Source organism: Oryx dammah, unplaced genomic scaffold, assembly GCF_014754425.2.
Source record: "Oryx dammah isolate SB20612 unplaced genomic scaffold, SCBI_Odam_1.1 HiC_scaffold_17, whole genome shotgun sequence".
Taxonomy (NCBI): Eukaryota; Metazoa; Chordata; class Mammalia; order Artiodactyla; family Bovidae; genus Oryx; species Oryx dammah.
Window position 1 is genome coordinate 23,664,285 of NW_024070201.1, and position 71,861 is coordinate 23,736,145.

The 71,861-nt window shown below is 44.2% G+C and overlaps 2 protein-coding genes and 1 non-coding gene across 5 annotated transcripts in view; all 3 read left to right on the forward strand.

The window, feature by feature from the left end:
* The first annotated feature begins 474 nt into the window (after positions 1-474).
* On the forward strand, positions 475-43,829 carry HTR3B (5-hydroxytryptamine receptor 3B). Its single transcript, XM_040257788.1, has 10 exons — positions 475-502; positions 2,412-2,480; positions 8,347-8,507; positions 28,078-28,122; positions 28,591-28,700; positions 29,426-29,595; positions 30,104-30,261; positions 41,642-41,852; positions 42,240-42,422; positions 43,597-43,829. Exons 1-10 carry the CDS (start codon positions 475-477, stop codon positions 43,827-43,829), a joined length of 1,368 nt encoding a protein of 455 aa, XP_040113722.1.
* On the forward strand, positions 42,792-42,895 carry LOC120877161. The gene has a single exon (XR_005724286.1). It is a non-coding gene; the product is annotated as a U6 spliceosomal RNA (small nuclear RNA).
* Positions 43,830-65,961: 22,132 nt separating the features above from the next.
* Positions 65,962-71,861, forward strand: part of HTR3A (5-hydroxytryptamine receptor 3A) — a 13,313-nt gene continuing 7,413 nt past the window's right edge. For 2 of the 3 annotated variants that reach the window (XM_040258029.1, XM_040258031.1), the window contains exons 1-5: positions 65,962-66,031; positions 66,120-66,127; positions 68,289-68,432; positions 69,817-69,861; positions 70,976-71,085. In XM_040258029.1, the coding sequence (XP_040113963.1) occupies positions 65,962-66,031; positions 66,120-66,127; positions 68,289-68,432; positions 69,817-69,861; positions 70,976-71,085 (377 nt within the window). Of the gene's footprint in view, positions 66,032-66,119; positions 66,128-68,265; positions 68,433-69,816; positions 69,862-70,975; positions 71,086-71,861 lie in introns of all 3 variants that reach the window. The other variant, XM_040258030.1, reaches the window with a different exon arrangement.

Here is a 71,861-nt window from a genome sequence, read left to right on the forward strand (position 1 = left end):
ATTTCCTTTTTTTAATTTTTCTGAAATATGTTCAAATGCACAGCAAAATTAGAAGCGTAGTAGAAATAACTCACTGCCCTCTCCCTGCTAGCCATTTGAGAGTTCTTTGCAAACATGGTGACCTTTCACCTGTGAGTACTTAGAGAGTTATTCTTAGGAACAAGACATTAATTTACATAATCTCAATACAATCAAAATCAGGAAATTAACATCACTATGTCACTACAGACACTGTTGAGTTTCACTAGTTCACCCCAAAATGTTCTTTTTTTCCCCCAATTTTTTATTTTGAAAATTTCTAACAAAATGTTCTTTGTAACAAAAATATCCACTCGAGAACCACACATGGCATCGAACTGTCAGGTCTCTTTAATCTCCTTTTGTTTGGTACTGTTTCTCAGTCTTTCTTTAACTTTCATAACCTTGACTCTTTGGAAGATCACATGCCTGCTGTTTTGTAGAATGTCCCTCACTATGGAGTCTCCTCCAGGATACATTCAAGGTATGAATTTTTGGCAGGATGAAGACAGAAGGGCTGTTGCATCTTCTCAGATCCTATCTCCTGGTGCACAGCTCATAACTGGTGATGCTAATTTTCATTATTTGATTGAGGTGTTGTCTGCCAGGCTTCTCCACTAGTAGATTTTTTTAAGTCTCTGTAATTAATAAGTATTTTGCGTCAATGTCCTGTTCCTCATCCAGCTTTCACCAACTGGTTTTCATCTCCCATTGATGTTTCTTCTGTAAATTAGTTATCACTACAAAGATTCCATTCTTTCTTCTACATTTATTAGCTGGCATTCTAATTTAAAGGAAAAGATTTCCCTTCTTCACATTCATCTCTTCATTTAAATCAGGATAGACTTGTGGAATATTTGTTATCCTAGTTTGTAGGTTATAATTCTTTGCCATCATTGTTGGTTTTGAAGCTCAAATCATCAAAGATTGGGCCAGAGAGAGCCCCTTCAAGCTGGCTATGCCCACGTATCCCATTCCCATAATTTCTTTAGCACTTCTTTATGGTACAAGGAGGTGTTCTAGACTCTTATATTATACTTTCCTGTCCCAGCCCGAATCACACATTTCTCCATTTCTTCCTTGTAGGTAGGTGTGCTATTTAGAGACCAAGTTCTGGGTATTAGGCATGCTCACTGCTGTTGGGGTGTCCTTGCTCCCAGGCTCTCTAGTGGACAGAGCTAGGAACATATGCATTTATGAACAGAGGCACACACACACCTTTACATTTGTATTTATTTCTGTATTTAGCTACATGTGTTGAAAACCAAGAGCTCACTCTGATACTTCCAAAACTAGCTCAACACTACAAGATTCACCCTAGTTTTCTCCCTTTCCATGTTTGCAACTTCTTTCACCAACAATGGGAAACTAATCAGGGTACACTGAGAGAGCTTCATGATTCTAAACAAAGGGATCAAATAATTAGGAGAACAGGGATCAGGTATATATTTCCCCTCTCAATTTGTTCCGTGAAAACTTATCTCAAACCAGTGGGCTCTACATTTGATTTAGAGTAAAAAGCAGACAGATGCTGGAAATGGTATGAAATTTAATTTTTGTTTCTAGAGCATCTAGGAGTCTACTAATGGAAAATAAATGTATGTGGAATGATGCATCTTTTTCCTTAATAATTAACAGTGAATGGGGCTCAATCAGAAACTGAAAAAAAAACTTTTTTATGAACATTAAACTTTTGTAATTTCATCTTTAATAAGCCTATACACATTCTCTCTTATGTAGTTACTTTCTGAATTGTGGGCAGTGAGAATTTAAGAAGCATTTCTGTTTATCAAAAAAAAAAATCAATGTTTCTTTTAATGAAAGGGGATTAGGAAAAACAAAACACACTCTTCCCACTGTACTGTTTGCAGTTGTTGTTCATTTGATGATACCAGGTTTCCATTAGCTTAGTGTAATTCAAGAGTCCAATAATCATTGTCAAATGCTGAAGATGTTCTGCATAAGTCTGATTTAGAACAGCTATTTGGATCTCAATTATTAATGAAATTAGTGTCCTGAATGTCAGCAAGAGCATTGCCTTAGGTAAAGGCTGTAAAGGAAATCATATTAGTGTGGAATTTCCCCTCCTTAGGGGCTCCTCTTAGATTACATTATTCACTTAGCTATCTCCTGTCAGGGAAATTGAAATGTTGGCCATGATCTGATCCTGGGGCAGAACCAAATGGAGAAGTTAAGGGGTATTGCAATGGCACCAATTCCAAAACATTTGTGTGGTATTGGTATTGCCTTTGGTCCCCTTCAGTGTTTACAAAATAGCATCAGCAAGGACGGCATAAACCGGCAAACACAGAAGAATGGAGTAGAAAGGAGCTCTTTTAGGAAAGACTGAGTGACATTCTATCCAGTAGGCAAGTTGTGTTTCTCATCTTCAGGACGTGCCTGGGGAATACTGGCAGGTATAATGGCTCCTCTGTGGCCCTTCGTCTTGGCAGCTGCCTCAGGTGAGTACGTTAGTGATTTTACTAGGCATCGAATATTAACGCCTAGAACCTAGAGACAAGCCTTTCTATGTTGTGCTATGTAACTCCTCACAGGTGTTTGCTTTTATTTACCATCTGTAAAATGCCAGTCCTGTGAATCTACAAGGAGACCAACACTTTGTTATGACTTTGCTCCTACAGTTATAGGTGTGTATATCCATAGGGCCACACAGCGGGGCTTTCCACAAAGTTAAAAGTAAGCTCTGAAATGTTATAATTGTTTGATAAATTTTTCCTTCCTTAGAAATGAAGCTCTCTTTACAACAATTGATGTTGAGAGTTTGGAGCATTCTTTTTCAGATTTACTTGTATGTCTGAAGAGTATATTTTTATTATTCCAAAACAGTCTTGGTCTTTAGAAGCCCACAGAGAGTCCCTTGGATCCATCACAGCTACAGACACCTGAGTGTCAGTTTGGTGTTAGGGTTTTACATCCAGTCCTACAAAGTCTGTATAGATGTGGAGTGTTTCTCTAAAGATGAGCTGTAGAAACTTGCATGTTTTGAATGTACAATTCCCCTAAAAAAAAACTTAAGAAACTAATACATATATGTTGTGTGTGTATATATATATATATTTCCCCCCTACATTTCTGGAATTAAACTTCCATGGTGCCAGTATTAACACTACCGTATTGAAGCATTTGAGTTAGGATACAATTGGTTCTTAAAAAACATACACAGATCAAAAATTTATGTTCATGCTAGTGTTTCCCAACACTCTTTGTTCCTGAGGGTTCTCCTAGAGCTGATATCTGAATTTCCATGTTTTAAAATATAACTGAAAGTGGAATGAGTCAATTACAGAGATGAGGAAGGAATTTGGTAGCCAAACAGTTGGAAATGATTTTTTTATTGGATAGAGAAGAAAAACGGCCACTTATCATTAAAGTTTAAAAATCTTGGATGTTGAACTTAGAGGATAAAAGCATATCTTAAATAAAAATGAAAACAGAGGAAATTTCATTAAATGCCAAATGGGTTTCTTAGCAGAAAATAATTGTCAACATTAAATGAAGCAAGATAAAATAGAAAAATGAAGGTTTGAAAATAGAAGAAATTCTTCTTAATGATTGCTCTTTTTAATGTTTTGTATTACGCTTGATTTTTGTTCTAAATGTGGCAGAGAAAGTGTTTTAATAGCGTCTCATAGTTAGCACTTGACCATAAATCATACTGAGAATTTACCCTTTGAAATTTTACTGGGTTAATATCAGTTGATTTATAAACATAAGAGCACTTAACAAACCACCAGCTTAGAGCTGGACCCAGAGCAGTGTGCTGGAATAGGATAGGAGGCCTGAATTAGAACCATGTGGTCCTACCACACTGCTCACCAGCCGTGTGACCCTGGGTGAGTCCATGTACCTCTCAGGGATTCTGGTTGCCTGTAAGTTAACTTTTTATTTTGCATATTCATGAAGACCAAATAAGAAAGCGTTATGAAATCGTCAGGTGCAATGCAAATGTAAGATATTGTTGACCTGAAAACACAAACACAGAAAATAACAATGAGCTGTTTCTTTCCAAAAATGTACACCATGCAACTCTTCCTTTTTGTTTTAAATTTTATTTATTTATTTTATTGGAGTATAATTGCTTTACAAGGCTGTGTTAGTTTCTGCTGTAGAACAAAGTGAATCAGCCATGTGTATACATAAATCCTCTCCCTCTTAGTCTTCCCTCCCAGAACCACCCCACCCCTCTAGGTCATCACAGAGCATGGAGCTGGGCTCGCTGTGCTCTACAGCAGGTTCCCACTGGCTGGCTGTTTTACACATGGTAGAAGGCAATGGCACCCCACTCTTGCCTGGAAAATCCCATGGATGGAGGGGCCTGGTAGGCTGCAGTCCATGGGGTTGCTAAGAGTCGGATAGGACTGAGCGTCTTCACTTTCACTTTTCACTTTCATGTATTGGAGAAGGAAATGGCAACCCACTCCAGTGTTCTTGCCTGGAGAATCCCAGGGAGGGGGGAGCCTAGTGGGCTGCCGTCTATGGGGTTGCACAGAGTCGGACACGACTGAAGCGACTTAGCAGCAGCAGCATCAGTGTACATATGCAACTCTTCCTTTTGAAGGGCTACTCACTGTTGTTCCCAGTATTCTCAGGGAGCCAGGGCGGTGTAGTATCAGAGTAAGAGCTTGGTCTTTGGATCCAGATCCGCCTTGTTTAAATTCCATCCTCTTCTCTTGCAAGCTGTGTGATCTTCAGCAGTACTAACTAACCTCACCAAGCCTAGAGTCCCTCACCTGTAAGTGAGTCCTAACAGGGTTGTAGAGTACCTATCTCATAAAGCTCTTGTAGAAGTTAAATGAGATAATTTACGTAAAGGGCTCTAGCCCAGTGCCTGGCACACAGCAAGGCATTTAATCAGTATTAGGTATTTAATAATACCACACACCTAAACCACTATTTCCTTGGAACCTCTCAGATATATTGTAACCTCTCAGATATATGTATTGTTATCTATTGTTCAATAGAAATTGATCAGAGACTAGACAGGAAATTCAGGCAAGTCTTTATTGGGGCCCCTGCTGCAGCAGGGAGAAGTTACACAACTAACAGGTTCCCTAGCTCACACTCTTTACATGGGATGAAGGTAGGGGTGGGTCTGTAATCCAGCCAGAGGCGTTGCTTAGGTATTTTGCCCACCACTTTGGTAGTGTTGTATGCAGGGGGCAAACACTCTTCAGAAGTGGCATTTGGGATTTTGGTCTTTTTGTATCTTGTTCATAATTTGCCCTAACTACATATGCACACAGTTATTTTTAGTCCCTTATAGCCTCTTTGTATTCTGTTTCTCCGGGAGATGTTTGCCCAGGTGCAAACACTACAGCGAAGGACCCTAGGTCCCAGGTCCCAGCCTGTTGCAGTTCTAGTCTCTTAAAGTCCTAAAGGTGGTATACTCACTAAACCAGAAACAGCTCTTTTCATCAAAGTGAAATAAGGAAAGCAAAGGAATAATTCTGTTGTATCATCATCTTTTTAAAACCTCTTTTCACCTAGAAGTGGTTCACAACTCAGTTCGTAACACATTCTCCTTTTCAGAAATCTTACAAGTGCATTATTTGATGCTGATCATTAGTATTCAAGGAGACAGTGCTAGAGTGGTATCTTTTCTGGGTCTGTTGATAGCTTCCATCAGTGTCTGTTGAAACCTCACTGAACTGTGAGTCATTTAGTGCTTGTGTGAATGTCACATTAGCTTTCAAGGGGCATAATTTACTGTTAATTAATGGTCACTTAAATCCTTAATCTCTCTCTTGTAATTGATCTTTCTCCTCAGGCAAATTTGCATTCATAGTAGAAATGTAATTTATTATTTCTCTGCATTTTAAACAAAGAACTATTTCCCCCTGTAGTTTATTTAGGCACGCTTCCCTTTGCTTATTTTTCTATCACTCCCGGTTGCTCTTTTGTTCTTATTTCCAGCTTCCAGAACTTTCTCTTTTTACCCAACGACTTTGACTCATTCTTGAAAATATGTTTATCCATTAGGGACCTATATCCACAGGAAAGATATCAGAAGGGAATTTGAGGCCCTATGAGCAGAGGGTGTAGAGAACATTCATTTCTCAGAATTATTAACTCTGTCTCAGGTGGTTTCCTGTATCAAAACACGCACATTTCAGTGTTTTCCCAGCTGGGACTTGGGAGATTCCAAGCGAGGTAAAACTGAAGTTGCCCTAAGTGAAATTCACAGGAAAAACACCAGACTAATTTTGCTTTGGGGTCCAGAATTATTTCCCATAGGGTCAGCCAGCAAGAAACAGTCCCAAGTAGAGAGGCTGAAGGAGAAGGGGGCAGCAGAAGATAAGACGGTTGGATGGCAACACCAACTCAATGGACAGGAGTTTGAGCAAACTCCAGGAGATAGTGAAGGACAGACAAGCCTGGCGTGCTGCAGTCCATGAGGTCACAAACAGCCAGACACAACTTAGCCAGTGAACAACAACAAAACAAAGATTCATACTACGTCTTTGACAATCGCAGTTCACAAAAGCTAAAGATAATGCGTGATGTGAGCCACCCACCTTGGTTCCCGCATGCCTGAAGAGCGGCTGCCTCTTCTGGCATCTTGTTGGATGAATAGTTAGGGAGTTTAAAACGCTCATTAGATTCCCAGCTCGGATGGTAATGAAAGTGAATATTCCACTGCCCACAATGAGTCTGGATGTCCCCTCCAGCACCGTCGTTAGCATTTTGGTCACACTGGCATTGATAAATCATAGAAATTGCTGCCTGTGGCGGCAAGTGACACGGTATCATTCATAAAGAGATGGGTATAAACAGGATCGTCGCACAGGAGGAAGGTACCTCATTTACAGTTTCCTGATGGAGCCTGCGTACCTTCAGCAGCTCATCAAAATAACCATCAAAACCGCTGAGAGTCACAGTGAATTCACACGCAGGACACCACGGATAGAGTTCACCCGCTCCGTGGCAGGGGGTGTGCAATTTGCTTCAGTCCAATGACTGAGGGAAGCTTTGAATCCCCCAGGGGCCAGCCAAGCTGGTGAACAAAATATCTTTTTGCAATTTCGAGAAAGCCCTCACAGATTTGTCACTTCCAATTGCTGGTGCTCATTTCTCTCGCTTCCTTTCCCTTGGCCTCTCCAGCCTCGACACTCATCACGGCTCCTCCACAGATCAAGATTCCTGGGTCACAGGAAATGGTTGTTCCCTGGAACCTCAGAGAATTTTCCCAAAATGAAGATCTTGTTTTCTGACAAGTGCATTTTAAGACAAACTGAGTGAGAGAACAAATATCATTTTTGAGGAGAAAAATATGAATTGGATTTTCCTTGATTCCATTATTTAGAAATCCACACAGCTCTTTGGATTCAAGTGGTTTGTCCATGTTTCTGCTTGGGTTTTCTATGTGATTTTTGAATTATAAATGGAAAAATTGAAAGAAAAATCCAAGGAGGAAGCTGGCTAAGTGCATCGGAAGCTTTCTCCTGTGTACCAGGAGGGGGTGATACAGGAATAAAGAAAGGATGCTGTCTTCAAGATGCAAGATAGCTGTAAAGATGGAAATGTAGCACAAGTTTGCACCCTCAGAGATGGAGTTGATTTATTTATCTTTACAGTGAGATTTCTCCATTGGGCATTTAGGCCATCAGCTGACTTAATTTTTTTATTCTTTATTGAAGTATAGTTGATTTACAATGTTCAGGCGTGCAATAAAGTGACTCATTTACACACACACACACACACAAACACACTCACGTACAGGCTTCCCAGGTGGCACTAGTGGTAAAGAATCCACCTGCTACTGCAGTGGACACAAGAGATTTGATCCCTGGGTTGGGAAGATCCCCTGGAGTAGGGAATAGCAAGCCACTCCAGTCTTCTTGCTGGAAAATTCCGTGGACAGAGGAGCCTAGCAGGCTACAGTCCATGAAGCTGTAAAGAGTTGGACACGACTGAACACTTTTACTTACACATATATGTTCTTTTTCAGTTTCTTTTCCATTGTAAGTTATGATAAGATGTTGAATATAGTTCCCTGTGCCGTACAGTAGGTCCTCGTTTTTTTTTTTTTTTTAACCTATTTTATATACTGTGTATCTGTTAATCCCTAATTCCCAATTTATCCTAACCCCCTCTTTCCCATTTGGTCACTGTAAATTTGTTTTCTGTATCATCCGCGTCCTTTAAATGTGTCTGACAAAATGTCCATGAGTTGGTTGTGAATTTCAGCAGATTGGGGTGAGCTAAAACTATATTCTTCCAGGAGCGACCGAGCCCTGGGCAGTCTGAAGTCTCCTGAAGATGCTAAGTTCTTATTTTCACCCTCACAGTGATAGCTTTCTTTTTCAGGAATCCTGGCCATGGATACGCCTCATTCCAGGAGTCCTGCTCTGCATCATCTCACCAAGCAGCTATTACAGACATATCGGAAGGAAGTAAGGCCAGTTCACAACTGGACCCAGGCCACCACTGTATACTTGGACGTGTCTGTTCACGCCGTGCTGGATGTGGTAAGGACCATCCTACCATCTCCTAGTCCCATGATTCTTTTGTAAAATTACCCGCTATTTATGCAAGAGAAGTTTTTTTTCTTGAGACTTTCATTGAGCTGATAGAGAAGTTAGTGTTAGATTCATCTTAGCAGTGAGCCTGGGGTACCTAATCATGCTAACTAGCCCCCAACTTACACTGTGAGGGGCAGATAGTCTAGAAATAGGAATTTCACAGAATTAAGATGCTTTCAGAATTGTGGTCATAAGTCACACACATATTTTTATGAGTATCGCTGCAACCAGAAATGGTAATAGATATTATCTTCTGTGGTTTGCATTTCTTGGTGGTAACAGTAGGTTTATGAAACAACTTCTACAACTTACTGCTTGCAATTTTAAAATGAGAAAAAAAATGTCTTGGTTTCCTGAGTTTTTAAGGGACTTTATACCTAAGACATTTGCTAAGGGTGGTAGAAAGATTTATTTATTAAAGCATGTGTTTCCTACTATGGCTGAAAAATGGGTTATTGTGGGAATTAAATGAGAAAATGCATGTAGTTACTAGAGATCTTAGTTAACCCTCAGTAGACGATAGACTGTATAATTATCTCTGCTCCTTCTTTCTCCTTTTTCTTAATTACAAAGTCTTCAATATTAATAGATTCTAGATTTACTTTGATGTCTTTTAAAATCAGACTTTACTGAGCTTGTTAACATAGTTTAAAATTTTTTTTCAATTTACTTTTCAAAACCTTTTTCCAGTTGAGAAGTAATATACAGATACTGAAATGCACAGATATTAAATGTACAGTTCAATGAGTTTTGATAACTGCATGCACCCACACAATTCATACCCCTATATCCATATAGCAAACATTTCCATCACTTTTCCAATCACCATCCCCTCCATCCACAGGGAAAACCACCATTCTGATATCTGTCATCATAGATTATTTTTGCCAATTCTGGAACTTTATAAGAATGAAAATTTGCTGTATGTACTTTATTGTGTCTGGATTTTTCATTCAGCATAATTTTTTTCCCTGTGTTTATTTATTTTTTAATATTTTTTATTGTGGTACAAGCCAAGTAATATAAAACATACTATTTTAATGATATTTAACTATACAGTTCAATAGCACTAAGGACATTCACACTATTATGCAACTTTCATCATCATCCATCTCTGAAATTTTTAACCTTCCTAAACTGGAACTCTGTCCCCATCAAACACTAACTCTCCCCATATACCTTCTCCACCTCACCCTACCTCCTGGCCCCTAGCATCTACCAATGTACTTTTTGACTCTGAATTTGGCTATTCTAGGTACCTCATATAAGTGAAATCAAATAGTATTTGTCTGCACCCAACATATATTGAAATGTTTTTTGAGGTTCATTCATGTTGTACATAGTAGTTTTTCTTTTTTACTGATAGGTAGTATTTGGTTATGGCTCTACCATGATTTGTTTATCCACTCTCCTGTTGATAAGCATTTGTGTTGTTTCCAGGTTTAGTATATTATGAATAAAGCTATGAACATTTCTGTACAGTATTTTGCTGTACATATGTAAAACCTAGAAGTGGAATAACCACCACTTTCTCATCGAATAGAAATATATATTTAATGAGAAACTGCCAGATTGTTTTAGAAAGTGATTGTATGTTGTAACTCCCATCCATTAGCTACGAGAGTTCCCATTTCCCCACATCTTCACCAACATCAGGTATTATTGGTTTTATTTAATTTTAGCCACTATGGTAAACATGTAGGACTATTTCACTGTAGTTTATTTTATACATCCCATGACTAATAAATAGGGACTCTTTTCTAATATGCTTATTGACCACTTGTATATCTTTCCTTGTGAAGTATCTGTTTAAGTCTTTTCCTATTTTTTATAGTGTTGGTTGTTGTTTTTTTTATTATTATTATAGATGTATAGGAATTGCTTGTATGTTCTGAATACAAGTCCTTTGTCATCTATGTATTGCGAATGTTTATTCTCCCACTGTGGCTTGCCTACACATTTGCCTAATGGAGCTTATGAGGAACAAAATTTTAAAATTTAGAAGTCCAATTTTACCAGTTCCTTTATTTATGGTAGTGCTTTCTGGATATTGTCTTAAGAAATCTACTCCATGTTCATCAAAACATTTCCTATATTTTCTTTCAGAAGATTTATGGTTTTTAGTTCCTTATATTTAATTCTATGATATGTTGAGAATTAATTTTTATAATGGTGTGAAGTATAGGTCAGGGTTTTTATTGTTGCTGATTTGTGTTTTGTTTTTGCATTTAGAAAGAATTTGTTCTGGCACCATTTTTTTTAAAGTTTCCCTTTTTCCATTGAATTGCTTTGGTATCTTGACTGAAAATTAAGTTAACTGAGAAGTGTCAGACTATTTGTTATCTTGAAATCAGATAGTATATGTCCTTGAACTTTATTCTTAAGATAGTTTGACTTCTTAGGTCTTTTGTACTTCCAAATAAATTTTATATTCAAATTTTATATTCATTCTTATCACATTTTACTTAAAAAAACCTGCTGGGAGTTTGTTTGGAATGCTGTGAGATCCACAGAGAAATTTAACGAGAGAATTGATATTTTAACAATATTGAGTTTTCCAATGATTGAATATGGTATTTCTCTCCATTTATTTAGGTCTTCAGCAGTGTATTATTTTTAATGTAGAAGTTTCATATATGTTTCTATTAAACTTATTCCATAGTATTTTTGATGCTGTTATAAATATTACTTAAAATTTTAAATGTTCTATTTATTTGTTGCTATTATAAAGAAACTGGATTAATTTTGTATGTTGACTTTGTATCCTGGGACTTTGCAGAATTCACTTACTAATTCCAGTAGTTCTTTTAAAATGAATATTTTCTATATACGCAATCATTTCATTTGCAAGTAGTTTTACTACTTCCTTTTTTAATCTGTGTGCTCTTTATTCTTCTTATCTTGTCTTATTGCATTGTCCAAGACCTCTACCAGTGTTAATGGGAGTGACGAGAGCAGATATCTGTATCTGTTCCATCCTCAGGGAAAAATCTTTCACCATTAAATATGGTGTTAGCTCTAGATTTTTCATAAATGATCTTTATCAAGTTGAAGAAGTCCCCTGCTATTTTTGTACACTGAGAGATATTTTTAAAATCATGAATGTCATGAATTACACCAATATTTTTCTCAATCAATGTGAATGGTCATATGATTTTTGTTTTATGCAGTTAATATGGTAAATTATTTTTGATTGATTTTCAAATGGTAAACCACTCCTGCATTCCTAGAATAAACTCTGCTTGATCCTGACATGTAAACCTTTTTATATATTTCTGAATTTGAATTCCTACTTATGATAGGTTGCATCTATGTTAATGAGGACTACTGGGCTATGGTTTTATTTCTTGTAATGTAGTTGTCTGTTTTTGGTGTTGGTTTTATAAAACCAGATGAAAAGTGTTCCCTCCTCAATTTCCTGAAGGAATTGTGTAATACAGATAATTTTTTTCCCTAATGTTTGATAGAATTCACCAGTAAAACCATCTAGGGCTAGAGTTTTCTTTGTGGGAAAGTTTTTAAATATAAATTCAATTTCACTAACAATATACAATTTTTCAAATTTTCTATTCTTGTGTCACTTTTGGAATTTATATTTTTCAAGGAATTTGTTTTATCAGAGTTGCAAATTTATTTTTTCATAATGTTCCCTTTTAATTCTTTTAATGTCCAAAGGATCATCAGTGATGCTACCTCTTTCATTCCTCATATTAATTATTTGTGTTTTCTCTTATTTCTCTTGACCAATATCTCCGTTGTTTATCAATTTATTTCTTTAAAGAACCAAATGTTGCTTTTGAATTTTCCTTTCAGTTTCTATTTCACTTCTATCTACTCTTATGTTTATTTCCTTTCTTCTGCTTACTGTGCACTTAAGCACAGTTTCTTAAAATGGAAAGTTGTTTTATTGAGTTTAAACCTATTTTTGTTCCTAGTTTCTTAAAATGGAAAGTTGTCTTATTGAGTTTAAACCTATTTTTGTTCCTAATTTTAGCATTTAAAGTTATAAACTTTCCTCCAAACACTAATTTAACTGTATCCTATGAAATTCTGATGCATTTTAAAATTTGAGGTATAAATTATACAGACTGAAACTCATCTTTTTAAAGCCAGTCCCTTCACTCGTCTTTTTAAAGCCAGTCCCTTCCTCTGCTAACCCCAGTCTCTGGCAACCACAGATTTTTTTTTTCTCCCTATGTTTTTGCCTTTCTCATATAAATGGAACCATATTGTATTTTCCTCTTTGTTTTTTGGCTTCTTTCACTTAGAATAATGCCTTTGCGATCCATCCATGTTGTGTTGTTGCACATATCAGTGGTAGTGTTCCATTGTGCAAATGTACTGCAGTTTGTTTATGTATTTACCAGTTGTTGGACATGTGAGTTATTTCTGAGTTCGAGCAATTTTGAATAAAATCACTATAAATATTTGCATATGTTTTTACTTCTGTTGGATAAATACTTGAGAGTGGGATTGTTGAGTTTTATAAGGCAATTTTAACTTTACGAGAAACTGCCAAACTGCTTTCCACAGTGGCTGTATCATTGTACATTCTACCTGCAAATTATGAGAGTTTCAGTTCCTCCACATGATTACCACATTTGATATTGTCAGTCTCTTTAAATGTTAACCATTCTGTTAGGTTTGTGGTGGTATCTCAATGTGGTTTTAAACTCATTTCACTAAAGACTAATGATGTTGAACATCTCTCTGTGTGCTTATTTGTCAACTATCTTTTAAAATGAAGTATTCACTCAAATCTTTTACTTAAAAAAAATAGGGTTGTTTATTATCTTATTATTGACTTGCAAGAGTTCTTTGTACAGTTTTAGTCTATTTCCGGATTCTTTTCTGTCCAGCTAGTCAATATATTTCTCCTTACATCAATATATCGTGTCAATTATTGCACATTACAGAAGTCTTGAAATCAGGTGGTGTGAGTCTTCCAAACATAATTTTCTGTTTTAAAATTGTTTTGACTCTTCAAGGTACTTCACATTTCCATACACACTTACGAATTAGTTCACTCATTTATATTTTTAAGACTGACATATTTTTTATTGAGGTTACATGAAATCTATAGATCAATTAAAGGAGAGTCAAAATTGTAACTTCTAATCCACGACAACACTGTATCTCTCTATTTGTTTAGTTCTTTAATTCTTTGTGTAATGTTTAGCATTTTTCAGTTTTGTGCATATTTGGTAAATTTAATCTGTAAGTAATGCACATTTTTGATGCTATCATAAATGGTATTTTAATTTTAGGTTTCTGTTTCTTGCTAGCATACAAAATATAAATGATCTATATATATTGGCCTTGACCCTGCCATTACATTAATTTTTGAGCCTTTTTGTAGATTTTTTCAGATTTCCTCTGTAGAAGATCATGTTGCCTGTAGATAATGAAAGTTGTACTTCTTTCTTTCCAGTCTTTATACCTTTTCTTTTATTGTTTATTGCACTGGCTCAAACCTTTAGTACAATGTTGAATAGAAGGGTACACTGTTCTATAAATATAAATTCAATAAACATGTTTATAGTATTGCTAAGGATTCTTACAACTTCAATTTTTTTGTTGTTGTTCTATTAATTCATGGAGAGGTATATAAAAATCCCCAACTATAATTGTGGTTTGTCTCTTTCTCTGTAGTGTTATTAGATGCATATACATCTAAGATTATATGTCTTCTTGACAAATAGAATCTTTTACCATTATGAAATACCCTTTTTTACCTCTGGTAATACTTTTTTTCTTAAAGTTATTTTTATGTTTATTTTTTGCATGGTATATATTTTGCCTTCCTTTTATTTTCAGTATCTGTGGCATTGTATTCAAGGTCATTTCTTAGAGAGAGCAAGTAGTTTGGTCTTGCTTTTTCCCAACTTTTTATTTTAAAATAATTATAAATTTATTGGAAGTTGCAAGTAAATTTGTAGAGAGGTTCTGTTCACCCTTCACCCAATGCCCCTTGTATTTATCTTGCATAAATTTGGTATAGCAGCAATACTAGAAAATTGACATTGATGCTTATTCCGATTTCTCTAGATTACATATACTTGTGTGTATGTGTATTTGTGTGTGTGTTTCTCTGTAATTTTATTATACATGTAGCTTTGTGTAACCTCCACTACCACCACGTCGATCTACACAATCTTCACCACAGGGTTCCCTGATACTGCTCACTTATAGACACAATCCTTTCTTCTGACAACTCCTGGCACCCAATAAATCTCTTCTCCATCTTTATAATTGTGTTATTTGAAGACTATTATATAAGTGGAACCATATAGTATGTTTTGAGGTTGCCTCTTTCATTCAGTATAATTCCCTGCAGGTTCATCCAGGTCACTGTGTGTATCAGTTGTTCACTCCTTTTTGTTGCTGAGTTCCCGGGTACTGCTGTTTTAACCTGTCACTCTGTGCATTTTAATTGAAGCGTTTTATCCATTTATGAATACTATCTTGCTATTTGTTTTCTAGCTGTCTCATCTGTTTTCTGCTCCTCTTATCCTGCCTTATTTGGGATAAACTAAATATTTTTAAATATTTGATTTTAGTTTCTCTAAAATCAAATTGACTTTTTTGCAGTCCCTCTGTGTATTATTTTTAGATGTTATTTTAGGGGTTTCCATACCCATCATTAACTTAATATAATGTACTTAGAATTAATGTTAGTATAATTCATATAAAATATAGAAAATGTACAACAGTAAAATTCCACATACCTGTTCCCTTTACATTTGCATACATAATGTATCCTACAATACAATGTTATTATTTTAATGTACTTTGTTAAAATAATTCAATAATTTCTCTTTAATTTATTTTAATGGAGGTGGTTTTCTATGTTAATATTTGAGTGCTATGCTATGAATTACAGACTCTGATTTTTTGAATGAGATTCAGGTATTGAAATTGATGGAAAATAGTTTAAAGTAAAAGTTCAAATTATTTTTTATCTGATGTAAGTTATGTTAGCATAATTTTCCTCTAGCTTAGATAAACCCCTACTCATTAGTTCCTCATAAGCAGTTGCATTTAAATGGAGCACACACAAAAAATCCCCCATTTAGCAAACAGTTTCACTTTACCCAGCTTTACTTTCCCACTCACACTAGTAAAACCACTATATCCTGGATCCTACAAAATATTTTTTAATCAAATGGCAGAAAATGCCCACTCTTACTCTCCACAATGTAGTCTTACACAATGCTCCAATAGAAAACTCCTTTAAATCTCTTTTCTATTTTGATGTTGATCTAGAATTTTAGAAACAGTTTTATGGGGCTGCATCTTCACCCATTTAAGAGATATTCAGTTCAGTTCAGTCACTCAGTCGTGTCCGACTCTTTGCGACCCCATGAATTGCAGCACACCAGGCCTCCCTGTCTGCCGGGGTCCAGCCCCCGCAGGATCCAGGGGAACCTGAAGGAAAAATGGCGTCAGCAGATGATTTAAAGAGAGATAAGGAAAGAATGTTGTAGATAAGAAAATAGAGGAGAGAAAGAGGCTGATATTCCTTAGTTTATATAGAAAGCCAATAAAACTCCGAGACAAGGAGTTTGCCCTTTCACGGAGGCCACAGGTGCCCTCCCAGTCTCCTGAGGGAGTGAAGATGCAGAACGTCTTCCTGTTCAGGTCTTAGAAACCCAGGCAGATAAGTGAACGCAGGGAGCCTCCATGCTCCAAGGGATCAGCCTGAAAAAGAAAGTAAGAGAGAAAAAAAAAAAAGAGACACGGGGTGACTAAGCTTCTTCAAGCGAGCCATTTTTTTTTTTTTCAAAAAGGACTTTTTTACCTCAACTTTTACATAGAGGGAAATGAAAGATGCAAGGTCATACAGAGTCAGCCAAAACATTCCAGCAGTTTTGCCCTTATCGAAACCAGGATTTTTTCTGCAAACCTTTCCCACAAATGATGTTGTATACATTATTCTGGCCTTGGAGGCCTGTGAACATTTTATGACCCTCTTTTGATAAAGGCTGCTCAACCAGAAAACTTATTTTCCCTTGAAATGTTTTTTCTTTATATTTCTAATCTATGTCAGCCTCAGAAAATGCTAAACAGAGTTACATTTCTCACAGAGCAAAGGTGCAGTGAGTTACAAGAAAGAACCAATTAGCTCAAAGACCTGATGTGGTTAATTTCAAGGCTACACTTGTTTTTCTTACATTCCAACTATGTTAACTAATGCACTCCCAGGTGCACAGTGGATAAGAGATATGGGAACTTAGCAACAAGCATTGGCCCAATAATGAAATCCTACACCAGCACTACTCTAATAACTTTTAACTCTTTGAAATGCTCTATGTTTTAGGCTTCCCGTGCCTCTCACAGTTAGGAGGCTGTAAAATCATATGCATAGCTGCAAGAGTCTGGATAAACCTGCCAAGCAAGCTAGAATGCTAACAGAGGGGGTTTAATTTGAAATATTCCTCTCATGTCCAGGAGACTTATTAGCTAGAGCCCTAAGTTGATTTTCTCCAGAGAAAGATGGTCAGGGATAGTCCCCTGTTAATGTCAGGAGAGTTGGTGAAAGGCACAAAATAGTAAGACAGACAGATTCTGGTTTGGGGGTAGATGCTCGAGCAGTCTAGGGAGCCCCTCAAGTCCTGAAGCCTTGCTTAACAGTTCTCTTCCACATGACCTTTGCCATGGGTGGGATCTCCCGTCCTGGCTCCCGGCACCTGTCTATCACCAGCTCCCGGACTTCACTCAAACTCATGTCCATCAAGTCGATGATGCCATCCAGCCATCTCATCCTCTGTTGTCCCCTTCTCCTCCTGCCCCCAATCCCTCCCAGCATCAGGGTCTTTTCCAATGAGTCAACTCTTCGCATGAGGTGGCCAAAGTATTGGAGTTTCAGCTTTAGCATCAGTCCTTCCAATGAACACCCAGGACTGATCTCCTTTAGGATGGACTGGTTGGATGTTCTTGCAGTCCAAGGGACTCTCAAGAGTCTTCTCCAACACCACAGTTCAAAAGCATCAATTCTTCGGCACTCAGCTTTCTTCACAGTCCAACTCTCACATCCATACATGACTACTGGAAAAACCATAGTCTTGACTAGATGGACCTTTGTTGGCAAAGTAATGTCTCTGCTTTTCAATATGCTGTCTAGGTTGGTCATAGCTTTCCTTTGAAGGAGTAAGCGTCTTTTAATTTCATGGCTGCAGTCACCATCTGCAGTGATTTTGGAGCCCCCCCAAATAAAGTCACCCACCCCATCTATTTCCCATGACCTGATGAGACCAGATGCCATGATCTTTGTTTTCTGAATGTTGAGCTTTAGCCAGCTTTTTCACTCTCCTCTTGCACTTTCACCAAGAGGCTCTTTAGTTCTTCTTCACTTTCTGCCATAAGGGCGGTGTCATCTGCATATCTGAGGTTATTGATATTTCTCCCGGCAATCTTGACTCCAGCTTGTGCTTCTTCCAGTCCAGTGTTTCTCATGATGTACTCTGCATAGAAGTTAAATAAGCAGAGTGACAATATACAGCCTCGACATACTCCTTTTCCTATTTGGAACCAGTCTGTTCTTCCATGTCCAGTTCTAACTGTTGCTTCCTGACCTGTATATAGGTTTCTCAAGAGGCAGGTCAGGTGTTCTGGTATTCCCATCTCTTTCAGAATTTTCCACAGTTTATTGTGATCCACACAGTCAAAGGCTTTGGCATATTTCATTAGTCCTTGCTATTTAGTTGTCAGTAGGTTATTATGTCTGTATTGTTTATTGGACATTGTTCAGTGGGAAAAGCATGATTTGAAAAAGACATGATATGAACCATGTTACATGAAACTCCAACATGGGGATAACATCAGCTTTGAGTAAGAGACGAAGACAGGTTTCTAGGTCTCTCCTCATCCTTCTACTTTCTGACTTCATATTGATGAAGGTAAAATAGAATTATTCAGACTTTCTTTTACAGGCTTATTTGGAGATAAGGGAAAGGAGTAAAGTCTTTATATTAATATTTTCCCTTGGAACAATCATATCAAACTGAGGAGTTTTTTTTTTTTTTAGAAGTTTAGTCTTTATTACAAAAAAACAATAATCATCAAAAGACTTACTGAAAACCAGGGCAAATTAGTTAACATTCACCAAATAATTTGACACCCTTAAAGCTTGAGATTATCATTGCTGTAAACTATAAAAACACTAGGCCTCTGTAAGAACTTAATGCATCACTCCATCAATGACAGTGAACTTGGAGCTTCTGGTCTGGCAATGCTTAGTTGCCCACATGACATCTGAAATCCAAATCTGTCCACATAAGTGCAAAGAAATGCCCTGTAGGCCAAAGCTTCAAGAACAATACAATTCATGCCACTCCACTCCTTGTTACCTACCCAATACCTCAGGGCAACTGACAATTTTAGATTGCTTACATGACAGTCACATCAAGAGATGAGAATTATTAATATATTTTGAAATAGTGGTTTTTAAAAAAATGTTTCACTTTTCTGAACTAGTTGAAGGTATCGAATTTGAATTTTTGGTCTAACTCTTCCTACCCTAATAAGAGAAAACAAATCATATCCATTATGATAGGTAAGGAGAACACTATTATTTTTTCAGAGATAATGCTTTACTCTACTGTTATGAAATATACTATTTTTTACAAGAATGTGTTAGACATATCATTTTATTGGATATGGAAAACTTGTCTTCTGAAATATGGAAAATCTTACATTCCATCCCTCTAGTTTCATCCCTATATCCTGTCTTGACTTTATCTTCTATGTGTACTCAATGTTACAGTGAACCTGAACTTCTTGGGTCCTGCCTGTATGCTGTTCATTCTGCTGTTTCCTCAACTGAATGTGTCTTCTTTATCATTCTCTATCTACAAAAGATTATAGCCCTCAAATCTCAGCTCCTAAAAGAAATTTTACACAATTCTCCAATCTGGCAGCAATGTCTCCTTCCTTTGAATACAATGAAGTATGTATATTTCTTCATGCACATAGTTGACTGTTAAAATGACACATTATGCCCCTGTTGTTTAGTCACTAAGTTGTGTCCAACTCTTTGCGACACCATGAACTGCAGCCTGCCAGGCTTCTCTGTCCACGGAATTTTCCAGGCAAGAACACTAGAGTGGGTTGCCATTTCCTTCTCCAAGGGATCTTATCAACCCAGGGATTGAACCACCATCTCCTTCCTGCGTGGCAAGCGGATGCTTTACCACTGAGCCATCTGGCAGCCCAAAATGTCTCATACCCTAATGTATTAATAGCTACTTTAGGGACTTCCCTGGTGATCCAGTGGTTAAGACTTCATCTTCCAATGCAGGGGGTGCCAGTTCAATACCTGGGGGAGCTAAGATCCACATGCCTCATGGCCAAAAAAAGACATAAAACAGAAGCAATATGGTAGCAAATTCAATAAAGATTTAAACATAACCTATATCAACAGTAATAATAATAATAACTATTTAAAAATAGCTACTGGAGGGAAGGGTTTTCAAACTCATGATCCTATTTAACACAATATTCAGGACAATATATCTTATTTCGGGCTTCCCATGTGGCTCAGTGGTAAAGAGCCTGCCTGCCAAGGCAGGAGACATAAGAGATGCCAATTCAATCCCTGGGTCAGGAAGATCCCTTGGAGAAGGGCATGGCAACCCACTCTAGTATTCTTGCCTAGAGAATTCCATGGACAGAGGAGCCTGGTGGGCTACAGTCCATAGGGTTGCAAAGAGTTGGAAATGACTGAAGTGGCTTCACACACACACACACACACACACACACACATATCTTCCTTCAAAGCTAGCTGTGTAGATATTTGCCTGATCAGTTAATTAGGATATGTGAATTCAATTCTAGAATCTTTATGAATGACTTAGTCTTTGCAAATGTCTATATTACATTCAGGTGGGCTGATCCTAAGGTTCGTTCCAGAGGCATGACTGGTTTGAAGAACTTGAGGAAAATTGCTCACAGATTCTGCTCAGACAAGGACATTCCCAATGTGAATAGATAACTTGCTGGATGCATCTGCCAGCAGCTGAACTGCTGGCAACTTTTGTTTAGAGTGAAGAGCTTTCAGCCCAGCTTTCATCACTGCACCTCGCTTTCATTATAATGTTTTGCCTCCTGTTTTATTTACATGAAAGACTACAGTCTCGTCTTAGAATTTCTGGGTATTATGAGTACCTTAGGGAAATCTGATTATAGAGATAATCTACTCAACAGTGAAGAGTTTCCATTTGTTTCTATTGAGTTTTGTCAATTCCGAATCACAGATACCTTTGTATTCCAGTCCATTGACTAGAGCCTCCCAGCCAGACGTTGAGGCATCTGTTTCTATAGTCTTCAGAACTGGGAAAGATAAATAAGAATGTGCGGGAATTATCTGTATATTTGCTAACCACCAATTTAGATCTAAATAGACTCCCTCTGTTAGGAAGACTAATGAATTCCAATTCTCTGAAATATCCTTTGCTTTTAACAAGCAGGATGGAAGGTATCTAAAGAAAAAAAAAAAGAGAGAGATACACAGAGGGAAAAGCTGTGAATAATGCCACCAGAGAACCAATTATGTTCACCAGCTGGCATTGAGAAACTTGTTTCTCTTGACAAGAAAAAAAAGAAAAAAGAAAAAGACTGCAGTTTTAGCCTCAAACTTCTTTTTGACATTGTGTTCTTTCGGGCTGAATAACCAGTCCTCCCAGATACCCCCTCTAAGATGTTAGGGAAAAAATCCTTAACACTATTATTATGTGTAACATGACAAAGGGATGGGCAGGAAGAGAGAAACAAGCAAAGGCATCAACCTGGCAGTTAATAAGAACCAAACTGGATACAATGACAGTGGAAAGGAAACATTAGGATATAGAGACCGTCCTCTCCAGCCACGTGACTGAGTCAGCAAGATACACAGTGGGGAGGAAACTGGTCCGGACACTTTGTAGATGTAAAGGTGCATTTGTTAGGAGAGAGTAGTGAAAAGCTGTATTATTTGGTAATGGAAACTACACTCTGCACATTTTCTCCCTATGATGAGGAGACCCTCGTTGGTTAGAACTAAGCCTGTATACTCTCAGACACTCAGTCGTGTCCAACTCTTTGAGACTCCTTTGGCAAGAATGGGTTGCCATTTTTCTCCTCCAGGGGATCTTCCCGACCCAGGGACCAAACGTGTCTCCTGGATTAGCAAGAGGATTCTTTACCACTGAGCCACCTGGGAAGCAACTAAGCCTAGAATGGAGTCTTTTTGTGCTTTCATGGGTGAGACATGATCTATCTCAGGCTGTCTCAGCCAGTGAAACTTGGAAGAAAGAGGTGTGCCCAACCTGGAGCTCTCACTAGAGGTCTTATTTTTTTAAGTCTTTATTGAATTTATTTCCATGTTGCTCCTGTTTTATGTTTTGATTCTTTGGCCACAGGTAAGCTCCCTGCCCTGAGCCCCACAGAGCTGATATTGGCTGGGAGTCCCCTCTGTCCCTCTTCCAAGCTGTTTCTTAGGGAAATGCTGTGAATTCAGTGTTTTCACTTTGTACAATCAGTCCTCCATATCTTTAGAGATTGCAGATATTTGTGGATTGAACCAACTCTGCATTGAAAGTATTTTTATTTATTTATTTATTTAGCCATACCCAGCAGCTTGTGGGATCTTAGTTCCCTGACAGGGATTGAACGTGGGTCCTCCAAAGTGAAAGCATGGAGTCCTAACCATTAGACCAAAAATATACATATTTTTTTAAATTCCAGAAAGTTCCAACAAATAAAACTTGAATTTGCCTGCCATGCACTGACAACTATTTACATGGCATTTATATTGTATTGGGTAATTATGAGTATTCTAGAGATGATTTGGGCTTCCCAGGTGGTGCTAGTGGTAAAGAACCCATCTGCCAGAGCAAGAGACACAGAGATGTGGGTTCAGTCCCTGGGTCAGGAAGATGCGCTGAAGGAAGGCATGGCAACCCATGCCAGTATTCTTGCCTGGAGAATCTCATGGACAGAGGAGCCTGGTGAGCTACAACCCATGGGGTCTCAAAGAGTCAGACACAACCAAAGCAAATAAGCAATTACAGCACAGAGATGATATAAAGGATACAGGAGAATGTGTGTAGTTTATATGCAAATACTTCTCCATTTTATACATAAGGAACTTGAGTATCTGTAGATTTTGGTAACCAAGAAGGTTTTGGAGCCTCTGGAGCCAATCCCCCATGGATACTGAAGGACAAGTGTATACCATTTTAAAACCTGCTTTTCCCAAGTATCTGTTTGAGATTCACAAAAATCTGTGAGCAAGTACACTCAGGCTAGCCTTTGTTGAACAACTATAACAGGGTTACTGTATTTGTGAACCATCCTTTTTTTCTAAAGGTACCTGAAAATATTTATGCAATAACAACTTGCTTTCTTGATTCCAGAAAAGGGGAACTTTAAAAGTTTATTGTTTCTCTTTCAAACTATGCCACCCCCTGTGCACACCTGTATAGTCTTGAGTATTATACAATTCCAGGTGCACCCCCTCCAAAGAGCAAATAGCAGTAGCACCTCCCTAGCCTCACCCAACCTGGATTGAGGACAGTGGTAGTCTTGACCCTATGCACAAACATCATATATCTTTGATGTGGTTGGATAATTCCCTGGATAATTAATTTAATGTATCTTGTTCTAGGGAAGAAAATGGACCTGTTTATTTGCTTTCATGCCATAACTCCCCAGCTCCATTGTTTTACTGAAACTGATATTATACTTAATATTACAGAAGTACAAATGTTACTTAAATGACTCTTTACCTTTGAACCAAAATCAGCAGGAGGAGCGTTTCACATTTTATTTTACATATTTTCATCTTGGATTTTCTGTATCTCTATTCTCTTTGAATAATGCAACTTTTAATGATGAATTGTGAAAGTGAAAAAGTTGCTCAGTTGTGTCCAACTCTTTGCGACCCCATGGACTATACAGTTCATGGAATTCTCCAGGCCAGAATACTGGAGAGGGTAGCCTTTCCCTTCTCCAGGGGATCTTCCCAACCCAGGGATCAAACCCAGGTCTTCTGGATTGCAGACGACTTCTTTACCAGCACAAGGGAAGCCCAAGAATATTGGAATGGGTACCCTATCCCGTCTCCAGGGGATCTACCTGACCCAGGAATCGAACTGGGGTCTCCTGCATTGCAGGCAGATTCTTTAGCAACTGAGCTATCAGGGAAGCCCATGGGAAGAAATGGATTTATCTGTAGTCTGTATCAGCCTTCTTACTTATACATTCCCTAGAAATGTTTTCAACAGTGTGGAGATTCCTTAAAAAACTGGAAATAGAACTGCCTTATGACCCAGCAATCCCACTGCTGGGCATACACACCGAGGAAACCAGAATTGAAAGAGACACATGTACCCCAGTGTTCATCGCAGCACTGTTTATAACAGCCAGGACATGGAAGCAACCTAGATGTCCATCAGCAGATGAATGGATAAGAAAGCTGTGGTACATATACACAAGGGAATATTACTCAGCCATTAAAAAGAATACATTTGAATCAGTTCTAATGAGGTGGATGAAACTGGAGCCGATTAAACAGAGTGAAGTAAGCCAGAAAGAAAAACACCAATACAGTATACTAATGCATATATATGGAATTTAGAAAGATGGTAACGATAACCGTGTATGAGAGACAGCAAAAGAGACACAGATGTATAGAATAGTCTTTTGGACTCTGTGGGAGATGGAGAGGGTGGGATGATTTGGGAGAATGGCATTGAAACGTATATTATCATGTAAGAAACGAATCGCCAGTCTAGGTTTGATGCAGGATACAGGATGCTTGGGGCTGGTGCACTGGGATGACCCAGAGGGATGGTACAGGGAGGGCTCCTCCCTCCTCCCTCCTGGAGGGTGGTTCAGGATGGGGAACATGTGTACACCTGTGGCAGATTCATGTTGATGTGTGGCAAAACCAATACAATATTGTAAAGTAATTAGCTTCCAATTAAAATAAATAAATTTAAATTTTGAAAAAGTAAACAACAACAAAAAAGGGGTTTCCTTTTTCTCTATTAATACATTTTTTAAATGGCAGCTCTATTGATATATAACCTAACTACAAAATTCATCTATTTAAAGTATACAATTCAGTGGTTTTAGTATATTCACAGAGTTGTGCAACCATCACCAATATCTAATTTCAGAGCATTTTATCACTTCAAAAAGAGCCTTAATACCATTAGCAGTCACATCCTGCATCCCATCCCCACCCGCCCTAGGCAAACACTAATCTAATTTTTAGCTCTATAGATCTGCCTAGCTAGACATTTCATATAAATGGTATCTTACAATAAATGGCCTCTTGTGACTAAATTCTTTCATTTAGCATAATGTCTTCAAGGTTCATCTATATTGTAGCATATATCATATTTCATTACTTTTTAGTGCTGGAAAATATCCTATTGAATGGATATATACTAATTTTGTTTATCCATTCATCAGCTGATGGGCATTGGCTTATTTTTACTTTTTAACTGCTGTGAACATTCCTGTACAGGTTTGCTGTTGGTTTTTTTTTTTGTATAGGTTTTTTTGAGTGTGTGGACTTGTTTTCAAGTCTCTTGATTATTCACTTAGGAGTGGAATTGCTAGGTCATATGGTAACTCTATATTTAACATTTTAAGGAACTACCATACTGTTTTGCAAAGTGGCTGCACAACTTTAAATCCCACTAACAATGTATGAGGCTCCAATTTTCAACATTCTTCCTAACACTTGTTATTTTAATTTTATTCATCCTAGTGGGGTAGAGTGGTATCTCATTGTGGTTTTGATTTGCATTTCCCTAATAACTAATGATGTTGAGCATCTTTTCAAGTGCTAATTGGCCACATTTGTATATTTCTTTTGGAGAAATATCTATTCAAGTCCTTTGCTCATTTTTTTTTCAAATTTGTATTGGAATATAGTTGATTTACAATATTGTATTCGTTTCAGGTATACAGCAAAACGATTCAGTTATACATATACATACCTATTCTTTTTGAGATGCTTTTCCCATTTAGGTTATTACAGAATATTGAGTAGTCATTTAAAAAATTTTTTTGGCTGCACAGCATGTGGGATCTTAGTTCCCTGATCATTCAAACCCATACCTCCTGCATTGGAAGTTCGGAGTCTCAATCACTAGACTGCTAGAGAAGTCCCTAAATTATTTATTTTTGTTGTGGTAAAATACACATAATATAAAATTTACCATCTTAACCATCTTTTTAAGTGTACAATTCAATGGCACTAAGTACATGCTCATTATTGTGCAATCATCACCACGTCCATCTCCAGAACTCTTCATCTTCCAACACTGAAACTCTACCCAATAAACACTAACTCCCAGTTTCCCAGCCCCTGGCAACCATCATTCTACTTTCTGTCTCTCTGAATTTGACTGGTTTAAGTACCTAGACTTAGCATATACTGGAATCACCTTGTCCTTCTGTGACTGGCTTACTTTGTGACTTAGCATAAAGACTTCAAGTTTCATCCATAGTGTAGCATGTGTCAGAATTTCCTTTCTTTTAAAGACAGAGTAATATTGCATTGTATGTACGTACTACATTTGCTCACTCATCCCTCCACTGATGGACACTTGTGTTGCTTCCACCCCTTGGCGACTGTGACTAATACTGCTGTGAACACGGATGTGCAAATATCTGTCCTAGTTCTTGTTTCCAATTCTTTGGGGTAAACGCCAAGGAGTGGAATTGCTGGACCATGTAGCAGTTCTATTTTTAAGGTTTTACGAATGGCACACTGTTCTCCATAGCAGCTGCACCATTTGACGTTCCCAACAATCGTGCACAAGAATTCCAATTATCCTCACCAACACTTATTTTCTGCTTAAAAAACAAAGTAGCCATCCTAATGAGAGTGAAATGGTATTTCATTGTGGGTTTTGATTTGTATTTCCCTAGTGATTAGAGATTATATAAGCCAGCTCTGACTCTGACTGCCATAACAAATATCATAAACATGGTGACTGAAACAACAGAAATTTATTTCTCACAGTTTGGGAATCTGGGAAGTTCAAGTTCTGGCCAATTTGGTTCCTAGTAAAAGTTGTCTTTCCAGCTTGCAGATGGCTGCCTTCTCACTGTGTCTTCATATGGAGAAAGAGATCATTCTCTCTTCCTCTTTTTCTAAGGCCACCCACCCTTGTGACCTCATTTTACCTTAGTTATTTCCTAAAAGTCCTATCTCCAAATACAGCCATATATGAATTTTGGAAGAACACAGTTTGGTCCATAGCTATGACGCTGAACATATTTTCCTGTGTTTATTGCCATTTGAATATCTACTTTGGACAAATGTCTGTTCAAGTCTTTTGTCCATTCTTGAATAAGGATTTTGGTTGTGAGTTGTAAAAGTTCTTTAATATTCGGGATAATAACCCTTTATCAGCTATATGATTCACAAATATTTTCTCACATTCCATGAGTTTCCTTCTCACTATATTATGTTCTTTGATGCTCATTTTAAATTTTGATTACTTATCTTTATTGTTGAGCTATAAAATTTCTATATATATTCTAGATACAAACCCCTTACTAGCTATGTGATTTGCAAGTATTTTCTCCCACACTGTGGATTGTCATCGACTTCCTGTCATTTGACTTTAAAGCACAATAGTTTTAAATTTTGATGAATCCCCATTTACTTCTTCTTTTGTTGCTTGTGCTTATGGTGTCTTATCTAAGAAATTATTGCCTAATTCAAAGTCATGAATATTTACTCCTATGTTTTGTTCTAAGAGTTTGTAGTTTTAGCGCTTACGTTTAGGTTTATGATCCATTTTGAGTTAATGTTTGAATGTGGTATGAAATATTCCTTTTCTTTTAATCCCTAAGAACATAGTAACTATAGCGTGTTTTTGTTTTTTTACTAGATTCAATATGAAAAAAATTTAATGAAGAGGATTTTTTTTGTTTTGGGGGGCTCTTTGCCTTTTTAATTGCTGATTCATTGCAGAATGGGGAAATCACATCTATTTATATCATCAAAAGTATACCTCACTTGGATTAAGCTTATTCAGTCTGTTTTATAAGCAGAGAAATCCAAACATAAGGTAACAACAGGAAAGGCTGCCAATGGCAATTGAAATATTAATAATACTCATTCAAAGATTAGGAATAACATCTTAATTACAGATAAGAGCTTGGTCTCATCTTTTTAGTCCAGAATTGTCTATAACTATGTATCATCTTTTAGTCTGATTAATGGCAGAGTAACTATTAAAGTAGGAAAGAGATTAGCAAATCATTTAACATGTCAAGTGCAGTTAAAGCATCATTTTGTCATAGATAATGCAGTAAAGCTATAGCAACAGGTGTATGTAATAAATAACTGGGAATACTCAGATCTTAAAGAGTCAAGGTAATGTTTTTAAAATCAACATTATTTACTTGGATGCAATTTTCTTCCTCTAAATTGTCATACTGTTGAATTGGGCTTTGATTTACTGACTCTCTAAGATTTGGTGTGTATTTAATCTTTGCTTTGCAGGATACACAGAATCAAAAATTAAAGACAAGCATATGGTATCGTGAGGTAAATGATTTTTTTTTCCTTCTATGCATGCTGGACTCCTGAAATTGATCTGCTTAAAAATGTAATTATTTGAAAGAATAGATATTATCTTTTTTTTCTTTTCTTTTTTGGCTACACCATGTAGCATGTGGAATCTTTATTTCCCTGTCCAAGGATCAAACTCATGCCCTCTGCAGTGAAAGCTCTAAGTCTTAACCACTGGATTGCCAGGGAAGTCCCAGGAATAGATATTATCTTTCCTTTTAAAGTTCCTTACATCTGCAGCAGACCTGATTTATTAGAATCTGAGTAAGATATATGGCTGTTGTTTCTGATTAGGGCAAACATCTTTAGGAATTGGATGAGAAGTCCTTTCCCCTAACAGATAGTAGCAACAGGCTGATCAATTGAGTTATTCATTCAAATTCCTCTTCAGTTCTTTGATGGGGCTGACATTGCCTCTTTGTGACATTTTCTTTTTGGCTACAGGTTTGGGATGATGAGTTTTTATCCTGGAACTCGAGCATGTTTGATGAGATTAGAGAGATCTCTCTACCTCTAAGTGCCATCTGGGCCCCTGATATCATCATAAATGAGTAGTAAGTGTGTTGGGTTGTGTTTCTGTGGGGTGTAGACTGCTTAGAATACTCAAGCCAGTTGCTGCTTCCTTTCAGACATTGTTACTATTTTTTGTTTCTCAACTTGAGGAGGAGCTGTATTGTTGGGAGCATTCAGGTTAGCAGTATCAAAACCATGAGTTGACATCATTTAAGACAGAGTGTATGCGTGCATGCTAAGTCGCTTCAGTCGTGTCCAACTCTTTGCAATCCCGTGGACTGTAGCCCACCAGGCTTCTCTGTCCATGGAATTCTCCATGCAAGAGTACTGGAGTGGGTTGCCATTTCCTTCTCCAATGCATGCATACATGCTAAGTTGCTTCAGTCGTGTCTGACTCTGTGACCCTATGGACAGCAGCCCACCAGGCCCCTCTGTACATGGGATTATCTAAGCAAGAATACTGGAGTGGGTTGCCATAGTGCCCCCTGGGAAGCCCTTTAAGATAAAGATTTGATTGCTAATGCTTGATGTTGCCCATGGATTATATCTGTGTTTTAACAGTAACAAGTGAGTTGGCCCATGAGGCTGTCATCGCTGAACCCACGTTTGCCAGATGACTGTCTCATGGACAATGTGATTCAGTCTTTGCACTTCTGGGCTAGTCTGGGATGATATAGGTCACTACCATCTCATAATCAGTTCTGTTTACATATTAAAATGATGAAAGCTCACTCTGTAACAACAAGATCTCTTGTGTTTCACACAGTGTGGACATTGAAAGATCACCTGACCTTCCCTATGTCTATGTGAACTCATCTGGGACCATTAAACACTCCAAGCCCATCCAGGTGGTCTCTGCATGCAATTTGGAAACATATGCTTTTCCATTTGATGTCCAGAATTGCAGCCTAACCTTCAGTAGCATTCTGCACACAGGTAAGTTATGAGAGGTGTAGTCTGCTAGTGGGCAAAAGCACTTGTGCTGGGTGGACCCACAAAGGTGAAATTATGTTATGTGGTCTCTCAATTGATTTTATTTTTGCACATAACTGACTTTTTATAAATCTAAAATCTTCTTGCAGTTATTTGGCTCCTGGTGCAATTCAGACTAACCACAGGATTGTGCCCAGAGATAGGGCCCTTTGCTGCTGTTGATTTGAAAACACAATATTAGGCCTCCATTGCCATTGAGAACGTTACCGAATTCTCATTCTACAGACAATGGAGTACAAACCCTCAGTTCATAGCTGCTTTTTTTCACGACCAGAAAGTTTTTGTTCCTCATCATTACCCCTAATTCAAAATGGTGTATTGAACCCCATCTCAGTAAGACTGTCCATGTGGGAGCAAGAATTAAAAGGAAGGGTTTTAATTGGGAATTAGAAAAGTGGGTTGTCTTTGATGCCTGTTTCTATGGGAAATCAACTTTTTCTGTTATTTTCAGTGGAAGATGTAGACCTGGCCTTCCTGAGAAGCACAGAAGACATTACACATGACCAAAAGGCATTTTTGAATGACAGTGAGTGGGAACTTCTTTCTGTGTCCTCAACCTACCGCATCCTGCAGAACAGCGCTGGAGATTTTGCACAGATTCAGTTCAATGTAGGTTCCACCCTTCTTTCTGTCCCTGTTGCCCACTTCTCTGCAGTCTTTCACCTTCCCTATCAGGCTGAGCAATCTCTGCTCTCCTGCATCTTCTCATTCGTATCACCTAAGAACAGCTGATTCGGATGGCTCCAGACATCCATTTGCATCTGAGCCCAGAGGTTCAGCCTTAGATCCTGGACTCCTGCTGGAGTGGTTACATACATGAAGAGGATGGTTTACAGACACAGAGCCCCGAACCAGCCACTGCAGCAGGAGTCCTCATGCCTTATAAGCACATATAACATTCTCATTTCTAATTGCTACTGAGAAGGAAAAAGAAAGAAAGAAGAAACCCACACACAGCAACCAAAATTAGGAGAAAAATGTCTCTTCAATATGAATGTCCTGTGTGACATTAAGTAAATTATTAATTATTCCAGATGCAAATGCATAAAATTATCATATTATTAACTTATGTATCTTGAGGGATTAGCTAACCTGTCACCAGCAGGATCCTCAGAGACCATTGGTGGTTTCCAGATCTGAGAAGTACAACTGCTCAGCACGGACCTGATAAGAACCCAGGCTTCTCAGATGCGCCACCAGGAATGCTTTTGGCTGCATTGTTCCTAGGGAAATGTGTCCACTAGGTGCCTGGAGCGGGCAGTGGGGAGCAGGACAGTGAAGCCTGCTGCTTTGCAGTCCAGGGGCACCATTCCTCCTTCCCTCCTGACAAACCATCCTGACATGTGGTCTGCAGCAAGTTTCTGCAGCCAGTAGACTTGTCATTAGTGTTCAACCCTGCTTTTCTGCACAAAGTCAGCTAGTGATGGTGGTAGCTGGGGGGGTGGGAGGGTCCTTCAGACCAGGTAATCTGACCAAAAGCTAGAGACTACAGACAGGTCAGGATTAAGCACAGCTGAATTCTCCTAGAAACAAACCTTTTGAATAAGAAGGAAAAAATTAGACTACGCTAAGGTGCTATGGTTACAATGGATAATTACCTGCTAAGGAGGATGGTGGTGGTGAAATAAGCAATTATTGAGGGCACAGAAACCCTCCATTGGTTAGAAGATGTGGTATGCAGTTTTCTAGTAAAGCACTTGTTAAAACAAGGCCTCTTAAATACAGCTGTGATTTGAACCTGACTGATGTATAATGCTGGGCACCAGCTAACCCCAATTCATGCCTTCCTTGCGGTAGGGCTTGAGTCCTTGCCTCTTCTACTTGGTTTTTTAGCAAAGCTTACATTGTGGCTTGTTTGTCCACTTTTTTACCAAGGGAAAGGGAGGGGGGGCAGTGGAAAAGAAAGCTTTTTTAATTTCAATGAGTTTCTTGGCTCAGAGTAAACACCTCATTAATTTTAAAGATATCAGCCTGCAAACATTATTAATGCAGCCCGAATAATGGAGAGCATTAAAGGGAAATGTGAGGGAGTAGCACGTGCAAGGTGGAACACAGTCACCTACCAAGCACTCCGGAGAAGGCTGCACACACCATTACCTACACTGCACGGAGGAGACAGACAAAGATGGGAGAAGGGGCAGGCAAGCCAGAGTGTGGGAGTGCACGCGCGCACACTCCCAGCTCTCCATAGCGCAGCCGCTATTTGTAGTTACATGTCACACTCTACCCTAAATATCGTCTTCTCAACAGTGGTCAATTTTTTCTGTGTCCTAGCTCCATTTTAAATATGATGAGCACAGGCATAAAATATTGTTAAAGGGAGCAGAAGCTTCCCTGAATCACAGGGAACAGGTCCGCGTTTCTTTGCTGTCTTCCCCGCCATGCTTCTTCTCCATTCAGGGTTTCCGCTGAGGGCAGCAGGAGAGGGCAGTGAACCGATTTCTTGCTCTGGGAGCTTTCCCCAGGGTTCTGTTGCCGTGTGGGCTACAGTGGGTTGTTTGGGTGGGTGGGGGGGGGGGGCCTTCCACCCTGGCCCTTGGGAGCAGAATCCCGAGAAGAGTTGCAGATTGTGCTTGGTGAGGCAGGGAGCCGAACTCAGGAACAGTTCTGCAACTCTGGAAGACAAAGTAGACTGAGTGACTCTCCAGGTTAGTTCTTCGCCCCCTTGACCTCTCTCAGCCTCCACGACTCCCCTGTTCCCACTATGTGCACAATGATGGCTCATGTTCTCTTCGTTGCTCCATGCCAGATATCCAACTCTGAATTGAGTAGTCAAGTCACCTTGGTGTCCTTCAACAACCTTTAGGCAATGATGTGAAATTCAGAGCCCAGTTTCCTCCCCACATTGGACTGGCCGGGGTCCTGACAGCAAAAGGCCAGCTTCCTCTTAATCTAATCACCTGCTGTGTCCCCATCCTGGCTGCCCAGCACAGGGTTGGGGACAGATACAGCAGAGTTCAGTTCAGTTCAGTTGCTCATTCATGTCCGACTCTTTGCGACCCCATGAATCGCAGCATGCCAGGCCTCCCTGTCCATCACCAACTCCTGGAGTTCACTCAGACTCACGTCCATCGAGTCCGTGATGCCATCCAGCCATCTCATCCTCTGTCGTCCCCTTCTCCTCCTGCCCCCAATCCCTCCCAGCATCAGAGTCTTTTCCAATGAGTCAACTCTTCACATGAGGTGGCCAAATTACTGGCGTTTCAGCTTTAGCATCATTTCCTCCAAAGAAATCCCAGGGTTGATCTCCTTCAGAATGGACTGGTTGGATCTCCTTGCAGTCCAAGGGACTCTCAAGAGTCTTCTCCAACACCACAGTTCAAAAGCATCAATTCTTCAGTGCTCAGTCTTCTTCACAGTCCAACTGTCACATCCATACATGACCACTGGAAAAACCATAGCCTTGACTAGATGGACCTTTGTTGATAAAGTAATGTCCCTGCTTTTGAATATGCTATCTAGGTTGGTCATAACTTTTCTTCCAAGGAGTAAGCGTCTTTTAATTTCATGGCTGCAGTCACCATCTGCAGTGATTTTGGAGCCCCCCAAAATAAAGTCTGACAATGTTTCCACTGTTTCCATCTATTTGCCATGAAGTGATGGGACCAGATGCCATGATCTTTGTTTTCTGAATGTTGAGCTTTAAGCCAACTTTTTCACTCTCCTCTTTCACTTTCATCAAGAGGCTTTTTAGTCCCTCTTCACTTTCTGCCATAAGGATGGTGTCATCTGCATATCTGAAGTTATTGATATTTCCCCCGGCAATCTTGATTCCAGCTTGTGCTTTTTCCAGCCCAGCGTTTCTCACGATGTACTCTGTGTGTAAGTTAAATAAGCAGGGTGACAGCAGAAGGAGGAACAAAGATTTAAATACATGTTCCGCCTGGGCCTGATGTACACGCTGCCGCTGACACTGAATCAAATGCTTCGGGTGCCCGTTGGTTCCTGCTAACGCGCAATCTATCTGTGGCTCCAGGACATGTATTGTTGATCAGAGAGCACCGCTGACACCTTGGAGTCAGGCTGCATTCCACAGGGAGCCCAGAGCAGAGGCACAGACGCTGTGTGCAGCCTGGTGCCCGAGCCAGCAGCCACGGGAGGGGAGGCTTCCTTCAGTACACTGTTGGAGGCACTGGTTCCCAGAAACAGGATGAGCATTCAATTTCTGTTCGGCGCTTTTTTTTAAAGTAATTTTATCTATTTATTCATGGCTGTGCTGGGTCTTCGTTGCTGCATGGCTGCTACTCTCTGGTTGGTGTGTGCTCGGGCTTCTCATTGCTGTGGCTTCTCTTGTGGAGCTCGGGCTCTAGAGTGCTTGGGCCTCCAAAGCTGCAGCTCACCGCCTCTAGAGCACAGTTTCAATAGTTGTGGTGAATGGGCTTCATTACTCTGTGGCACGTGGGATCGTCCCAGACCGGGGATCAAACCTGTGTCTCCTGCATTGGCAGGCGGATTCTTTACCACTGAGCCACCTGGGAAGCCCATGTCTGGCACTGTTTTGTTTCTTTTTTGTTTTCTAAAGAATGATGGTGGAAGTATGAAGAGGTAGAAATGATACTTGAGAACTCTTATTGGATGCAAGGGCTTCCCAAGTGGTGCTAGTGGTAAAGAAGCCATCTGCCAATGCATAAGACATAAGAGAGGCCAGTTTGATCCCTGAGTCAGGAAGATCCCCTGGAAGAGGGCCTGGCAACCCACTCCAGTATCCTTGGACGTAGGACTCTGCAAACTACAGTTCATGGGGTTGCAAAGAGTTGGGCGTTACTGAAGTGACTTAGCACGCATGCATTGGATGCAAACTGACAGACAGTTGTGGGAACTGTAGTGAGCCCTGACCCCAGATATCCTCTCACAGAGTAAATGCTCATGCAAGCAGGAATTGGGAGACCTATAGGAGACTCCTAGAAAAATGAAGAGCGGCATTTGTGAAAGGAATATGCCTCATGTATCCTATTTTTCAGATGTAATTTTCCTTTCTAGATTAGAGTAGATTAATTTTGTTGAGATATCAATTGAATGCAGCTCATAAACTTGATAGAGGATCCTTCCAAGCTCTACAGGTCACTCCAGAGAGAGAGAGAGAAAGAGAGAATTTGGACCCCTAGAAACCCTCCAGGGTGAATCATGGACTTTCTGCTAAACCAACTCGACCCATGGTCTAGATCCAAGAAGCTCTCACTCTTGCGCAAGGATCTTACTTAAATGGCAGCAACTTTCCCGTTCTTTCTGAATTGGGAATGTTGGGAGGGGCTTGGGAGAGGAGGAAAATGGGCTTCTGTATGAAGCGTGAGTCTGGGCGTCAAAATTCCAACTATGTCATAAAGACGGTCATGCAAAATTGAGTACTGGTGGGGTCTATCATCAAGGAGGCAATTAGAAGCTAACCTTGGGGCCTATTCCATCTCCAAGGAGCTCTCCACACACACATTCTGAATTAGATTGATCTCTTTCATTAACATCAATAGGCTCCAAATACCTTTGTGTACTTATTATTACCTGGCTTTAATGGATAATGAAATTGTGGCATAATATTGCTAACACCTGAAGGGTGTCTAATGGAGAACACGGACTGAAACTAAAGTGCTTTTTCTTCCCTTTCTGTGGAATTTAAAGGCACCAGCTCCTTTAGTCCATTAGAAATGATGGGCTCTAGGTAGGGGCAGTTCTGCAGAGAACAGCGTCTTGCCGAGCTGGTGATGTACCATCCCCCTGGCCTACGGGGGTCACTGCCTCTGACATGAACTGCAGAGAAGTGGCCCCCAGAAGACTGACTTCAAGAGGGGAGCCCCACTTTGGGCTCACTCCACTCTCTTACCCATTGGAACTAAAAGAACCATTATTAGCAGACTCTAATACAACTCGACACACCTCTTTTGAGTTCTTATCCTGTGCCAAGCTTGTTGCTAAGCACCGAGGACACCAGCATGAATAAAACAAGACTCTAGGTTCCTATCATGGGCCTCAAAATCTGCCCAAGGAGGCATGATAACAGTGACCACAAAAACCAAGCACTGAGTCTATATTAGGCACCATTTTAAAAGTTTCTGTGTTTAATCCTTACATCTCTACGAGATGGGGACTCCACATATCCACATTTTTACAAGTGGTTGAATTGGGGTGCAGAGAACTTAAGCAACTTAACCAAGGTTAACAGGTGACTGGTGGAACCAGGACTTGACTGGCACACAGCTAAAGAGAAGCAGTATGTTCCAGTCCATTTTGTGACATTTTCCCACTGTGTGTTACTGGCCAAGTTGCCTGTATCAGTTTTTTTTTTAAATTATTTATTTTATTTATTTGGCTGCACCAGGTCTTAGTTGCAGCAGGCAGGATCCTTTAGTTACAGCATGCCAGATCTAGTTTCCTGACCAGGGATCGAACCTGAGTCCCCTGCATTGGGAGCCTGGCCTCTTAACCACTGGGCTACCAGGGACGTCCCCACCTGATTAGTTTCTTCAGGTTGCCATAACAAACTACCACTTTAAGACCATAGGACTTCCTTCTCTCATAGTTCTGGAGGTCAGAAGCCTGTAAGCAAAGTGTAGGCAGGGTTGGTTCCTTCTGGGCACTCTGAGGGACAGTCTGCTTCTTGTTTCTCCCTTAACTTTTGGTGGTTGCTAACAATCTTGGCTTCCCTGGGCTTGTAGGATGTGTCACTCCAATGCCTGCCTCCATCTTCACATGCCTACAAAGGTATTATCCTTTGTATGTCTCTTTTCTTCTTACAGGGACACCAGGCATATTGGCTTAAGGGCTCACTCTGTTCTGTAAGACCTCATCTTAACTAATTTCATTTGCAATTATCTCATTTCCAAATAAGGCTGTATTCTGAGCTTCTGGAAAGACATGAATTTTGGGGAGCATTATTCAACCCGGTGGAGCTTCCAAGGAGGCTCAGTGGTAAAGAATCAACTTGCCAGTGCAGGAGACACAGGTTCCATGCCTGGGTTGGAAAGATCCCCTTGAGAAGGAAATGGCAACCCGTTCCAATATTCTTGCCTGGAAAATCCCATGGACAGAGGAGTCTGGCGGGCTGTAGTCCATGGGGGTCACAAAAGAGCTGGACAGAACTAGTGATAAAGAACAGCATTCAACCCAATAGAGTCTGCCACCTTTTGAGTCCCCCAGATTCATGTCTGTCCCACATGCAGAATATAGCCACCCTATCCCAACATCCCAAATATCTTAACCCATTTCAGTACTGATTCTAAGACCAAAAAGTAGTGAAAGTGTTACTCACTCAGTTATGTCTGATTCTTTGTGACCCCATGGAGTGCAGCCCGCTAGGCTCCTCTGTTTATGGGATTTCCCAGGCACGAATGCTGGAGTGGGTAGCCATTCCCTCCTCCTGGGGATCTTCCTGATCCAAGGATCAAGCCTGGGTCTCCTGCATTGCAGGCAGATTCTTTACAGTCTGACCCACCAGGGAAGCCCTCTAAGATGACAATATCATGTAAATATAAACTCAGAAAGTCCCAAATGTTATCATCAAATCAAGCATAGACTCTGGGTATGGTCCATTCTGGGGCAAACTTCTGTCTGCAGACCTGTGAAACATCTAACTGTCAGAATCTGGTTCCTGATCCCATAAGACATGGGGTCAGGAGTTAGGGGCAAGAGCGGGGACCTGTCCTGTCAGCAGTTCTAACTCTAATATTTAGGATTGTGCCTGACCTCTGTTCATGCTCAATTCATGTTTCTTGAACATGAGCATAAAGGGCTTTGAGGATCAAATGAGATCATGGGAACAAAACATTTCTCAAAACTGTGGGATAAAATTAGAGTTTCTTTAGGCTGCACTGGGCTTGTAGAGAAAAGTAGACTAGTCCATGGGTAGTATTGCCCCCAAATCATCCTAAAGAAAAAGGTGGGTCCTTTGTTCTTGAAGGAAAGCAAAACTACAGGTACTGTTTGATCCATCTTAAGAACTGGCTCATCCTTGCTAAAAGGCAGAAGAATGGATGAAGTGGTTTTGGAAGGCCTAAGTTTACGATTTTATGTCAGCTTATAACTTATACAGTTTTTTGAGTTGGAGAACTTTCTGCTTTATGTCACAGCCCAAGCTAATTGTCTACCCTTGTACCTACCTGTTTCCTCTCTTCTTGCAACTACTCTCGATATCCAGTGAGGAATATCCTCACATTGAGACTGGCTACATAAATTTGTGGGGCTTCATGCAAAGTGGAAATGCAGGGTCCCTTGCTTAAAAATTATTGAGAACGTCAAAATGACACCAAGCCAAGCATGGGGCCCTTCTAAGTGCAGGACTCCCTATGACTGCATGAAGCCAGCCTGCCTCCCAGCCTCTCAGTTCTTGCCATGCCTCTTCCCTGACACCTTGCGGAACATGCTGCTGCTGCTGCTGCTAAGTCACTTCAGTCGTGTCTCACCCTGTGTGACCCCAGAGACAGCAGCCCACCAGGCTCCCCCGTCCCTGGGATTCTCCAGGCAAGAACACTGGAGTGTCTTGCCATTGAGGTTCGGTGAAATTGTACTTTCTTGGGAACCAGGGACCCTAAGGATCCACACTGCTCCTCTTTGGTTCTGACCCAGATTTCTATTCACTCTCAGCATCAGCCTCTGGGTGGAGAGGAATCGTCTCAGCATGTGCTATTTACATGGGAACTTTATTTAAAGAGTACAGCAGCTGATCTCAATTGTACCCAAGATGCTTGGCGAGGCAAAAGTAAACTGTTTTTTAAAAATGGGGAGAAAATCAAGGCTTGGAGATGTTTGATGCCATCCAGAGTCCCTTAAACCGGCACATGGAATGGAGGGACTCAGGGCCTCTGCTGTTCTTTGACTCTAAGTCTGGGCTCTCTCTGCTTAACCAAACAGGCCTGCTTGTGCTTTTCTTTGGGGTAGCATTCTTTATTCTCTTCATCTCCTTTATGCAACGTCCACCGTGAAGTCTCGGGGGGTCTTCTTGCTTCTACCCTCCAGAGACAGCAGACTCGGTCGCCCCCCATCCCACAGCCCAGGTGGGGCCCACAACACAAGACCTCCTGTGGACTCTGGCCCTGAACTCCCTTCTCCCCACCCCACCTACCGCGGCCACACCTGTCACAGCACGACAAAGCAAGGAAAGAGATGCAGGGTTTTGACAGTTCATGGTTTTTCTTGTTGACTGCACTTTGGTAAAGATGTATTTTAACCAAATGATGGCAAAACAGTGAGTGTCACTCTGGTTTAGATGTTTGTAGGCAATTAAATTTAATGCAGAAGACCACAGTCAGACTACAATTGGCCAAATGGCCCTGGTCTACTGAGCTCCACTGAGTCAGGATATGCTTCCAGACCCAAAGGCTGAGGAGCCCTGACTCCCACCAGCAAGGTGACATCTCATCTCACCCAGCCAGGCTCCTCCCCCACCACCTTCTACTCCGTCTATGCAATTCTTTTCCAGGCAGGGAGGCCAAGGTGAGAGAGAACACCCTGAATTCAGCTTAGAGGTCTGATCAAACTGAGAGGAGGCTGTCTGGGAAAGAGCGCAGAGCTTGGAACCAGAAGGTGCATGGGCACATCCCACTTACTCAGCTTACTTATGGGGCTGAACCTTATTTTCAAAAATCTATAGAGTAGGATGCCATACTACCTGCCAACAAACTCATATTGAGTATTAAATAACTCACATTCCATGTGAAAAAGGGTCTAACACACTTTCTGACATGCAGAAATCATTTAGTTGTTTGGTGAATCAGAGAAATGAGAGGTTTCAGACATTTTTTTTTTTTTTCAAATCTAGCAGCACAGGGCCCAGAACATTCATTTGTTTAGTGAACATTTATTGAATGTGAATGTGTGTGTTTTCAGTTCTGGAGTCTTGTCCAACTCTTTGTGACCCCATGGACTATAGCCTGCCAGGCTCCTCTGTCCACTGGGTTCTCCAGCCAAGAATACTGGACTGGGTTGCCATTTTCTTTATGGGATCTTCCCAAATCCAGGATTCTTTACCACTGAGCTACTGATCAGTTCAGTACAATTGCTCAGTCGTGTCTGACTCTTTGTGACCCCATGGACTGCAGCACGCCAGTCTTACCTGTCCATCACCAACTCCCAGAGCTTGCTCAGACTCATGTGCATCGAGTCGATGATGCCATCCAACCATCCCATCCTCTGTCATAAAATAGGCATTATTTTTGACCCCATGAGGGATTAAAAATTACTATTCTCACCCTCAAAGGGTCCATAGTCTGATGGGGAAAGCAGCCCTGTTATGTCCTGTTTCTCTCCAGGAAGGATGAGAATAGATTTTGTGTTCATTATAGACACGTCCTATGACCATCCCAGAGAAGCTGGGTATAACAAAATGGCAGTGGCTCTCACTGTAATTTTATGAGACTTAAATTCTCAGCTATAAGACTTCTCTCACGGCCCAGTGGTTAAGAATCCATCTGCCAATGCAGGGGACATAGGTTTGTTTCCTTGCCTGGGAAGATCCCACGTACCACAGGGCAACTGACCCCCTGCACCACAACCACTGAGCCTGCGCTCTAGAGCCCGCAGGCTGCAACTAACGAAGCTCACTCACCCTAGAACCTGTGCCCTGCAACGAGAAGCCACCGCAATGAGAAGCCCGCACACCGCGACTGGAGAGGAGCCCACGCTCGCTGCAACTACAGAAAGCCTGTGGGCAGCAACAAACCCAGCACAGTCAAGAAATAAATTAATCTTTTTAAAAAAAGAAAAAAAAATTCCCAGCTACCGGACCAGCTCTCTGCCCAGCCATGCTGTGGGCCCTGGTGGATCTCTGCGGTTGCCCCACTTCACAGCTACTTTTGCTCTTGGAGGCTGGACTGTGGCCCGCAGAGGTGGGAGTCCTGGTCCAGTTTGGGAGCAGCGGGCAGGGGGAGCAGTGGTTGGAAGTTGGAGGGAGGGGGAGACTGAGTGATGAGTTTATCTTTCCATTTCTCCCTGCTCCAAGGAGGCTCCACCCGCAGGCCGGGCTCCTAAGAGGATGCCACAGGTCCCCCCAGCCTCCTCTCCCCTCAGGTTCAACCACATTGCCGGCCCTGGGCCCCTTCAGGCCTACAGATCGGAACAGCTCAGCCAGTGCCCCAGTCCCTGGGGGACTGCCCTCCTCCTGTGATCGCCTTATGTCCCGCCCACCTCTTGTCAAGCCTGCCTCAGCTCTCCTAGTTTCATTGTGCTATTTGCTCCTAACCAGTCTCTGACACACACACACAGGTACTAAAGTGTGTGCATTCCAAGTAAGAAGAGAGACTAAACCAAAACCAGTGTAATATTTTGCAAACTGAGTGGTTTAAGAAGAAAGATTTTGGGTGTGAGACCTGATTTTAAAACAGTTTCTCACTCTCCAGCTATGTGAATTTGGACAAGCCATTTAGTCTCTAGGATCCTCTGTCTCCTGGTTAAAATGGAGGTTATAATACTCAGCCCCCAGAGTTGCTGTAAGGACTAAAGAAGACAAATCATATGAAACGCTTAGTCCAGTGCCTGGCACACAGGAGGTGCTAAATAAATGGTGGCTTTTTCTTCTTATAATTATGAATAATATTATCCATATTAGTTATGCAGAAGAGCTTAAAGGACTCCCACCCCCCTATTTTCTAAACCACAAAATAACCTTCTGTTTCCAAATGACATAGAGGGACTCCCCTGATGGGCCAGTGGTCAAGAATCTGCCTTGTAATGCAGGGGACACAGGTTCAGTCCTGGTGGAGGAACTAAGATCCCACATGCACCTCAACTACTGAACCTGTGCTCTCTGGAACCAGTGGGCTGCAAATACTGACCCTACACACCACAACTAGAGACTTCGTGTGCTACAGTGAAAGATCACGCATGATGTAACAAAGATCACATGTGCTGCAGCTAAGACCCGACACGGCTAAATAAATAAGTTTTTTAAAAATAAAAATAAACTATGTAGACTTTTCATACTATGTAAAAATGCTGGGACAGCAGTGTTCTTGGCTAGTCCATTGGCTTGGACCCTCTTGTCAACAGACTGCTTGTCCCTGCCCAGGTGGTGATTCGCAGGCACCCTCTGGTCTACGTGGTGAGCCTGCTGATCCCCAGCATCTTCCTGATGCTTGTGGACCTGGGCAGCTTCTACCTCCCGCCCACCTGCCAAGCCAGGATTCTGTTCAAGACCAGCGTGCTGGTGGGCTATACCGTCTTCAGGGTCAACATGTCTGACGAGGTGCCAAGGAGTGCAGGGAGCACCCCTCTGATTGGTGAGCAGCCCCGGGGTCACCAGGCCTTTAAAAAAATTATTCATTTATTTTTCACTGTGCTGGACATTCATTGCTGCACATAGGCTTTCTTTAGTTGAGGGGAGCAGGGGCTACTCTCTAGCTGCAGAGCGCAGGCTCTAGGCTGGTGGGTCCAGTAGCTGCAGCGCTGGGCTTAGTTGCCCCAGGGCATGTAGGATCATCCCGGACCGGGAATGGAACCCATGTCCCCTGCGTTGGCAGGTGGATTCTTAACAACTGGACCATCAGGGAAGTCCGGGCACCCATCTGGCATTACTTCTGTCCAAGATCTGATGTTGCCTTTCAGACAGGGAAGCAAGGGGCCCAGAGACTCCTGCTAACCCCACCTCCTCTGTCTCCTTCCCTCAGGGGTCTTCTTCACGGTCTGCATGGCCTTCTTGGCTCTCAGCTTATCCAAGTCCATCCTGCTGGTCAAATTCCTCTATGATGAGCAGTGCAGCCAGCAGGAGCAGACCCTCCTGTGTCTTCAAGGGGACACAGATACCGACCAGCCTCGAATGGATCCCAGGGCCCAGCTTGCTGGGGTAGCAGGTTTGTGAGAAGCCTTGTGGTCCCTGTTTGTCTCACTTGATCACTCAACCCCAGTGCCCACAGGTGGAGCAGTAGGCCAAGCATCACTGTGTGAAAAAATGGAAACATCTGCTTCTTAGCCTCTGCCCTGCATTTTACATCAACTCTCTGGAGACAAGACAGTCTTCTGCTGGCTCTTTGGAAAGCCTCATGTTAGCCTAGAGATCAGCCCCTCAGTCCCCTTAGCTAGTTTTATTTACCAGTTTGGAGCCACCGACCTCAGAATAGCAGAATGCCTGCACACACACGCACGCACACACATGTGCACAAATAGTTTGTATACATTTGGGTTCTAGTTGCCAAATGTGCAGAAATATACAGGTCATCCCAGTGCCCCCTTTGGCAGAACTTACACTAAAATGGGAGTAATACAAAGATGAGTATGGCCCCTGGGCAAGGATGACATGCAAAGGCATGAAGTGGTACATATTTTTACTGTGTTTTTTTAAATTATTTATTTTTAAGGAGAATAATTGCTTTACAATGTTGTGTTGGTTTCTGCCATACAACAGTGTGAATCAGCCATAAGTATACACATGTCCCCTCCCTCTCAAACCTCCCTCCCACCTCCCACCCCATCCCACTCCTCTAGGTTGTCACAGAGCACCAGGTTGAGCTCCCTGTTATACAGCAACTTCCCATTAACTTTACTGTATTCTTGAAAGTCAACAAGACACTATAGTCCAAAAGTTCTCATCGCAAGAACAAAACTCTGTAACTGTGTGAGATGATGGGTGTTACCTAGGCTTATCATGGTGATCATCTCACAGTATATACAAGTATTGAATCATTATGTTGTATGCTTGAAATTAATATGATGATACATATCAGTTATACCTCAATTTAAAGAAGAACCATTCCTGCCCTAAAGCTCTAAGTCAACAAGGGCTGTGCTACCTCAGAAAAATCTCCCAGAAGGATGTAACCTAGACTCATCACCCTGCTTGCCATGTTCTCCAGGGTTCCTTTAGCACAGCCTTGCCTCCCCTCAGTGGGTAGGGAGAGAATCCCCAATCTTCCAGCCCACTGGCCACTTGCCCTCAACCTTCCTTGAAGGATAAGGCCACTGGCTTCAGAAAGGCAGGGGGAGCCATGGTGTCCCCTGGCTCACCTACAGTGTTTTCCTCTCATGCAGAGTCCTCCGTCTGTCAAGAGTACCAGGCCCCATCAGGGGCCCTGAAGGAAGTCTGGTCCCAGCTTCGATCCATCAGCAGCTACTTCCAAACCCAGGACCAGGTGGACCGACAGGAGCTTGGGTGGCTGGCCCTCCTGGAGCGCTTTGACCGCCTGCTCTTCCAAAGCTACCTTGTTGTGCTGGGGCTCTATGCCATCACCCTTAGCTCCCTCTGGGTGTCATGGAGTGGCTAGGAAGACCCAGGGTTGCTAGTGTCCATCCATGGGCTCTCTTGGCACTTGGGGAAAGCTGAACATTTTTTCAGGGAATATTGGAAGGAGAGGAACGGTGAGTTAAAAAGCCCTCCAGTCCCCAGAACACACATCATCTAGTGAGCTATTGAATGACCGAGGAGTAATACACTCATGATGAAAATGCATAAACAGTGTGAGGTATCCAGGGAAAAGTAAGCCTGGCTTCTTACCCAGTTCACTCCCCAGAAGGAGCCACCATTAGCAGCCTGTTTCAAAAAATTTCTAAGCACATATAAACATACGTGTATGTTTAAACTGGTTTTTTAAAGGTGTTAAGAACGCACTCCATCTCCAGTCCTTTCATGGTTACTTATTCAGTTAGTCATTCAGCGAAACTTGTATTGAGTGGCCACAAAGCCCCAGGCATTATGTTAGGCATACCAGAGAATACAGAATAAGTCCATTTCAGATCATTCTTCACTTGACTTGCTTCCTGAAGAACCTTGTTCCAACCAGAACACAAAGTTCTGTATCCTGGAGCCATGTCGGTCTCCTGGAGCTCTGGTTCCCACCATCCCAGGTGAGTCCATCTCCCCTGTGCATTCCTATTGGAAGGGATCCAGACCTAGCACATCTCTTAAACACACATCATGCGTGAGGCGCTGAGCTGGAGGGACAAGCTTAATGCATGGCCCTTGGGAGTTTCAAGGAGTTTATAATCCACTATCCTTGCATTAGTCTGCTCTAACTGTCATAGCAAAATACCACAGACCTGTGGGAGCTTAAACAGATGGATTTTCTCACACTTCTGGAGGCTAGAAGTCCAAGGTCGAGGTGTTGACAGGCTTAGTGTCTTCTGAGGCCTCTTCCTGGGCTTGTAGGTGGCTGCCTTCTCCCTGGGTTCCCATATGGTCTTTATTCTGTGTGTGCACATATATGTCCAAGCTTCCTCTTCTTCTAAGGACACCAGTCGTATTGGAGTGGCCCACCCTAAGGAACTCATTTAATCCTAACTACTTCTTTAAAAGCCCCTTTTTTCTTTATGCACACCCATTTGTGAGGTGCTGGGAATTAGGACTTCAACACATGGATCTGAGTGAAACACAGTTCAGCCCATAACCCTCACTTGACTGTGGAGACTTGCCAGGTCCATAATCCAGAGGGTATTCTGGCAGGCTAGAGACCCAAGCAAGAATTGCAGTTGGAGTCCCAAGCTGGTCGTCTAGCAGGATTCTCTCTGCTTCTGGGTAGGTTGGTCTTTTTCTATAAGGCTTTCAAGTGACTGGATGACGCCCACCCACATTCAGAAGGTTAACCTGTTTTACTCCAAGTCTACTGGTTTAAGACTTTAAACATCTAAGAAACACCTTCAAAGAAACATCAAGAATAATCTTTGAACAAATATCAGTTGGCCAGCTAAGGTGACACTTAAAATTAGCCATCAGAGTCTCGATGGCCCCTTAGCTTCCCATCTGTGCCCACAGCCACTTGTCTAGATAGACGAGCCCTGATCACCTTGCACTTGGGTAACTAACCAATTTCTGGTTCAGTCTCCTCAGTAGTCAATTCTGGATTGATGAACCGATCTTATGCCATTTCCTATGACCTCATAACCTGAACACTAAGACTAGAACTCAAGCCTTTCACAATGTTTGACTTTCTTCATTTCTCATTGCCTTTTTTTTTTAATAATTTTTATTATTTTTTGGCCACATCACATGGCATGTGGGATCTTTGTTCCCCAACTAGGGATCAAACACAGGCAGCCTGCAGTGGATGCATGGAGTCTTAATCACTGGACAGCCAGTCCCTCTTGTTTTCTATTACAGTCTTCAATCTAGCCAAGCCAGCCTGCCTGCCAGCCTCCTCAGGAAAGGGTTTACTGCCACCCAAGCCTGTACTTCTAGTCTTCTGTTTCATCCATCTGTATGTCCCTGTGTGAAGACGCTGCTCAAACTCCAGCCTCCTTCTCCCACCCTTTCCACCTGATTGCCCCATGACTCTGTCCCTTCTCCTCTAACTTTAGACGTACCTAATCTCATCCTCCTCTCCTTGGATATTTCATGGCCTGGTGTGTGTGTGTGTTTGCGTGTGTGTGTGTGTGTGTTTGCGCATGCATCACTTGTCAAATCAATCACACACTCCTAGAACAGAAATCTTCTCTATTTCTAACTCATTCCCATCTTGGCCCACGTCCATACAGATTTTTTTTTTCATGGTAATTCTGCCATAACTATTGCAGAGGTACACGTTCTAGCTCACCACTGATGGAGGACAGATTTCTAGTGTGTTTCCGCGAGTCTGAGGGACTGAATCTGCCAAGGGTCAGACACCCAGGCCCTCGGCATCCCTCACTCGGAACAGCCACTAGGAGCTGGCGGGTAGAACACAGAGGGACTGAGAGACAGGCATCACTCCCAACACTGCTTACAGAGGACTGCTGTTTGCTTGCAACTTTTTCCAGCACTGAAATTGCCTTTAAAAAAAATCTGCCCCCCATCCCCCCGAAGAAAGAGAATTTAAATTCAAACAGCCTTTACCTGCCTCCTCCCTCTCTCATTACCTCCCAGTTAGTGCTCAACGCCAATTGTCCATGAAATTCCACTGCTGCTGTTAATGAAATGAGGAGCATAAGAAGTTTGTGAACAGGAAGTGTCCATGCAAACCTCCACCTGTTTCTCTCCTCAATTCCTACTTCCTATTCCTGGCCTCCTCTGCTTTGACCTGCTCAGTTAGCCTCTAAATTGATCCCTAAATCTCTCTTCACTTCCTCGGTTATTAGAGGAGGCAAAGGTTTGCAGTAAGTCCCCACTACGGGGTCTCCATCCTTTCCACTTGTCTTGGAGGAAGCACCTGACTTTGCTCCTGGCTCCATCACTACCTAGCCAGGGAACCTTGAGAATGACCTCTCCGAGCTTCAGCCTACCCTGTTTGACATCAGAACTGCGTATATTTATTCTGCCCATATCACAGAATTTTGAGGATGAGAATGAAGCAATGTACTTAAGCACACTTTGAAAGATAAGTCATATATTATGAAATAAAAAGGCTTGCCTACTATCAGCAGATGGATTCCAATCTTGAGTCTTCAGCATGAGGTTCTGTTCTAGCAGTCTCTATCAGAATACAGTTATAGGCTGGATTCCACAGAAGTGTCCTTGTTCCAGAATCCAAAGGCCAAGGGCTGAAGCCACTATATACCTCCTTGTGGGCAACTCGGGTTGGCAGGGGAGGAGGGGGAGCGGCACTGCCCAAGGGACTTCCTATTTCCCACGCAGTTCGCCTTGGCTTCCCCTGCCCAGGGAATAGCTCCCAGGTTCTCAAAGTCAGCCTCTAAGAAAAAGCCCTTCGGGAGTGAAGCCTGGATGCTGAGTGCGGCCCCAGTGAGTGGATCTCCTCTGTCCAATTGCCAAGTGGCCCTGATCGCAACATGGCAGCCGGGGACGCATGCTAAGCCCTGGGTCAGGTCAGCATCCTGAAGCAAAGTCGTCATTAGCAAATGGCACTAGAGTTGCCCTCCCGGAAGAGGGCCCCTCTGCAGTGGGAGGAAGACAGGGCACCAACAGCCCTTACTTACAAAGCATTGTTAGCTCGGCCTCTCCAAGTGCTTATCAGTCTCATGATTCCTCTTTCACAGAGGAAGGAAACTGAGGAACAGAGCAAGAATGGGATTTTCCCAGCTGTGATTGCTCCTACCATCTGCTGTTTCCCAGAATCTCAAGTCTTTTCAGCACTCACCAAGAAATCACAGCTCCAGCTCTTGGAGACGTCACTGATGTCTAGAATAAAGAGTTGGTGGATCCCAGCCCCTGGCTAGGCAGGCAGACCTCCGTTTGCCATTCTATCTCAGGAGAACTTGCAAGGGTTTCTGCTATGATCTCCCACAGCCTCCACAGGGGTCTCACTTTTCCCCCAGGACATCCCCACCTCTCCCCCAAGTTGTCCTACAGGAGTGGAGCCCTGTAGTTAAGGATTCTGAGCCCTTGGTCTCTTATATCTCCATGACTCAGCCAGTCTCCCAGGGGCCAGCTTGAAGCTGGATGGTTTAGGTCCTCAAGTGAACCAAAGAGCGGCCCTGTGAGCCACCAGCACAAAGCTGCCCCCGAAGGCATCAGCCCTCCCCTGGGTACAGCCCTAAGGGCTCCCAGGCCCTCTCGCTTCTCAGGGATCTAATTATATATCTAAAGGCAAGGTGAGTAGAAAGGGGCAGTGTTTAAATTTTTACCCTAGTCTGTGGTTCTGAGGTTCCAGAAAACTTCAGGTCTTCGGGTTTAAGGTAAAGAGCTTCTCTGCCAACTCCCAGGTGGTGAGTGGTCACCCCAGGGCAGAGACCCAACTTACTGTGTCCCCTCCAAGAAGGTGATGCCTCTCTCCCTGCCACAGGGCCCATCCCAGGCTTCTCCCTGTCCCGTTTCCCGGCTCACATGCCATCTCAGCAGCTGGAAGCTCTCAGTCCTGAGTTATTCACCTGCAAGACAGTAAGCGCTTCACAATTAGCTGAGCACCAGCATGGAGGCTTTTATGAGCTGCCATGCCCCCAGCGCACTCCGGTGTGCGGAATTGAAATGACCCACACCGGTGATTAGATTAGGGGCTGAAGCAGCCCAGCATGCCACTCCAGCCCCTCCCCATCCTATCAGGGTTGGAGAGGGGTGATGTAGTTAAGTTCGTGCTTCATTTAGCAGAGACCATAAAGGGGGGATTGCAGCCCAGCTTTCTGCTGGCTGGGAAGCGACTGCTGGGCAGTGGGCGGGCTGGGTGGCAGGCAACAGACTCCAGAGCCTGGGTGGGGGAGCCCCTTACTCACCCCTTACCTCGCCTTCTACTTCTCCCTGAGCCTAGCACAGTTCTGAGTCACTGTGCTGCAGTGGGACAAATGAGCGTTTCTGCCCCCAAAGCCCGTGATGTCAGCACCAGGAGGAGGTGCTGACCAGGCTCCCAAGACCCTGGGCCCACTTGAGCCTTGTTGGATTTTCAGTCCTAATTGGTGCCACGAGGGACAGACCTCAGGTAGATGACCAGCCTTTGATCAGAGTCCACCCCCGTCACCCTGCTCATCCTCTTTGGAGAGCTCCAGGCCAAGAACCAGGGATTGAGGGCTGTGGGCCATTCTTTTTACTCCCCACCCTGGTCAATCTTGGCTTCTCTGCTCTTCCCTATATGCCCCTCCCTGTCTATCTCTGTCCTAACTGCCTCCTCCTGGTGCTGACACCACGGGCTTTGGGGGGAGAAACGCTCATTTGTCCCACTGCAGCACAGTGACTCAGAACTCACATAGCTTTGATCTCAGTGCAAACCTGAGGGTTAGGCAGAGGCTGCCTGGAGGGCTGTCTTGAGACCAATTTTTGGGCCACAGGCCAGCTCTGCGGGAAAGAATCACAGCTGTGCTGTGATCAATTAGTGATGTCTGCCACAGGCAAGAAAAGAGGATGAGAACAAGCAGAGCTAATTCTGCCACGTGCCAATCACTATGCTGAGTGCTCGGCGGGTATTATTCTAGGACCCCTAGCATGTCAGTCCTGGGAGAGCAGGGGGGTTATTGTGTTCACTGCTGTATTTTCAGTGCCTGGCACACTGGAAACACTCAATCACTGTCAAGATGTGTTGTGTGAACCCCAGTGGGTTCAAATTCCAGCTCCATCACTTATTAGCTGTGTGATTTTGGGCAAGTCGTGAAAGCTCTGGGCCTCAGTTTTCTCTTCTATACAGTGTGATGAATATTATGCCTAGATTATAGGGTTATTCTGAGAATTAAATTAGTTACTACATTAAGATGCTTAGAAAAGTGTCTGACACAAGCTAAGGCCATGATTAAATGATAATCTTTATCCTTAGTATCCATATCGCCATTTTACAAGTAATTAATATCACTAATTTTGGTGCCAGACACTTCTCTAAGTGCTCTCTCTCTGTAATCTCTTTAGATAGATAATATAAACATTAATAAACAGGAACCTCAATTAAAATAGGGAGGTCAGAAGGGGGAGTTCTCACACCCGAGATGACAGCAGAGTCCAACAGGAAGAAGGAAAAACATTCTCTTCTAGCCTGGCAAGAGCTCAACCAATGAAAAGCCACTCTGCTTAGACTTCTCAATTCCCGAAGTGGACTCTTTGCTTACTATAGCCCCTGCAGCTTCCTTTCCTCTCTATAAAAGAGTTCTTTTCTCCTTGCTGCATGAGATTTGCATTCACCATCGTTGCAGACCCCAGATTGCAATTCTTTGCTGATCCTGAATAAGTCCATTACTGCTGAAGAAGTAACTATTTGTTTAAGGTCAACAATAGATAATAATACTATAGTTATTACAAAGATTATACATATATATGAGATATCATGGTATATACAGCTGTCCCATGTTATCTGAAGAGGATTGGCTTCAGGACCCCTCCCATGGATACCAAAATCTGTAAATACTCAAGATTCTTATAGTCAGCTCTCCATATCTGCAGGTTCCACACCCACAGAGACAGAAAGCTGACTGCATAATCCTCATAACTAGGATTATCATCCCCATTTCAGTGAAAGAAACAGGAACAGAGTGGTTAAGTAGGTTGCCTAAAATCACCCAGGTAGCAAGTTACAAAGAAAAAAAGTGAAAAGTGAAAGTGTTAGTCACTCAGCTGTGTTCAGCTCTGTTACTCCATTGGATTATGGTCCACCAGGCTCCTCTGTCCATGGAATTCTCTAGGTAAGAATACTGGAGTGGGTAGCCTTTCCCTTCTCCAGGGAATCTTCCCAACCCAGGGGTCGAACCCAGCTCTGCTGCACTGCGCGCTGATTCTCTACTGTCTGAGCCATCAGGCCAGCAAGTAACAAAGCTAGCATTCAAATCTGAGTTGGGTCCAGACTCGGGATCTCTGCTAAACACAGGCACACTGGCTCCAGAGCTTACATACCTGACCACTAGTTTTTAAAAGAAGCTTAAACTTGCCAACATTATATATAATTAGAGGAGGGACCCAGCATTAGAAGATGGGAATTTGAATTCTAATTCTACCCCGCATGGGGTTTATGATTCTGGGTAAATTACTGGATTATCTCAAAACGTCAGTTTTTTTCTCATCTGCAAATTCTGAGAAAGAACTCTTTTGCTGAGGTGCTGTGAGGACTGAGGTAGGGTTTATGAAGTGCTGAGCTCAGTGCTATGCATTAGAGGCACTGAGAATGATAGCAATTAATAAACAGTATCACCATCTTTCCACAGGGTTGTTAGGTGAGCCCAGAGATCATGGACATAAAAAAGCTGTGTAAACTCTAAAGACTTCCTACTCAAAACGCGGTACCTGGATCAGCAGCAGCAGGGACATGGGGAAATTAGCTAGAAATACAAAATCTTAGGCTCTAAAATGGAATCTGAATTCTAACCAGATCCTGGACCATTCACTTGCACTTGACAGCTGGAGAAGCCTGGGTCTAAAGAACGACGAAGGCAAAGCGGGCCAGTCTGCGTTTTGGGAAGGAGAGGCACAGGAGTCCTGGGAGCTGGGCCTTCTCGGGCTGTACAGTGTCACGTGGAGCCCGTTTTTGCTACCAGGACAGCTGGGCCCCCGGGCACCTGCCAATCATCGCGCTCTACTCGGTAATCTGCCCTCCCCACAATCAGAGCAGTGCAGCTGGGTGGCTGAATTATAGGCTGTGGGCAGATGGCGGAGATGGCTCTGTGTGTGCCGTCCAAAGAGAGAGGGGAGTGAAGCCCCTGCCACTGTCCTCCTTCCCCTGACAGCAGACATCCTCGTTTTTGGAGAACCAGTCTGCCAGCACCAGCCATCGGGCGCCCCCGTTTTCCTCCAGAGCACACTTGCGCTGGAGCAAACTCAGTGCAGCAAACTCCTGAGCCCTCCCGCCAGCCAGGTCAACGTGTCTCCATGCACCTCCATCGTGTGAATCCCTTCCCTCATGGGAGGGGCTTCCTCTAAGGGACTGGCCTTCTGACGCAGGTAGCAAGGTTGTTCACCCACATCCTCGCCACTCCCCAGAGTTTGGCGCATCAGAACATCCGGTGGCGGCACACATGAGACACGAGCATGGGTGCGGGCTTGTCGCGCAAGCCTGCACAGAGCATGCAGACTGGGAGTTCAGGATGAGGGCGCTAATCTGCACTCCAGTTTCCCCGGAAGGCCGCCTGGCAAGCTGCAGGGGGACAAGAGCTTTGCTGCCACTCCTGATCAAAGCTCTGGGTATTGGGGTTGGGGAGCAGAAGAACCCCAGGTGAGAGGGTACGCCCTGCCACCATCGCCCCCTCACTGCCTGCCTTCCAGAGGTGCCAGTGCTGGGAGGAGGCACTTAAGCGGAGGCGACGCTCTGTCTCCCCACCCGCGCCTCGCGCCACCATGTCTCCAGCCCAGTCCGGGGAGAGATGAGAGCTCTCTTGTCTCCCAGAATTTCTCTGGCTTCAAACGCCCATTCGGTTTTACGGGGCACTGCTTCTGGGGCTGCAGGAGATGGCTCTGGGACTGCGATCCAGGCCTGTAGGGCTCCCAACAGCCTGCTGATTCTTTTGATCATTTGGCCTGTCTCCCCTAGCCCCTCTGCCCTGTTGTCTATCAGCCGCTTCTCCCTGCTCCCTGAACTTGGAGACTGAAGGCCACTGAGCAGAGCTCTGGCTTTTACCTGTGTAGGTCTGCAGTCACCTGCACCACTTCTTTTGAACAGTAGAGGGTATGTGTGTGTGTGTGTGTGTGTGTTTGAGGGGGAGGTCACTCAAATTGTGGATGGTGACTGCAGCCATGAAATTAAAAGATGCTCCTTGGAAGAAAAGCTGTGACAAACCTAAACAGTGTATTAAAAAGCAGAGACATCACTTTGCCTATAAAAGTCCGTATAGTTAAAGCTATGGTTTTTCTAGTAGTCATGTATGGATGTGAGAGTTGGACCATAAAAAAGGCTGAGCGCCAAAGAATTGATGTTTTCAAACTGTGGTGTTGGAGAAGACTCTTGAGAGTCCCTCGGACTGCAAGGAGATCCAACCAGTCCATCCTAAAGGAGATCAGTCCCGAACATTCATTGGAAGGACTGATGCTGAAGCTTCAATACTTTGGCCACCTGATGCGAAGAACTGACTCATTGGTTCTTCCGAGTGCCCAGAAAAGGAGAGCATTGGAATATTTTGATCCTAGTATGAATGGTCACCATATCTGGTTTCTAATCACATTCCACAGTATTCTGAACCTCAGTTTCCTCATCTGTAAGGAGGGAATAATAATTCTACCTTTCAGGACTGTTGTGCTGACTACTGTATAAAAAGCCCTATCCTGGGAACCCTGCCTCATGGTGATCTGTGTCCATGAGGGAATCAATACTCAGGGGCTGGTCAGCTCAACCTTGGTTTGGTGAAATGACAAGTGGAGCTTTAGAATTTGGAAGGTTCCCAGGAAATGAGGGGACATGCTATGCTCTCTATGTGCCTGAAATCACCTATGGGGACCCAGAGGGGAGGAAGGTCTCCAGGCTGATGATCACCAGCAATGGCAAGCATATAAATGTGATTATATCATCAAATGTGCAACGTGCTATACATTTTTGGAAGACTCTTCATTTAGGACTAATTAAATACTCAAAGCAGGAAGGTGGAGAAGGTCTTCTCAGGGACGCTACTCCAGAGCAGCAAAACCTTTGGAAAGCATTTGGAAAGCTCCAGAGGAGGAGAGATAAGGAAGGGATGAGATGGATCGACTGGGAGCAACACAATGCTATTAGGGCTGCCATCACCCAGGACATTGCAGCATCCTCCTGCCCAAACATGAGTCTGTGAGAGTCTGAGGTTCTATGTGTCGTGAGAAAACATACCTGTGTTAGTGGTTGTGAAGGGAAACTGCCTGTGGACCGACCTGCAGTAGTTTCCTATGTCTGTTGTAACAAGTTACCAAAAATCTAGTGGCTTAAGACCATGGAGGTATGTGCTCTTACAGCTCTGGAGGTCAGAAATACAAAATCAGTTTCACAGGGTTAAAGTCAAGGTGTCTGGGCAGGACTGGCTCCTCTAGAGGCTCTGAGGGAAGAATCTGTTTCCTCGCCTTTGTCGGCTTCTCGTGGCTGCCTGCATTCCTCAGCTTGCATCCCTTTCCTCCTCCTTCAAGGCTCACCACTCTGGTTTCTGCCTCTGACATCACACGGCCTCTCCTTTCCTGTCATCACATCTCCTTCTGCCTCTCTCTTACAAGGACACTTGTAATTACATTTAAGGCAGACTGGGATGATCTAGGAGACTCTCACCCTCTCAAGATCTTTAATCATACCTGCAAACTTCTTTTGCCATATAAAGTAACATTCAAAAGATTCAGGGATTAATCCCCGAGTATCTTGGGGGCCATTATTCAGTTTGCCACGTGGAGCATGTGAGATGGGTTGGAAAGCAAAGGGGGCAACTATGAACCCAGTTGTACTGCACAGATCTGCTCGCGACTGGCACAGGGGGCACCCATGGCCATGGAGGCAACCTCTGTGGTGACTGCAGGAGAGCCTGTGTACACATGTCTTGCTTCAGCTGCCTACCCAATACATGTGCTATAGAGCAGCAAAGCTATGTCATGTAATCAATCAATCCAACTATTAACAAATATGTGCTCAGCCCCTATTGTGCCATATGGTAGACAGTTCAGACTTGGGGCCTTGCTGGGTTCTCTGAGTAGGAGATTCATCCAAAAAATATTTATTGAGCCCTTATTAGGTGTCAGGCACTGTTCTAGGTATTTTGGACTTATCAGCTGACAAAGCTCCCAAAGTTCCCTCCCTTCAATGAGGTAACGGTCTATCAGTGGAGACAGAATATAAAGAATCAACATGAGTCAATCCTGTAGAATATTAGGAGGTGAAGGGGCTATGGGAAAAAGAGAAAGAAAAAGTACAGCAGGGTAAGAGGGATCAGGTGTGCCAGGGCAGGATGGGACCAGGTGAAGGTATTAAATAAAGTAGTCATGATTGGTCTCACCAAGCAGGTAAGACTAAGCCAAAAGCTTGAAGGAAGGAAGGAGGAATTAGCCAAGTGGGCATGTCGGGGGAGAGAGCCCTGGGCAGAGAGAACTAGAGCAAAGGGTCTAAGGCAGGGTGGACAGGATGATGGGGGAGGCGGTCACAGGAAGAGGGACAGAGAAGTAAGGACAGAGGGAACACGGGCCAGATGGGCTTGAGGCCAAACCCAGAAAGAAGAGAGAAGACAAACTGAAGCAATTTCTCTAAACCCTCTGATAAGGGACTCCGGAGAAAGTCCCCTGAACTAGCGCTAGTTCTGGCGTGAACGATTGTTGGCCTTGCTGACATCACATTCTCGCTGAAATGCATTTCCTTGCTCTTACATCTAGACACTTGCACCAATTCTTTGCCTCATCCACTTATTCAAGGGATTCTGTCAGGTACCCATGGGGCCCCAGGCACACGGCAGGGCACAGTGCTGCAGACTCTAAGCTGGGTCACGCACGGCCTCAGCCCTTCCTGTGCTGGGTCCCTCCTGCTCTACACTCTGCTGAAAGAACTGAGGGGAGGGGCCTAGAGACGGCGCGATGATGGGACGACTCTGACCTTGAAATGGAATTCGGCTTCCTCTGAGTAGTCCCAAAGGAAGGCACTGAATGGGTGGAAGGTTTTGCGAAACAGATCTGGGAGACAAGAGAACGAAGGCTTCTGCAAAAATGTGATGGGCTCTGCTCATTGGATGTCTGTCTTCAAGCAAAGGCTGGAAGACCATTTGCTGGAGATGTCATAGAGATTTGGGTGCTGGATGGAGGCTGGATTAAATGGTTTTTAAGGCCCTAGGGAATTTTCTCAGGTATCTGCCACTCTGGAGGATGTTGGTACAAAGGCAGGTTGGGGCTGTTGGGTTGTGTTGAGAGTCTTGCTTTGGTCTGAGGGTCAGACTGCTCTCCCATGAGCACCAAGGTGAATCAGACGGTGGCCTCTGAAGCAGGGGACATGCAGGCTTCTTGGTGGGTCTTACCTCTCCACCGGGTGCTGTGGACAGAATGTTCCTTAACAGAGTTCGCTTCAAGGCCTCATTGCCTCCCTTTGTCGGGGGTGAGCCTGGGGTTGCTCTGGGCCTGGCTTGCCCCACTGTCCACCTCTCTGTGTTCTCACATGGGACTCCAGGCTCTGGGGCCCAGAGTGTTTCCTTCTTCCAGGTAATGTCAGCTCAGGGGTACCAAATTGCTCTCCATTCCAAGAAATGCATTATGGTGTCAATACAAGCTGCTCAGTAGCCAGTTGAGTCCCATGTGTCCAAGGGAGGAGCAGACCAGAGTCATGGCAACAGTTAGACCATGACCGTCTGCGCAGAACATCCCCAGAACCAGAGGAGGCCGCCAAGACCCCAGCTCCAGGGCTGGTGACACACTCCTGCCTCAGCTGGCAGGCCCCCCCACCCTCCCATCCAAGAAGGCCAGGAGGGCTAATGAGCTGGAGGAGTTTCCTAGATAGTTCCACTTTTGTTCCCTTCTGCTAATGCCATTAACTCATTCACCCAACAAATATTTATTGAGCATCTACTATGTTGTTACAGGCAGCCTTCCAGGTACTGGGAATTCAACAACCAACAGAACAGATGGGAAAAAAATCTCTGCCTGTAAAGGATTGTAATTTAGTTGCTCAGTCATGTCCAACTTTTTGTGACCCCATAGACTGTAGCCTACCAGGCTCCTCTGTCCTTGGGATTTCCCAGGCAAGAATACTGGAGTGAGTTGCCATTTTCTCCTCCAGGGGATCCTCCTGACCCAGGGATCGAACCCGGGTCTCCCACATTGGCAGGTGTGTTCTTTACTGCTGGGCCACCTGGGAAGTCAGTCACCTGGGAAGCACCTATAAAAGACAGTATCTTCAATAAATGGTGTCGGGAAAACTGGATATTTACATCAAAAGGATGAAATTGGACTCCTATCTCATATCACTCACAAAAATTAACCTAAAATTAAAGACTTAAATATAAGGCTTGAAATCATAAAACTCCCAGGGCAAAAGCTCCTTGACGTTGGTCTTGGTCTTGATTTTTTTTTTTTTTTTGATATGACACCAAAAGCACAATTAACAAAAGCAGAAATGAACAAGTGGGACTACATCAAAGTAAAAATATTCTGCACAGCAAAGGAAACAACAAAATGAAAAGGCAACCTATGAAATGGGAGAGAATATTTGCAAGCCACGTATCTTATAAGGGATTCACATCTAAAATGTGAGAAACAGATAGAACTTGGTAAAACAACAAACAATCTGATGAAAAATGGGAAAAGGTCTTGAGTGGACAGTTTTCGAAAGAAGATATACAAATGGCTAATAGGTCCATGAGAAGGTGCTCAACCTGACTAACCGTCAAGGAAATGCAAATCAAACCACAATGAGACATCACTTCACAACACACCTGTTAAGATGGGTACTATCAAAAGATAAGAATGAAGTGTTGGTGAGGATGTAGAGAGAAGGGAACCCTTGTACACTGTTACAGTTGCTATAGAAAACATTATGGAGGTTCTTTTTAAAATTAGAACAGCTTGCTCAAACTCATGTCCATGGCATCACCGACTCAATGAACTTGAGATTGAGCAAGCTCTGGGAGACGGTGAAGGACAGGGAAGCTTGGCCTGCTACAGTCCATGGGGGAAAAGAAATTAAAACAAATATGGTAAACCTTGGACAGCAAGGAGATCCAGCCAGTCCATACTAAAGGATATCAGTCCTGAATATTCATTGGAAAGAGCGATGCTGAAGCTGAAACTCCAATACTTTGGCCACCTGATGCGAAGAGCTGACTCATTTGAAAAGACCCTGATGCTGGGAAAGATTGAGGGCAGGAGGAGAAGGGGTTGACAGAGGATGAGATGGTTGGATGGCATCACTAACTCAATGGACATGAATTTGAGTAAGCTCTAGGAATTGGTGATGGACAGGGAAGCCTGGTGAGCTGCAGTCTATGGGGTCGCAAAGAGTCGGACATGACTGAGTGACTAAACTGAACTAAACTGAACGGTAAAATCTGGGGCTTCCCAGGTGGCACTAGTAAAGAACCTGCCGGCCAATGCAGGAGGACTGAGAGACGCAGCTTTGATCCCTGGGTCGGGAAGATCCCCTGGAGGAGGGCATGGCAACCCACTCCAGGATTCTTGCCTGGAGAATCCCGTGGACAGACAGGCCTGGTTGGCTATGGTCCATAGGGTTGCAAAGAGTTAGACATGACTGAAATGACTTAACACACACACACACGTGGTAAGATCTAGCGATCCCACTTCTGGGTTATGTATCCAAAGAAAACGAAATCAGACCCTCAGAAAGATATCTGCACTCCCATGTCTAATAACCAAGATATGGAAACAGCCAACATGGAAAGAGTATGCGGTTTATAGACACATGGAGTATTTATTGTTCACCCATAAATGAGGAAATCCTGCCATTTGTGACAACATGGATGAACTTGAAACCATCATGCGTAGTGAAATAAGCCATAAGAGAAAGATAAATACTGTATGGTATCACCTGTAGGTAGAATCATCTTTTTAAAAAAGTTGAACTCATATAAACAGAGAGTAGAATGGATGGCGGCTATTAATTCTATTGATCCCTTTTATTTGTAATGAGAAGGAAACTATACAGCTTTTGAGTACATACTAGGTCCTGGGCACTGTGTGACAAGCTTTACATCCACCATCTCGTTTAATGCTCACAACCACCTATGAGGGTAAGTATGGTTGTGCCTAAGTTAGATATGAGAAAAATGAGGATTAGGTATCTTGGCCAGGATCATACAACTAGTCAGCTGAACAACTGACATCTGAGCTCAAGATTAGCCTGCCTTCAGCATCCGTGGTTTTTCTAACTCAGACTGGTTATAAATTATGGTTTTCCTGATTGTGTAATGGGGAAGGGGGAGAAGGTATCAGAATATCTGGAAGAGGAAGCAGGCACAGTTTCAGCCAGGTGATGCTGATACTGCCTTTCCCATTCCAGATTAACAGTTACTGAACTCTGTTATTCTCCAAAAAAGTCCTGTGTGGACATGGAAGCAACTAAATGTCCATCAGGAGAGGAATGGACAAAGAAGATGTGGCACATATATACAGTGAAGTACTGCTCAGCCATAAAAAGGAACAAAATCGTGTCATTTACAGAGAGGTGGATGCGTCTAGAGACTGTCGCATAGAGTGAAGTAAGTCGGAAAGAGAAAAATATTATGAATTAATGCATATATGTGGAATCTAGAAAACCTGTATAAATGAACTTATTTGCAAAGCAGAAACAGAGTCACATTCATACAGAACCAAGGCGGGGGAAGGGGGAGTGAGATGGATTGGGCGGTTGGGAATGACATATACACACGACTGTGTATAAAATAGATAGCTAATGAGGACCTTCTCTATAACCCAGGGAACTCTACTCAGTGCTCAGTGGGGATCTAAATGGGAAGGAAATCCAAGGAAGAGGGGATATATGTATGCGTGTGGCTGATTCCCTTAGCTGTACAGCAGAAACTAATGCAACATTGTAAAGCAACTATACTCCAATAAGAAAAGCCTGTGAACTTGATAGACTGGTGAATGTAGTAGTCAGGACAGTTATTCCTTATCCTCATTGATAGGCGCTGAAGCTGAAGTGCAGACAGTTTAGCTGGCTTACCCAAGGTCACACAGATAGTTTATGATGGAGCCATGACTACCCAGCTTATATTCCGTTCTTCCCATAGTTTCTTTTTAAAACCACATTTTAAAATAGGTAATATATTTACATAGTACAAAATTTAATGGCATAACAGGTAGATACAGAAAAATCTACCACCCCACCCAGCCTATTTCTAGATCCACATTCTGCTTGTCCAAGAGGTGACAAGCATTACAGTGTGTTGGGGTTCTTTCTTTGCTTCTTATCTTAGTAGAAAAGGTACAAGACAGCATCCATTTTTCATGAGTGTCACCCTAGCTTGGCTTAGGTTCCCAAGCAGGACTGGCTGCCTTTTAGCTGAGTGATCTTGGACAAATTACTAAATATCTTGGTATGGTAGTTCTCCATTTATTAAATGGGGATAATGTCACCTATTTCAGAGAGATTGAGTGTGTTTCAAAGGGAATGAGACTGTGTGTGAAAGTGCATTGTGATCCATGCAGTGTGGTACAAAGGCTGGTATTCTCCGCCTCTGCTTTCTTTTCTCTGGAAGAGTCCGGAAATGACCACTGTTTTCTCACCACCTCTCAGAAACAATGGAGAGGATGGATAGAGATGCAACTCATTTCTACAGGATGGAAGGAAATGATACAAACTGTACAAAGTGCAATTAAAGTAAGATATTGAAAGTAACTAAGTTTCGGAATCCCAAAGGGATTTGTGAGATTTCTTTGAAAATTTCTCAGAAAATACTAATAACAACATATTAAGACTCTAATTTTCCAAAAACAAAGGCATGGATAAAAAGGCCACTCCTGGCCACCCCTATCAAATTTCTACCTGAATAGGAATTCAAATAAGGGAGAAGTTTAAGCCAAACCATCTTTTGTCCCCAGGTCCAGCTCTGGGGTGGCCAGATGGATGAATGGCCATTCACTAGGAATAAGATGTGCTCTCTGGTTCCTTCCTCCCTGGAATTATTCCTTCTTTTGAGTTAGAGGGAAATTGAAGCCAAACTTAAGCCTCTGTCCCCAAGTCTGGTTCTGGGGTGGCCAGGTGGACTAATGACCCATCACCATCCCCATTAAGGCTTGCCTTTGCTACCAGGTTGCTAATTCTAGATGCCCTTTTCAGGATGGCCTTCTACCCTGGAGACCACCCTAGAACTGACTTTATTTGCCGGGGGGCGGGGTGGTGGCCGGTACAGAAGACGAGCTTTGATCTCAAGGAAGTAAAAAGGCTGGAATTTGATGGAGGTTTGGGGAGAGGAGAAGTGGCAAAGTTTCATCTTTAGGAAGGAGACATATTCAAGAGGCTGGGCCATCCCCTTCTTGGATCCTCACAAGGACTTGAGTGAGACCTCCATCCTTCTGTGCCAGACGATGCTGCCTGCTCTGCTGTTTCTCACACCCACGATCCACTCCCCGGCCATGGCTCGTGGGAAGGGTTACCAGCTCCCTTGTGAAAACGAGTCACTGATCTCTGAAGATGAGAAGCAGAGAGATCTCCAGGCAGGGGACTCAAGCAGTCCATCATGGTCCCTTCGGCTTCACTGCACTGGGTGCTTCCTTCTCAGGCCATTGCTGCTGCCACCACGCACATGGAGCGAAGTCCCTTCCTTCTTGGAGGAATCCCAGACGAGTGCGTATTAAGGGAAGGGGTGAGGGAGGTGAGCAGAGGGGTGCGTGAAGGCTGAGACACTCTGCTGTGGGGCACAGGGTGCTCAGTGCTCCCAGACCTGGTGTCCCGCAGTAGCTTCACAGAGTCCCAGAGAGATACTAAACTTCATCAGCCCCTTGCCTGGTTTCTTCATTCCTATTTCTTGCCTGTCTGCATGTGGAAGGTGGCAAATATCAGCAACCACCTCTCAAGACAGAAAAAATCCCCAGTGTGTCATTTACTTCAATATCTCCACCCTGTCTTCTTGGAGGGCTATAAAAGGCCTCTTCCCCAGGTGGCAGGACCCAAGTAATAACCACATCCTCTAATGAAGCCTCACTCCCATGTGCCCATACTCCACAGAATAATATTAGACTCCAAGAATTCTAGAGACTTCCCTGGAGGTCCAGTGGTTATGAATCTGTGCTTCTACTGAAGGGGGCACACGTTTGACCCCAGGTCAGGGAACTAAACTCCCCCATGCCATGTGGCTTGACCAAATAAATAAGTAAAAATAAATTTAAAAACTCTAGCATTGGGCTTCCTGGGAGGCTCAGTGGTAAAGAATCCGCCTGCCAATGCAGGAGACACGGGTTCAATCCCTGATCTGGGAAGATCTCCCGTGCTGCAGAGCAACAAAGCCCACGGACCACAACTGTGGAGCCTGTGCTTCAGAGCTAGGGAGCTGCAGGTACTGAGACAGTGCACCCCAACTACAGAGCCCCGCAAGCCCCAGAGCCCATGCTCCGCAACAGGAGAAGCCACCACAATGAGAAACCCACACATCACAACTAGAGAGTAGCCCCGGCTTGCCACACCTGGAGAAAAGCCGACCAGCAACGAAGACCCAGCACAGCCAAAATAACTAAAACTATGTATATGTAAAATTCCCTAGCATCACACTCATACCGTGAGGAGGGACTGAAGAAGTCACTGGTCCCACAGTCACTGTGCAGCCCATACCTGACATTTGCAGAAATGGGCTTTGCCGGGACCTGAACGGTAGAGTGTGATATTTCTGAATCTATTTTGTAGTGGGGAAAATGGTACACTTCACAGTCCATTAAGTCATTGTATATTCTCACTTATGATACTCCTCAATAAAAGTATCTTTAATTAATAGACTCTGGAGCTTAGCTTTTCAACAAAACTCATCAAGGTAAGAATGAGGAACCCCATCCATTACAGGGATTGGAGCCAGAGTCCCATCAGCCTGGATCTCAAAGAGATGCTCTGGGACCCTGTGCAAGCAGGTGGTTAAACGCTCAGGCTTTTGAGTCTATAAGACTTAATACCACACTCTCCACTTAATCGCTATGTAAGGTTGCTTAACTTCTCTATGCCTCAGTTTCCTCACCTGCAGTACAGGAGTAATATCTTCTTCACAGGAAGTAAGGATTAAATATGACAAAGTGCCTAGCACATAGAATGCTTGATAAATAGCAGGTGTTGGTGGTGGTGGCCAGGCCCAGGCCACTCCAAGGATCAGACCGGGTCCTTATTAGGGAACAGGTCATGGCGGGACGGGATGGGACATCAAGGAGAGAAAGACCAACACAGAAGAGGCCCTCCAGTGTCTGAGGATACGATTCCTCTACTCTCCTCCCTATAAAGGCCACTGCTGCCTCTTTAGGCAGGGGGACTAGGGAAACTGAGGCAGGCATCTTCCCCCCCCCTTCCCATGAGCACACAACACCTAAGTGACCCAGCCTCCATGCCAAAGTGTGTCAGGCCCCCAGAACTGGGTAGCAGAAAGGCTGCCCTCATGCTATAACCAAAAGTGGGATCCAGCTGTTCACTGCTCGAAAGCTGATAAAGAGGCAAGACTGGTGGAGAGGAAAGTTTGCTTTATTTTGGATGTGGCACCTGGGGAGAAGGGCAGACTTCTGTTCAAAGGCTGACCGACCACCCGACCCCAACCACCACAACCAACGGGCAAGTTTTTATAGGCTGGGGTGGGGGCTACATGTAGAAACCGCACAGCCAGCTCTGACAGTCATCTTGACATTGGTCATCGGTAGTCTGACCAGCATCATCTTGATTGTTTTAAGTACAGTTAATCTTCAGTTCCAGGGTCTGTTTGTTCCCATTTCCTTGAGGCCAGTTCTCAGAGCTGTGGCAGTACAGCTAACAGTCTGGTCATCGTGCAGTTAACTTCTTCCAGCTGGTGGGGGTTTCAGTATCTATAAGAGAGCTCATGGATATGGCTCAGAACATCAACTGTAGCCCTTGTTATTGTTGTTGTTCAGTTGCTATAGCACTCGAGGAGGAACTAAAGGTCATTGATGATACTTAACGACTAAGCTACGACTACTTAGTCTTGTTGGACTATTTCCCCTTGTTTCTGCATTTTCTCGCTTTTTTGATTAAATTTATTCTCTGGCAGAAGCTTCTTCACAGTCAAAACGCAGGCTGAAGACGTGGTGGGCAAGGCCCATAGGGTTCCGCTCGTTTTGATGCTCCCCCAGAGGAGAGAGGGGTGGGTCTCGTAGGGACTTGGTGAACAAGTGCCAAACCTGAGTGTCCAACCAACTGCGGGGCTTCCTGAATCCCTCTTCTCAGGCTATGGGGAGTAAGAAGCTGTATCTCTCACTTAGGACGATGGTGAGAAGCCACACGATTCCTCCAGCCCTTCTCTAGCAGGTGGGCCCCTAATGGGGCCAGATGTTATGGTGGGTTGCAGAATTCTTATAGGTTTATAGGTGTTAAAAGATCAGGCTCTTTGGTGGTAAAAGTGTTACAGACCAGTAAAAAATCTACTGGGGAGGATGGGAAACATGCAGCTGTAATGGGAAAAGCCAGAGCCAGGATTGTGGAGAATCTCAGTTCCGTCCGTAACTAGCTTTAGGAGCTGAGGCAAGTCCTGGAGGTGCTCTGGGCTCTGGAGTGTTTGAACCTGGAAAATGAGAGCAAGAAAAGCGATCAGGGGTATGTCATGAGACAGCACCACAAAGGGTGGGAAGTTCCAGACACTTGTGCAAAGAGTCCTCCTTCCCATTGGCACCTGGAGCTGCCGGACTCAAAGGAAGCCCGGGGCTTTGGGCCCTGCAGCCTCCGAGCTTTTCATGACCCACGCTGGCCGGCTGCCATCTGCGTGTCTGCCACCACTCCCTAGGAGGAGCCTGGCTGTCTACAGGCAGAGCTCAGGAATCAAATTAGCCAGGCCTCTGCTTTTCCCTCATCCCCACTGGCCAAGGAGAGTTCATCAAGGCCTCGCACTAATTCTTATCTTGTTTAAAAGGGGCAAAAGTGACTCCACGGTTTCATCGGAGGCAATTTACACCCCGCCACTGGCCATGGCTCCAACTCCCTTTGTCTGGTGCACCATCAAATCCATTAATAGGAAATTTCTTCAGGGGAAACCTGATTGCTGCTCCATCAGAGAGAGACGCACGGGCAATACATCTCCACCGAAGGCTGTGGCCTGCCCAGCTCGCTCTAATCCTGTTACCTAAGAAGCTAATTTTCAAATGCACACACTGTGCCCATGACATGCTCTCCCCCGCCCCCAACACAATCAGGCAGTCTCAGAGGGTCCCAGGAGCTCACTGCAGCCATGTGGGCTCGTGGGACGGGGTCTCCAGGCTTCCTCACTGTCCCGAGATGATCCACCACCCCGCCACGAGCCAGGGTCCCATTCCAGAAGGAATAGCCACACTCAGGTCCCCCTGGGCTCAGGGCTCAGCATCTTCCTGCTGCGTCTGATTCCTCCTCCTCCTTCTTTTTTTTCTTGTCCTCTTTTTGTCCCCCTCCTTCTTGCCTTTTAATTCTATTTTCCTCTTCCTTCTGTTTCCTACAAATTTTCCCATCTTTTCCTTTCCTCCTTCCTTTTCCCCCTTCTTCTCCAGGTCTTTTCTACAGTTTTACCTTCTGCTTCTTTTCACCTTCCTCTTGCCGTATTTTCCCTCCAGCTTTGGCGCTGCCCCTTGTAGAATAAGTTTAGTGTTTGATGCTCTTACCTTCCCGGCTCTGTCTCCTGGGCGGTGGGTGGGGGGGGCGGCTGGCTCGGTGGAAGGCATGGGCCCACGGGCCACACAGGCCAGAACTTGGAGCAAGAAACAGGGAAGTGGAGGGGGGGCCTCACGGATTCATACAGGGAGCCCCAAGGACACGGAATGGGACATTTAGGGGCAATGGTTAGGTGTGTCTGGGGAGCAGTTAAATGTGTATTTGCTCTTTATTGATGATGCACAGTCACCTTTTAGCTGGGGACACGGGGTCACCTGTGGAGGAAGAGCATGGTCCTCCTGCTTCTGCAGCCTCACCCCATTCTGCCCCAGTTCAGTGCTGCAGCTAAGTCGCTTCAGTCGTGTCCGACTCTGTGCGACCCTATGGACTATAGCCCACCAGGCTTCTCTGTCCATGGGATTTCCCAGGCAAGAATACTGGGGTGGGTTGCCATGCCCTCCTCCAGGGGATCTTCCCGACTCAGGGATCGAACCCCGGTCTCCTGCATTGTAGGTGGATTCTTTACAGCTGAGCCACCAGAAACGCCCTGGCTCAATGCAAGCGAGGGGTATAAGCGAAGGAAGTAGCCCAGAGCGCCTCTCAACAGGCAGGCTGCCCCCTTGCTCCAGGGGCTCCTGCAGCCCTCTGTCCCCAGGTTACTCCTTGGGGAACTTGGCCAGGCCACCTGGCTGAACGGGAGGACTAAGCTCCATTGGCCCTGTGACATCAGCCTGGCCGGCTTCCTCCCCTTCCCTCCCCGCCCTGAAACCTGATCCAGCGGAAGGATTGATTGCAGGAAAACTTGGCGGCTTCCCAGCCCTGGTGGCCAGGGGCAGCGTAAGGCTGCAGCCTCAGGAGGTGCGGGGAGGCTGGCTGATATGAGGCTGGTGGAGCGCAGCGGGCAGGCTGGTCCTCCGCAGCGCTCACCCTGAAGGCTGCTCCGAGAGAAGCGACTATGCTGCCCTGGGTGCCAAGGGCACTGCTCGGCTTGCTTCTGCCCACGCTGCTGGCACCACGGGGAGAAGGTAAGGAGACTGCGGGACAGCAAGTAGCACCTGGGCGGCAGTGGACAGAGGTGAGGCAGGGGATGCTTAGCGCCTCCAAAATTTGAAGGAAGGAGGGTTTTGGAGCGGGTGAGGCAACAGGAAAGTCAGGGACCTTACTGCATGTGGGCAAGAGGGGATTTCCATGCCCTGGGGATACAGCTAGAAAGTTGGGCGTCTCAAGCAAAGGGTGAGAGCACAGCTTGCAGAGTGGGGCGTGGCACAGCCTGCTGTGTGGGAAATGCTTAGCGTGCTCCTCTCCTCTTTGCTCAGCCCCCAGACTCATCGAAGGGCAGCTGTAAGGGAAGTTGGAGCTCTCTTGATCCCCTCTCTCTTGTTATAAAACGGGAATGCTGTGGTCCAGGGTGGGTAGATTTTACCCAGGATCGCACAGGTCTGCAGCAGTAGAGACCAGGACAGATGTCATCTTCCCGGACTTCTCTGCTGTCATTGCACGAGCTCTCTGGGCCTTGGTTGTCTAGAAAAGTTCCTTCCAGGGCTCAGCTCAGATAGCACCAAACTTCTCTCTGCATTCCTTCACCCATCCTTTCCTGCCTCCTGGGGATACAAGGAGTTTTAGCCACAAAAGAATCCATTTCCTTTGTTGCAGACAATATTCATCCCCCACCTCCACCCCTCATGGAAAGGTTTTCTCTCCAGCCAGAGCTCTTTGAAGCCAGGGCTGGCACAGTTAGGATGTACTTAAATGCACAGCTCTGAGGGGCTTGGGGGCACGATGGTTTTCCTCGTGTCGTTGAGGGTAGCTCAGTGGGACGAGCAGGCCCGGGCTGTGAGTTAAGACTGTGGTCTGGGGCTCCTCTAGTTGAGGGGGAGCTCTGTCTCTCCCAGCACTTTTCCTTGGCCCTGAGGTCTGAGGCGCCCAGACTGGTCAGAATCCCAGACGATAAGACCTGGGCTGTTGCTGCTCTCAATCCCAGCTCCCTTGCCTGCAGGGCACAGTACTCGCCTGTCTGAGCCTTGGGCATCTTTATCTGTAATGTGGGCTCTGGTAACAGCCAGCCCAGGGAGCTGATACTGAAATGAACGATATGCTCATTGGTATTATTCCCAAAGGGGACGCTCAATAAACATCCTCTCATCTTCGTCTCTCTCTCTGCTGTTGTTTTTCTGAAAGTTTATTGGGGAGCGGGGGAGAGGCAGGGGAGGGGCAGGAAAGGGAACCTGCAGGACCAATTTGCTGTAGGGATTGCACACACGGTAGATGAGGTGGGAGAAGAGGCAGCTCTGTCCAGGGAAAGCCCAGCCTGCAGGGCCCTGGGCTGTGAAAGGCCCTGCCCTCGCCCCACCTGCCCCGAGCAGTGCCCTGTGTCCTCCAGGGTGCCCCTCCTCACCCTATCTTTCCCCTTTGTGTTTCTGGCATCTTTCAGGAAACGCTCTTACTGTTTCCCAGAGGGACAGCTGAGGCGCTTCTGTGAAATCCCCACAGAGTGGGGTGAGGGCCTAGGTGTGGGGTTTCACGATTTTATCCTTGCAGGCCTCTGGCTCTGGGAGCAGCTTGGTTTCTACTGGCTTCCTCCAGACCCCACCCCAGCCCTCTTCCCAACCCCATCAAACTAGCCCAGAGAGCTAGACTAAGAAGGAGGCCGGCAAGGACTCCTCCGGAGTTTGCATGAGCGTGGAGATGGGGAGGGCTCTCCCTGGGGTGGGCTTTGCAGGTCAGAGAGGGAATGTCCACTTTCGCTGGGTGCCCACCCTTCTCTCCTTGTCAGCTGAGGACTGGGGTCCCGGGGACCGTGAGCTGTGCAGACACTGAGCTCTGACCTCCGCTGAGGCTGACACTTTGCAGACCGCTGGGCTTAGAATCTGTGCACTTGGGGCCACACTCTCTAGGATCTCCTGCCAAGGCCAGCTTCCCTCGGCTCCCAGAGCCCCTGGTCCAGGCCCTAGAGGCCCACCTCCTCTGGGTGGGCAGCGACTCTCTCAACCCTTCTCATCCTTGGCTGACTTGAGACCTCACCTGCCTCGTGCCACCTGCTTTCACAGCCCAGCTTCCTTTCTCATATAAACGGGGGCTGGGGCTACCATTATGAATACCTTTGGATTTTGGCAAAAAATGCTCTGGAGATGGGAATTTCAGTCTGTGGGGGTATCTGGGAGTTCTGGGAGGTGGGATTAAGTGAGGACACATTTACTAGCTTTGAAACCAGGGCCAGAGATCTGGGGCAGACTCAGGCTGTGCTGTCTGTCCTTCCCAGCCAAGCACAGGGGGGACCCCCAGCCCCCCAACGCCTCCAGGCCGGCTCTGCTGCGGCTGTCAGATCACCTGCTGACCAACTACAAGAAGGGCGTGCGGCCCGTGCGGGACTGGAGGACACCGACCACCGTGTCCATCGATGTCATTGTCTATGCCATCCTCAGCGTGGTAAGTGCCCGGCCCCACTGCCCTGCTCCAGGGTGGACCTTCTGAGTGGGAGACCATGTGAGACCCAGTCCATGGTGGGCTTCTGGGTGCCCATAGCCCCTGAGCCCTGATACCACAGCTCAGGATGCTCCCCAAACTGAAAACTGGGGTCACCTGCATGGCTGCCTCTCCCACACCCTACGCACCCTATGGTTGTGCATACATGTGGCTCTTCACACACTGCACCTCCCTGGGTGAGCTGGGTGAGGGTGCAGACCATCCTTTTCACCTCTACACCCTCACTGTCTTACACACATTCCTGGCACATGGCAGGTGTTACTAAATTATGGTTGAAGAATTAATCATAAATAAAGCAATTAATCAATTGCTGAAGTGGGGCGGGGTGCACTGCCCAGCAGAGGGGGTTGGATGCTGGGCTGAGATAAAGAAGAAGGCAACTGCAGAGATGCATGTGCTGCACTGGGGTAGGGTGGGCAGAACTGACTTCTCTGGGCATCTCTACTAGAGTCAGCTGGCTGTTTCAGGAAGGGAGACTGGAAATTGGGAATTGGGAAGGGAGGGAGAGTGATGAATTTTTCATTTTATGTGGGTCTGTACCTTTTGACTTCATGCCAAGGTAGGAAATAGGTGTAGATACATACATACAGATGTAATTGTACAGATATACAGATATATGATGTTTAGTCGCTAAGTCGTGTCCGACTCTGCAGCCCTATGGACTGCAGCACACCAGGCTTCCCTGTCCTTCACCACCTCCCAGAGTTTGCTCAAACTCATGTCCATTGAGTCGGTGATGCCATCCAACCGTCTCATCTTCTGTCATGCCCTTCTGCCCTGTCTTTCCCAGCATCAGGGTCTTTTCCAATGAGTCAGCTGTTTGCATCAGGTGGCCAAAGTATTGGAGTTTCAGCTTCAGCATCAGTCCTTCCAGTGAATATTTAGGGTTGATTTCCTTTAAGAGTGACTTCTTTGATCTCCTTGCAGTCCAAGGGACTCTCAGAAGTCTTCTCCAGCATCACAATCCAAAAGCATCGATTCTTTGGCACTCAGCCTTCTTTACGGTTGTTATTATGTCTTCTATCATTATCTTTTATTATGTTATTATTTATGTTTATGTGAAATATACACAACAGAATAGAAGATACTAGAAGACATATATGTGTGAACACACACACATATGTTAAAAAAGAAATCCTTGAACTTCTTCCTAGGTGTCTCCTAGTAAAAGGCCGATTTTTTTCCCAGCTGGCCCCTATCCCCACCCCATTTCCTCATTCTCAAGGGATCAGGCACACAGAGCAGCAGCTCCTACTGGGGTTGGTGTGTGCAAGGTGGGCTTCCAGCCCACAGGGCCGCCTTTGCTGAGCTCCCATTCCTTCCACAGGATGAGAAGAATCAGGTCCTGACCACCTACATCTGGTATCGGCAGGTGAGCGAACCAGCCCCTCCCCCATCCCCATTTCCTGGGACTGGGGGGCGGCGGGCAACCCTTCCTGAGGGCACTCCTCTGTCTCAGAGGAGCTGGGAGTCTCAGAGGTCTTGGGCAAGGGAAGGAAGGGAAGAAAGGGGAGAGGAAAGGAGGGGAGAGGCATGTTCATGAGATCTGGGGTCTCCTGGATCTGGGCCCCTCTAACCTCAGGACTGGGAATAGGAGGTGGCTTAAAGATCAGCAGAGAAGAAATCCCCCAACCTCCCCTCTGGTTTCCAAGGTTTTTCACAGCATCTCTAACAAGTGTTTGTCCTGCTTCTGCTGATCAAACACCTTGGTGACTGGCAGCTCAGAAGGCAGCCACTTGGCTTTCAAACAGCTCTAATTGCTAGAAAGTTTTTCCCTCTATTAAAGCCAAATTGGATGATGCCCAAACTGGGTGATTGAAACAGGATGATCCCATCACTTAGTCTTCCTATCCCCAGCCATTTCCCCACTCCTCCAGCTTCTGATGGGTGCCGTTCAGCAAGGTGCAAGGAGGACTCAGAGGCAAAAGAGCGACACGGTGGCATTTACATTTTAGACCAGTCATTCTGGCAAGATAGTGGGGAAGGCATTGATCAAAATTTAGCAATAGCCATATCTTATCCTGTGAGGTGCATACCATTATCCCTGTCTATGTGTGTGCACATCAAGACCCAAGAAGGGATTTGTCTAAGAGAAAATGACAACCCACTCCAGTATTCTTGCCTGGAGAACCCCATGGACAGAGGGGTATTGTGGGTTACAGTCCATAGGGTTGCAAGGAGTCAGACATGACTGAAGTGACTTAGCACACGTACGTCAGTTGATGACTAGGTGGTTTATAACATTAGAAATGACTGGATACCTTCCCCAGGGAGAGGCTACATCTGTCTGTGTTGTATATATTCACATGTAGGGATATGTGAGTGCAGAGGGGAAGGGATTCTTGGGTACCACTGAGTAACCTGGGTGCCACTGACACCCAGATTCTGCCAAGAAGATGCCCCCTACCCTGTTGCTTGGGCTCTGAACGGTGAAGTTGGCCCATGATGGACTGGGTCACCGGTGATCATTCCTGCTCCTCCCCTAGTACTGGACCGATGAGTTTCTCCAGTGGAACCCTGAGGACTTTGACAACATCACCAAACTGTCCATCCCCACAGACAGCATCTGGGTCCCAGACATCCTTATCAATGAATTGTGAGTACTGTCATCGGATGCTTGGCTGCCAGAGGCGTGGGGGCTGGGGACAGCAGGGGGGCAGGAGACAAGATCACTGCTGTTGTATTTGAGATGCTCCACCAGACCTGCAGAAATGGAGGTAAAGTTGCATTGGGCCCTCATTCCCCTTTATCTTTTTCTCCCTTTCTTTTAAAAACTCCCCTTTTTCTAGGTCTGATGCTGAAACTTTGTTCTTCTCCTTGACCCAAGAATCCCTTTCCAGGGAGAAAGGAGGCCAGTGAATGAATGCACATTGTCATAATAGTCTAGTGAGGAGCAGTGTTTTTAAAGAGGGCAGGAATATTTCTGAAAAGAATAAAGTGCCAGTGATGATTGGCAGAGGAGACTTGGGGCCAGGAGACACTCAAACTTTCAAGCCACACACGTGCCTGAGTGGGCACAGATTGCACCCGGGGATGAAGTGGGTCCTACCAGCTCTTATTCCCAGAAGCCAACATTCCTTCTCCCCATCCTTCAGGCTCCACTGCCTGGGCTTCTGAATCCAAGGGCTAGGAAGATAGCTGTGGAGATAGATGGAAGGAGAAGGTGGCGGGGGCCAGTTGTCCTCCACCCAGTACCCACTGCATCGCCCATGTCCAGGGGGTGACGCTCACAATTCAGGGAGGCAGCTGACTGAGAGCCTCACTCCCTGCAGAGCTGAGGCTGGAGGGACTGGGGATCTCTAGTTTCAGGCTTGATCTCCATTTTCAACACTGAAGTAGCCTTGGCTTTGACTTCTTGTCTCTCAGCCTGAC

What these genes read in the sequence shown, in the direction of transcription:
- HTR3B (XM_040257788.1), top strand. Translation starts at nt 475, where the DNA reads ATGGAGTCTCCTCCAGGATACATTCAAG. An exon ending in CGTCTTGGCAGCTGCCTCAG is followed by an intron (nt 2,481 to 8,346) that starts GTGAGTACGTTA and finishes TTTCTTTTTCAG; the next exon opens with GAATCCTGGCCATGGATACG. An exon ending in CAAGCATATGGTATCGTGAG is followed by an intron (nt 28,123 to 28,590) that starts GTAAATGATTTT and finishes TTTTGGCTACAG; the next exon opens with GTTTGGGATGATGAGTTTTT.